The following is a 72089-nucleotide window of genomic DNA, read 5'->3' as shown; positions in this document are numbered from 1 at the left end:
ATAGAATATAAAAGTAAGGTCATTGTACGGAAGGAAACGACCTAGTAGTTTTTTGTTTTTTGGTTTTTGAAATAAACCTCAATACTTCATTAATCAAACTTTAAGTGTTACAAAGTTTGTATTTTTCCAAACAGTTTACAATAAAACCTCAAATTTCTTCAATCCATATCTTAGCTTCTACTAATTTCAAAGCTGCATTAGCTAGTGTATGAGCCACTGTATTTTTTTCCCTATATGCAAAATGTAAAGACCAATTTGGTCAATTTTTGAACACTAAACGTATATCTTCAACTAAAGGACCAACATTGGACAAATCCTCCTCCTCACTGTTGACAGCTATAACAATAGCCTTGGCATCTCCTTCAAACATAACTTTTTGAATGTTTAACTCATTTCACAACTCCAATGCCTTTCAGAGTGCATGGCATTCTGCCACTGTTGGGTTATGAACATACTCCCTTTGATCACAAATAACCATCATTGCCTTTCCCTTCTTGTCTCTAATCTTAATTCCCACTCCCCTTATCTTTCTCTTCAAGTCAAAATGATGCATCCCAGTTAACCTTTATGAAATTAGCCTCTGGTTTCTGCCATTTATGTCTGTTACATTCTGCACTTGATAGATAGTCATCCTTCCTCTATATCCTTTGTGAATTCTTGTACCCTTCAAGCCCTTCTTTTACTGAAATAAGTATTTTTCTAGGATAAGAGAATCTCTCCTCAAAAACACTTTCATTCCTCCTGAACCACACTCTCCTGAAAAGAACTGTCATCTCTTCAAGCTGTGACATATTCAATCTTGCTATCAATTTCTTCCACAATTGCGTAAGGTCCACCTCCACGGCTCCATTTCTGAACTATACTTCTCTCATCAGCCCAGATATCATTTGCTGTCGTGCATTCCCAAAGAGCATGCATGACTGACACTTCTACTGTAAAACAGATAGGGCATTTGGGGTCTTGCACAACTTTCCTTTTCAGTAAGTTCTTCTTGGTGGGAAGCAGATTATTTCCTACTTTCCATAAGAATAACTTGATCACTCCTGGTACTTCAAGATCCCAAATATTCCTCCATCTCTTATCTTCCATATCTTCATCTGAACAAATACCCCTTCGGTTTCTCAGTCTTTCGAGTTGCAAATAATAGGTACTACTGATAGTAAAAGCACCTTTCTTTGATAGACCCCATATTATCTTGTCTTGTACATTGCCTCTACACAAGAGAATGTTGAGAATTTGGTCAGCCTCTTCACTTGAAAAAATAGCTCTAATTCTTCCATCATCCCATACCCGATTCTGTTTGTCAATCAACTCTTCCACCTTTGAATCTTCCCTCAGCACATATATGGTGACTGGACTGAAAAAAATGATGGAGTTGGCAGCCATTTTGAGCCCCAAATCTGAATCTTGCTCCCATTCCCCACTCTCCACCTTAAGCCCTCTTGAAGCAGATCTCTTGTAGACCAAATATTCCTCCATATTAATGAAGGTTTATAGCCAAGTTTGCCTCCAATAAATTTGAATGCCTAAAATACTTCTCCTTAAAAACCACACCTACTAAAGTATCAGGATACTTTGGAAGCCTCCATCCTTGCTTGGCGAAGAGAGCTAGATTAAAGCTCTCCAAGTCCCTAAATCCCAAGCCTCCCTTCTCTTTTTGCAATCCCATATATTCCCATTTTCTCCATTAAATGCCTTCATCCTTATGATGCTTCCCCCACCAGAATTTCGAAAATAAACCATTCATTTCCTTGCACAACTTCATAGGATGCTTGAACACACTTATAGTATATGTAGGGATGGATTGGAGCACAATCTTTATCAAAACCTCTTTTCCAGCTTGTGAAAGGAAGCTGTTTTTCCAATCGGAAATCCTCTGCAGACCCTTTCTTTTAAGGCTCTAAAAGAATTGTACTTGGATCTTCCTACCAAAGTTGGAAGACCTAAGTATTTCTCATAACTACCTCAAGCAATAGAGGCCCCACCCACCATAATCCTTCTCTTGTCTTCCTCTTTGGTGTTGCTACTGAAAAAATTAGATGTCTTCCCTTTGTTAAGAAACTGTCCAGAGGCTTTTTCATATCTGTTCAACAGCACTAGAATTTTGTTCCATTCTTCCAATTTAGCTCTTCCAAACAGTATACAATCATCTGCAAATAGAAGATGATTGATACTTGTTCCCCCTTGAGTCACTTGCACACCTCTAATTAATTTCTGTATCTCATAAAAGTTAAGCATCGAGCTAAGACCCTTAGCATATATGATGAAAAGGTAGGGTGACAAAGGGTCACCCTGCCTTAACCCCCTTGAGGGCCTAAAAATGTGGCCTACCTTTCCATTAATCAGCACTGAAAAGGTCTCTGAACAGACACATTTCATGATGAGCTTCACCCATTTCTCACAGAAACCAAGCCTTAACATCACTGCCTCTAAGAACTTTCATTCCACTCGATTATAGGCCTTGGACATGTCCAAGTTAATAGCCATACTTCCCACCCTCCCAATCTTCCTTGTTTTCATAGAATGTAACATTTCATATGCTATCATAATGTTGTCACTTATCATTCTCCCAGGTAGAAAGGCACTTTGAATAGGAGAAATGATACTTGATAACACTTTCTTGAATCTGTTGGAGATGTGTTTTGACACAATTTTATAAATAACATTACAAAGATTGATGGGTCTAAAGTCACTAACCATCTTAGGGTCTTTTACTTTTGGTATCAAAGCTATGAAAGTATAATTAAGAGCAGGATCCAAAGAGTTACCATTTAGAACAGATAAAGTAGTCTGACACACTTCTTATGTTACCACACTCCAATGGTTTTGGAAGAAACAAGCTCCAAATCCATCTAGGCCAAGGGACTTCAAGGGTCCCATTTGCTTGAATGCCTCTTCCACCTCCTTCCTCGAAAAGCTCCTTGAGGTTCAATCATTCACTTATGGGGTAACCTTTACTTCAATGCCTTTGATACAATCCTCTATCTCCTCTCTATTAGGGCTGCTTGTCTAAAAGAGGTTCATAAAGTAGCTTCTGAAAGTTTCCTCAATTTCTTCATGCCTAATGACTCTCCTACTGCTTTCATTCACCACTTCTTTAATAAGATTCCTTTCTTTTTTTTTTCCTTTGATGAGCACAAGCATGGAAATACTTTGTATTTTTATCTCCAAGCTTATACCAATTTGTTTTAGCCCTCTGACACTATCTTAGATCTTCTTTATCCAACAGCAAGTTCAATTCTTCTTTCACTCCCTCTGCAGTAATTTTGATTTCTCCTCAATTTCCTTTTTCCCCCATTTTTTCACTTCTTGCTCCATTTCTGAAAAAACTGCTTTGTTGCTATCAAGTAACTTAACCACCTTGTTCAATGGGTTCCTCCCTTCAACTTCCTTCTTCCATGTTGTCTTTAGAACCAGTTCACAATCATCTTCTAAAGCCCAACTTGCTGCATACTTAAATGATCTCCTCTTAACCCTTTCAGCTTCTTTTTGTTTATGTAAATGAACTAACAAAGGTTTATGGTCAGAAGTACTCACCACCAAAACCTCTACCCATGACTCCTTATACTCCTCTCTCCATTCAGGGTTCGTAACAACCCTATCTAATCTTTCCTTGGTAAATGATTCATCACCATGTAGATTACTCCATGTAAATCTGTCCCCTTTCCAACCCAAGTCATAAAGGTTTCCATAATTAAGAGCCTCCCTAAATAAAGCCTTCTGACCCTCTAGTCTAACTCTTCCCCCTTCTTTTTCACTGTTAACAAGGATTTCATTGAAATCCCCCACAACACACCACCCAACCTGAGTTTGTGATTTAAAAGATTTCAACAAGTTCCTTGACTCCTTCCTTTTGGCAGTTTCAGACTGACCATAATAACAAGTCAGCAACCATCGCTTATCACCCTCTTCATCCATAACCCAAGCATTAATATGCCTTTGGGAATAATTCACAATTTCTACATTCTAAAATAATACTAAACCACCCCCTTTCCCCACTGGGTCCACAATAAAATAGCCCTCACAATATAATCTTTTTTTTAGACATTCAATCCCTCGACAGTTCCAAGTTAAGATTTTCATAATGATTGGCGGGGCTGAAACTCAGCCTCTGCCACTTCAACCACACTGTCTTCTCCCTCTGCACCACTGCTCCATTTTCCCTTCTTTCTATTTTTCCGCTTTCTTTTCCTTCTAAAACAGATTCTCCATTCCTCTTTTTATTATCAATCATAACTGTTGAACCCTCCCTTTTTCCTTTTTTCCTTGCTTTCCTCTTTCATGTTCCTTTTTTGATGGCCTGCACAACTCCCTTCCTAAACTCATCTTGAACTGCAACCTTGATAGGACTTAACTCTCTCCCCATCTTCAATGCTCATACCACTAGCTTGAAAGCCTACCTCCTCTCTCAGCTCCACCTCAAATAGTTCTACGATACCCTTCTCTACATGATTTTGCCCTATCCTCACACTCATATTCACTTCCTCTTGATTATTATTCTCCCCTTCCCTCCCATTGTTAGAACTTTCTGAAATGTCATCTATCCTCACTTCCTCACCTCTCATTTTTTCCACTTCAGCTTCATCTCCCCCTCTAGCCCCCTCTTTTTCTTTAGTTTCTCTACTTCCCTCACCTTGAGACAACCTAGTTTCTTCCTTCCTCCATTTATTTAACCCCTCTTCCCTTCTAGAAAAATTACTAGAATTCTTGCACCTTTGTAACTGACTAGCCCTCAACCAAGCACCATATTGCTTATCCTTGTTCTCTGATTCTTCCAATAAACTATAACATCCATTTGTCCCGTGAACAATGCATCCACAAGAAAAGCAAATAAGCAGCATTTTCTCATAACTGAAAGGGATCCAAACACTCTCTCCCTTCACCTTAAGAGTATGTCCTCTTGCCAAAGGCTGTGTCAAGTTCACATAAACCCAAACCCTCAAATAACTCCCCCAGCCACAACCATCATCCTGAACATCCACTAACTCAACCTTCCCAACCGTACTACCAATCTATCCTCCTCTTTCTTTAGTCATGCATGATAAAGACAAGTTGTGCATTCTGATCCAGAAGCTTTAATGGTCAAAATTTATACGATGCAAAGGAATATGACCCTCAAACTCCCTTAAGGCTAATAGATTGTTAGAAAAAGCCAGGGCCACCGAACCCAAACTCTTTGCTTATCTGCTTGGTTCTAAAAAACTAGGACAAAGATGTTTGTGCTAACCTCCATGAACTTACCTACCTTACTAATCCTCCATATCTTCGCCATTGTTGCCTCCAATGCCTCCCTGTTTATGGTTCTCGATGAAAACATTTTTCCCACTAAACTTCTCTGCTCCTTGTACCTCAGTTCCTCAAATACGTTGTCTTCTATTATGATATCTGAGACCTCCTCTTCCAGTAGCCTTAGCTTCTTCCATTTCTCTTCCAAATCCTCCATTGCTTGTTCTTATCACTTCTCAGAAACCACCTTTAGAACACCTTAGGTCCCTTACGTCGAGCCCCTTCGCTGAAGATTCACTCATAGATGCCTACAACCATCGTACTCAAACACCTTCAGCCACAATATGAATATTTTGTACCACTCTGCACCACCCTGACCTCCACTACTTTCTGTTATAACCGTTTCCACGTACCACTCATTTCGCTACACCCCTTTTCTAGAGAGAAAAAGGAGGAGAATCCAAAACTGTTAGTTTTTGACCTAGTAGTTAGTCAAAAGGTGGATTTTGTACTTGAGATGATCTTTGATATTTACATGGGGATACTGCACAGATACACTACACTTGTAGGGGAAAAAGATATTGTTTATGAATAGTAATTATACCCTAATTAATCTTTTGATCGTATATTTTGGATTTAATTATGTATTATGAGCTTTCTCATATTACCTGATGCACAGTTTTGGGTATATTGGAGGTTTTTTTTTGTTTTAGGGATGTATTAGAAGGATTTTGCCAGATGGATCGATAAGGTTCAACATTATTTATCAATACAAGTAATGCTAGGTACAAGCTCCAAATAACTAAGCATCGTGTAGACCTGTTGTAAAAGAGAGGGTCACACTAAAAATAAATATGTTTTTTTTTATACTTTTTGAAGTGAAGTCCACTTTTTTGTAAAGGGACTATGCGAGATTTGTCTAGACTTAGTACTAGTCATTTCTTTAAACAACACAATGTAAAAAAAAAAAAAACCATTAAACAACACTTTAAATGAATTTTAATTTTTAACTGTTTGGATTCAGAGATGAATTGAGATTAATTGAGATGATTTTAGATGAGTTGAATAAAATATTGATACAATATTATTTTTTAATATTATTATTGTTTTAGAATTTAAAAAAATTGAATTGTTTATTATATTTTATGTGAAAATTTGGGAAAGTTGAAATGAGTTGAGGTAAGTTTCTAATCCAAACAGGGGCTAAATTGCTTATTTTTCTTAAATAGATAGAAGAGACCTAATTAAAAAGCACGTGCAAGGAAATCGATCCTAATTAAATTGGATAAGGTTAACAAATCTATCAGATCCGCATATTCCATGCATAGGATATATTTTGTCCAATATGTATAACACCCATGTGTATTGTGAAATTGAACAAAAATACTTGAAGATTTACATACGTTAGAACTATAATTTAAATTACACAACATATATGGTTGGTGTAACCTAAATCTAAGGGGGACGGGTCTTTGTTTCTTAATTTATGAACAGGAGGATGTAACAGCCCGCTAGAAATTCATTGGTGGAATTTCTATTGACTTTAGGAATCTCGTAAAAACTCCATAAGTTTTGACGAATCGACCAATTGCATAGGTTTTAGTCTGTCAACATAGTCAGTGTTATCAGTCACTATGGTGCTAGAAATATGAGTTTAATCTATTTGAGGTGTTTAGAAGTGTCAGAATGCATTATGGTCTACGCCATTAGACTCAGTGGATTATTTAGGATTTTATGGCGCAATAGCCTATTTTCATAATTCCAGACGAAACGTCTGTTGGAAATTGTGAAATTATTTTTAGGGGCAGTTCAAGGTTGAATTTCGGTAAAAGATTTTCACTATAGGTTAATATGAATATTTAGGAATTTTTAGTGTTAAGTTTATGATTCACTTTTTCGGAGTAAATAGTAACCTCGGTAAGCGCACCAATTGTTTCAAAATCACAGTGTGGAATATCCAAATTCGGTTGGAAGAGTTTATTTGGACATTTGGCAAGATCTTAGCCACATATAGTGAATAGTATTAGACACTTGGCACCATGAGGAACCATTAGATGGATTTGTGAAAGAAGTCAAGGTGTGAGATCATGCCACTTAAGCAAAATTTTGTTTCATCCGATCAACCAAATTGTGCCAGACCAAAGAGGTTTTCAATTCTAGTGAAACCCTAAATGGTGGGAATCCAATTGAAAGCCCAAAAGATTTGTTGAAATTGAAACCCTAAACGGTTTCCCCAAAACCCTAAAGTTGGCCTCTAAACCCTTTATAATCCGATTTCTAGTATTGTGTTTAATCACTTGATTAAATCACTTCCACATACTATTAATCCTTCAAATTTGTGTTAGAACATCATTATCTAACGTTGTTAACCTTGAAAAATTGATTGGACCAAGTGATATTGGATTTGGGCTTGATAGCAACCCAAACCCTCTTTAAACCCCAAAATTTAGGCCCATTCAGTTTAGGCCCATTAAGGCACACGAATTTGGTCACCATAGGATTGCTTCATGGCTAACTTTTGTACCCCCACTTGGCTGGCCAGATCTTTACAAGAAGGGCCTAGAAGGTTCTTGAAAGACAAAGCTAAAGGGCCACCTCACTCTTTCACTCTCACACTCCACCTTGAGAAATGATCTTGGTCTAATTTTTATGATAAGAAAAGGCCAACACTCAACCATTTCTTCAGTCCTATCACTTTACATAGCTTGTGTAAGAAGCTCTCCAGTCCACTTCCCACGAAAAGCAGCTCTCCTTTACACTTTTCCTTCATAGAACACAAAAGACACTCTCGGACAGTTTTTCATACCTGTTTTGAACGCCTGTTTCGAAGCTTTTGTAAGTGTTTTCTCGCAAATTTTCCTTCATTAAAGTTCTTTCTTTTGGAATCTAGTTTATGTGGATACCTTATTCGTTCCATTTTGAGATCATTTGATCGGTCAAAAGTTGTTTAGACTCCAGAAAGGTCATTCTGGGCGATAAACTGGAGAGTGTGTTATATTTTGGAGTTTTTGACCAAGCTAATGAATAGATCTTGGTCTGAAAATTTTATGGAGTACTGTTAACATGTGTATATGATTATTGGTTGAGGATTTGTTGCATGATTAAAAGTTTTGGTGAAATATTTTCTTAGGTCTAGAAACTTAGAAACTGGAAGAGGCAAAACAGTTTCTGTTTTGAGAAAGTTTAAATCTTTTATGGTTTAATCTTATTCCAATGGCTTTGATATTTTTATTGGAAGATCCTAAGCCTCTTATATACATGTTAGAATGTTATTTTGAAGATATTTGATGTTAGTTTCGAAGATATGAAATTTTATGCAATGAGATATTCGGTTAGGCCAAAGTGATGATGTTCTTGGCTAAATTTTTGTTTTGGTTGATGTTTACCCATGTGATCTTGAGTTTGAAGCTTGGATCGGTTTTAGGACACCTTTTTGAACCATGTGATGTTTTGGTTTAAAGATCACTTCTTTATAAGTCATGGATCAAGAGGTTGATCAAAACGAGTTAGAAACAAAAATCTGTTTTGAACTTAGAAGAGAAACCAAAAAGTTCAAGTATGGTTTTAGTGATTTTGATGACTTTTGTTCATGATTCAAAACATGATTATTCTTATAAATATGTTATGAGTATAGTAGAAGAAAAATTTTGGTTTAATCATGAGTTTTGAGATTTGAAAGAATTACAACAAAAAGCAAAAGAATTAGCCTTGTAAGTTTCGGCCATATAGAGTTTTGATGGTTGTATTTAGTTTTAAATTTTTCTGAATTGATATTTGAGCTTAGGAAAAAATTTACATAAGGTATGTAAATTTTGGTGATTTTTGGAGTTAGGATGCAAAATCCTTAAGTTAGGGATAAAATGATCATTTTCTCACAAGTAGAGGGTAAAATGGTAACTTTACTTTAAGTTGATATTTTTCCATATTCCTAATTTTTAGTGATTAAGTTCTAATTTTTAGAAATCACTATTTTCAGTTTCCCGTGATCGCACTTGAGTTTTGTCTCGAAGCGCGAAGATTGAGGTAAGTTAGCTTTTAACTTACTATCAGTTTAATGTGTATGAGTGATCAGTAAGGGTACTAAATTGTATACATGCTTGTTATCATATGTGCCATGCCAAGTCATTACATATTTATCTGTTACAAAGAATTTATTCTGTCATGAATTATTCATCTGTTACACAAGATATTCTGTCACGTATTGCTATACATTGCAAGTATGTCATGTTAAGTTTGCCATCTGTTACATGTATTTCATGTCACGTAATATTCACTGTCACATGTTACGCCATGTTAAGAAATGTTGTCTGTTACATGGTACGCTATGTTATGAAATGTTGCCTGTTACATGTATGCCATGTCATGAAATGTAGTCTGTTACATTTATGTTTCAAAGTATGTCATGTATGTCGTCTTACGTTCATGTCACGTTACGCTACGTCAAGATTTATGTCTTTTATGTCACGTTTATGTCATGTTCATGTTACGTCACGTTACGAAATGTCATGTCTGTCAGTTAAGTTATTCATGTCAATCACGACCCTAAGCGCTAGGATGGGGTAATATCCTAGTGGAACTCCTTTGTTCACGCTGGAGTGTCTAAATATGTGTGAAATTCCCTGGGTTGACGAAGTACAGTCAACAGGTTGCGAATAGGGCCTAATTAGCTGGTCACCGGAGCGCACCAGGCACTAACGCCGATGGTGTCACACATTATGTTACGTGTATCCACAGCAAGTGTGGCATAAACAAATAAGTCATGGGGCCTCAACAATTGTGGAGCATAAACTACGTGAGACACAGCAATTGTGACACGTTGAATACGTGGGGCCACAACAACTATGGAGTACGTATTAACGCACTCACACCTGATATAGAAACATGTGATGTGATGCGGTAATCGGTAGGGACACACGGCTCAAGGGGACCTGTGTAGCACCCATATAGTCACTTTAATGATTAAGTCTATTGAATAAGATTCCAAGTTCAAGTCATATTTCATGTTATGTTATGTTCAAGTTTACGTTCACGCAATCATGGTAATCCCATGAAACAAGAATATGTTCTAAGTTTATGTTATGTTATGTTCACGTTTACGTTATGTTCCAAGTTCACATTTATGTTATGTCATGCTCAAGTTCATGTTCAAATTATGCATGTTCACATTGATGTTATGTTTCAAGTCCATGTTATATTTCAAGTTCACATTCATGCTATGTTTCAAGTCCATGTTATGTTTCAAGTCACGTTCATGCTAAGTTTCAGTATCAGTTTAAGTTATGTCGGTTATGTTATATTGTATGTAAAGTTATGCTATGATTACTTATGATTTGATTATGCATTCATGCTTTTACTGCCATGCATGCATCATTAACCTGTGTGGAAGTTTCCTGTTAACTTGCTGAGATTTGTAATCAAATCTCACTGTGGTAGTCCCAACTACCATTCCTCCCGAATGGTAGATTTTGTTACAGGATCTGAAGGAGAATCGAGAATCGACCAACTAGAAATGATCGACTAAACAATGGTGTGACGTAGATGGTGGTACAGTAGTTACCTCAGATTACTACTTGTATTTGTGGAGTTCAATCTCCAACACTCTTTCGATTACAACCATTTTAGACTAGTGTTGTGATCTCAGTTGTTTAGTACGTCATTATGTTTGAAGTATGTTTTAAGTATTTGGGATATTTCAGTTTGGTGCATAGTATGGCTGAAGAAAAAAATTATCCGCTGCGAATATTGGATAATGTTAGATGCATGTTAGGAATATTGCATCTTATATGTCATGAACGGGGGCAGGTAACCTTGTGTTGCATGTCTCGATGCTTCAAATGTCTATTCAATCTCAAGCGGAATTTGGGGGCGTCACAGGATACCTCAAAACTCATGATTTCCTATAGCCTCTAGAGCGGACATGAAATAGCAGTGCAAAGCAGGAAGAAACTGGAGTTGAGATGTCGACTGTGGAAAAGTAGGCACCGCCTCCTTCCGTTGAGCACATTCTTCTTGGAGGGATTATAACTTACAGTATAAGCCGCATTTCATATTTTAATCAAAAGGTTTCAAAGCCAGAGGATTCAATGTTTACGGTAGCACAAACAAGTAGTACGAATAGAAATGATGAGAATTCCAACTGCAGTTCTTATATAGGAATTGGTTTCACCTTGTGGGAAGAATCTGTGTTGAAAAAGGGAAAGACGGGGAAGGAGAATATGTGAGAAAACCCTATTGTAAGAGGTAAAGTCGTGCTATATTTCTGTCTTTCCATTGTTTGGCTTTCATATCCAACATATTCATCCATGCAATTCCAGACACACGTAGTTAATAATTTTGTGCTAAATGTGCTTAAAAAACTGTCCAAAGTTCTGTCACTAGTTCTAATTTTCTTTATTCTTTTTTGGAATGGGCTGTTACTAAAACAAGAGAAAAAAAAGTCATCCAAAGATTTTAGGCCTGGTTCAGATAGCAAGATACATCTGATCTCGTTTTAATATCTAAATACCATAAATACAAACATTTTTCAATTTTAATTTTTTTTCATATAATCATCACCTAATTATTATAACTTTTCCAAACTTCCAAACAAAAAAAAAAAAAATCAAAATTTTTAAATTACAAAATAAAAATAATATTCTAACAATATTTTAACTTTATTAAAAAAAATTGTTCATCATATTTTGAACCATCATTGAAAAAATATTTTTATCATTCCTTTGATTGAAAAATGAGTAAACATAAGACATAATTTTTTAATTATTTAATATTAAATCAGAGGGCAGTAAAATAATAGTATTAAAAAATATAATTATTCTTTTTGAAATAGCTCCATAGATTTAAATGAATAAGTACTATTCGTCTGACTTATTACTATTCATCTTGTATTTGCCATTCGCTATCATATAAACTAATCTAGTACATTTGAAGTGATTTTTGTGTTAAGGAAGCCGCATCAACAAGTGTCATTGAGATGATAAATCTACGATAAAATATAATATTTTTCTAAATTAAATACAATTATTAAAGGATAACTTGTCTATCCTTTGGCAACTATAAATAATCTTAGTTAAAATTAATGGGATGACTACTTATTCAAATAAGTACCCTTGCACTGGCACTATGATTTTTTTGAAGGTATTAACGGTATTAATATATTAAATATAGAGTAAAGAAGATGAAGAGCAATACATGAAAGAAATGGAGGTGTCTCCAATCTTTAAAATCCCAATTGCATAATATTTATTAATGACCTTTCAAATTAATTCAAACTTAAAAATGGATGATGTGTCATTTGTTTTCGCAGAAGAGATGAGTTGATATTAAAATTAAAAGTCGAAAAAAATATTGTTAGAATATATATTTTTAATATTACTTTTGTTTTGAAATTTGAAAAAGTTGAGTTGTTTATTTTATTTTGTATGAGAATTTGAAAAAATTATAATGATGAGTTGAAATGAGATGAGAAGAGTTGAGAAGAATTGTGAAAACATTTTCCATTTAAAAAGCATTTTGTTGATGTGTAATATGTTACATACATGAACTCCAATAAATACTTATAAAAAAACATACATGAACTCTAATAAATTAGTATCAAATATTAACAATAATTAATATCTACATAACAATCTTCCATTTAAAAAGCATTTTATTAAGGAAAAGCTATCGAGGGAGTTGGGTCCGACAATTTATTTTATTTTATTTTTACTTAATGAGTGCTTTTATTATTGTGTTTTTTAAATATATTTTTTAAAAATGCTAACTGAAACCTTCGGCTGGTTCTTTGGCATTGTGCCATTGACATGGGCAGGGGCGAAATTGGGGCAATGGCCAATGGCCGTCACATTCTTCTACAAACAACAACCATCGTAACAGCTTCGACTCTCTCTCTCCCTCTCAGTCAGTCACTTTCTTCTCGTTTAGGTCCCCTATTTTTGACGTTGTTTTTTAGTTTAATGGACTTTTAAGGGGTAACGGGATTTTGGCGGGGATGTAAACAGGGCAACTGGGCGGAAGAACAAGTGCTTCGTAGAAATGATAAAATCCGCCAAGGTTGGTATTTGATAGCGCAACTAACCTCTCAGTATTCTTATCTCAACCGAATGCTCAATGTGCAACTAATTCCTCTGCACTCTTGCTGAACGATTCACAGCCTTCACCCACTACCAGCATATCACAACCGAATGCTCAATAAATCACCTCACAACAGAAAATGCAAGAGTCATGTGAGGTCACGTCATAAAGCTACCGAAGAAGACTATAGAACTTTCTAGAAATATTCTGAGAATTGGTTCTTACTCTGTCTATAAATACCATTCAAGCACCGAGTGCTATTGTAAGGTGAATATGATACTCTGCAATCAACTCTGAAATAGTATTTGTTCATTGAGGCATTTCAACAAATGATTTGCATTCATATAGCTTTTCTATTTCTCAGTATGGTATCCAGAGACATATAGGACCTCTATCCATTTACGATCCTTCAATGGCTCCCCCCCCTCCAACTCCATCCCTCACCAACACCGCTGCCCATCTTCTCACCATTAAACTCTCTCACGATAACTTCCCTCTTTGGAAAGCTCAACTACTTGCTTTCCTCAAAAGCCATCAACTCTATGGCTACGTCGATGGGCCCTCTTCCCCCTTCCACCATTGATGACAAACCCAACCCAGCTCACAACTCGTGGCTTCTCCAAGATCAGATGATTATTTTTGCTCTTTATTCTTCCCTCACTGACAACATTCTCTTCCAAATTGTTGATTGTCCTACTTCTCACGAAATTTGGACTACACTAAACAGTCTGTATTCAGCTCAGTCCACTGCCCATCTTATGCAAACAAGGTACCAGTTGGCTACCCTCAAAAAAGGCTCAGACTCTGTTTCTACCTATTTTCACAAAGCCAAATCGTTAGCCTCTTCCCTCTCATCTACTGGTCATCCCCTCTCTTCGCATGAGTTCATCATTTATCTCTTAACTGGTTGGAGCTCTGACTATGAATCTGTTGTTTCCTCCATCACCACTAGACCCGAACCATTATCCTAATCTCAAGTCTATAGTTATCTGCTAAACCATGAATCACGTCTCACACATCAGACTCAAACTACTCTATCTGCTGCGTCTTTTTCAGTTAATTCTACCAATTTTCATCCCTCTTCAAATTTTCTTCATCACTCTCGTGGCCGTGGTTGTGGTCGTAGTCGAGGTGGTGCCCGTAACTCTTCTTTGGGTACTCCTAATTTCTTTTCCTCTCAATCGTCCGCCATACCCACATGTCAAATTTGTAATCGGGTTGGTCACTCAGCGTTTCAATGTTATCATCGTTTTATCCACAATTATCAACCATCCCCACCTCCATCCCTTACAGCTCACTACACCTCCGTCCCTAACTCCTCAACTCCATCCAATTTATGGTTCCCTGCCTCCGCTGCTACGAATCACTTTACGTCTGATTTCTCTAATTTAAATTTAGAATCAACACCATATACTGGACCTAATCAAGTCTCTATTGGCGATGGATCTTCTCTTCCCATACAGAATACTGGCATTGGCCTTCTTCCAACTCCCACTGGCAAATTTCTTCTTCGTCATTTAATTCATGTTCCCTCTATTTCTAAGAATTTATTATCTGTTAAACAATTTTGTCTTGATAACTCTGTTTTCTTTGAATTTAATTCTTCTGGTTTTCTTGTGAAGGATTTGCATTCCTGGAATGTACTTCTTCAGGGCTCCGTTAGGAACGGCTTGTACGTACTGCCATCACATGATGAGTCCATTTCCAAGTCTACTAGAACAATTCCACACCATGCTCTCATTGGTGAAAGAACAACTCCTCAAATTTGGCATTCCCGCTTAGGCCATCCTTCTCCTCGTGTCACATCTTTTACTATTCGCCAGCATGATCTACCAATTACCTCTATGTCTACAATTTCTCTTTGTAATGCTTGTCTTCAAGCAAAATATCACACTCTTCCTCATCCTCTCTCTCCTTCTAGATCATCTCATGCTTTTCAACTTTTATTTTTAGATGTTTGGGGACCTGCAATCCTCTAGTGGCTTTAAATTTTACTTTTCCATTGTTGATGATTTTACTAAATACATTTGGTGTTTTCCTTTACATGCTAAATCTGAAGTGTCTACTCTTTTTTTAGCTTTTATTAAATTTGTACAGAATACTTTCTCTCAAAATATTGTTGCTGTACAAACAGATTGGGGTGGAGAATTCTGACCCTTTTCCTCCCTCCTTAATTTTGGCATCTCTCATCGTATTACTTGTCCTTATTTTCACGCTCAAAATGGAATTGTAGAGAGACGTCATCGTCACATTGTAGAAACTGGGCTATCTCTTCTAGCCCAGTCCTCAGCTCCTTCCAAATTTTGGGCTAAGGCATTTCAAACGGCGACTTTTTTAATTAATAGGATGCCTATTCCAATTTTAAAAAATATTTCTCCCTTTCAAACTTTATTCAATCAACAACCTGATTATAAATTTTTACGGATTTTTGGGTGTGCTTGTTGGCCAAATCTTCACCCTTTCAATCGTCATAAAATAGACATGCGTTCTCAACTTTGTGTTTTTATTGGATATAGTTTAAATCATAAAGGCTACAATTGTTTACACATTTCTACGAGAAGAATTTATGTCTCACGAGATGTTCGATTTAATGAAAATTCATTTCCTTTCTCGGATGCTATTACTCCTCTAAAAACTTCTAATTCTCCATCTCAGCCCATTTGCACGCCCAACTCTTTAATTGGATTCTCTCCTCAACCCGTTTCTCCCAATTCTATCACTTGTTCCTCTCCCATCACTCCTTCCTCACCTATTCATCCACATATATCTCCAGCCCATTCTTCTATCTCTCGTTTGGTCCAAACTTCTCCCATGTCTTCGGCCCATAACAGCCCATCCTCTCCAATCCAATCCAATAACTTCCTATCCCGTGCGTCGTTCTCCTTGAACCCTACTTTATCTCCTGCGTCCTCATCCATTCCTAACTTATCTTCTGCGCCGACCTCATCAAACACTCCACTATCTCATGCGCCGGCCTCATCAACTCCTCACTTCTCTGTTTCACAAAATCCCACTATCTCTCATCCAATACTGACCCGCTCAAAGACCCATCATTCTCGACCCCTTCAATGCACAGATGGTACTCTCCCTTGGCCTTTTCCAAAACATTATGCTTCCCTAACCGAATCAACCTCCATCCCTGAAGAACCAACCTCCTATTCCGTTTCTTCACAATATCCAGATTGGCATGATGCCATGGCCACTGAATTCGAAGCTCTCTTACGAAATCACACTTGGGATTTAGTTCCTCCCTCCTCCAATCTCAAAATTCTTGGTTCTAAATGGGTTCTTAAAACCAAAAGACATGCTGATGGAACCCTAGAAAGAAGAAAAGCAAGGCTTGTTGTGAAAGGGTTCCACCAGCAAGTCGGTTTTGACTATTCTGAAACATTTAGTCCAGTTGTTAAGCCTGTCACCATTCGTTTAATTCTTTCTCTTGCAGTAACTTAGAAATGGCCTCTTCATCAACTGGATGTGCAGAACGCGTTCCTTCATGGGGATTTGGAGGAGGATGTTTTCATGCATCAGCCGACTGGATTTGTAAATCCTGACTATCCTCATTTTATTTGTAAGCTCCGAAAATCAATATATGGTTTGAAACAAGCCCCGAGGGCTTGGTTTGCTAAGTTGAGTTCGCGTCTGTTAGATTTAGGTTTTCATGCCTCTGCTTCGGATTCCTCTCTATTTATTCTTTCTAACTCATCTGTCTCCATTTATGTTTTAGTCTATGTTGATGATATTGTTGTGACAGCCTCGATTCATCTCTAATCACTAATTTTATTCTTGCTTTACGTCAATCATTTCCCGTTAAAGATCTTGGTGTACTGCATTATTTTTTGGGTATTCAAGTTTGTAGAAATTCCTCTGGTTTGTTTCTCCCTCAGCATCGCTATATCTCTAATCTTCTTCATCGCACAAATATGCATCAGTCCAAAACAATGACCAATCCTATGGCTTCTTCCACTCGTCTCGCTGCTCTTGATGGACCCTCTTTTGAGGATCCATATCTTTATCGAAGTGTTGTTGGAAGCCTTCAATACCTTTCTTTTACTAGACCTGACATCTCATTTGTTGTTAACAGAGTCTGTCAATACATGCATAATCCACGTCTCACTCATTGGCAAGCTGTTAAACACATTCTTCGTTATCTTCGTCTCACCTCTTCCTTTGGCCTATACTTATCCCCTACCTATTCTTTTAAAATAACTACCTTTTCGGATGCGGATTGGGTTGGTTGCCCTGATGATCGTAAATCTACTAGAGGTTTCTACATCTTTTTTGGTTCACATTTAATCTCTTGGGGTTCAAAGAAACAACCTACTGTTGCAAGGTCATCAACTGAGGCTGAATACAAGTCGGTCTCAAATACGGCTTGTGAAATACTTTGGTTACAATCTTTATTAACTGAATTAGGAATTACTATTACTGAAATTCCCACTTTATTTTGTGATAATCTTGGTGCTACTTACCTATATGTTAATCCTGTTATGCACTCAAGAATCAAACATGTTGATTTGGACTATCATTTTGTTCGTGATCGTGTTGCTGCCAAATCCCTTGCTGTCAAATTTCTCCTAAGCAAAGATCAAATTGCGGATATTCTTACAAAGCAACTCTCCTCAGCATGCTTCTCTCTCTTACGATCAAGCCTCGCCATCATGGAGGTGCCTCTTGCATCGCGGGGGGATGATAGCGCAACTGACCTCTCAGTATTCTTATCACAATCGAATGCTCAATGTGCAACTAATTCCTTTGCACTCTTGCTGAATGATTCACAGCCTTCACCCACTACCAGCATATCACAACCGAATGCTCAACAAATCACCTCACAACATAAAATGCAAAAGTCATGTGAGGCCATGTCATAAAGCTACCGAAGAAGACTAGAACTTTCTAGAAATATTCTAAGAATTGGTTCTTACTCTGTCTATAAATACCATTCAAGCACCGAGTGCTATTGTAAGGTGAATATGATACTCTGTAATCAACTCTGAAATAGTATTTGTTCATTGAGGCATTTCAACAAATGATTTGCATTCATAAAGCTTTTCTATTTCTCAGTAGTATTACCCAAGAAGACGATATAGACGACGAGGAAGAGTTTGTCCTTAAGAAGGAGCCCTCCACTAGTACTGTCACCACTACCCCCAAAGGTATTGTGAACTAAGCCAGTCTGGCTTTCCGTCAAGTCTTAAGCTTCAGCTGGTATTGTTGCTCTATTTGTTTCTGAAGAACAGGCATTGTGGCTAATTTCTTATCTTATATGCAATAAAAAACTGCTTTTTCATCCTTCACTAGTAGTTCTTCCCGATTACCTGGTATGTGGTTCTGGTGAGTGGGGTCGTGTATTTGGAGTTTACTCCACAAGGATGGGCGAGGTTCCATGTCATAAAAAAGTATATTAATTATTAACCTCCTGTCTGCGTTCATGTGTTCTGTCCAAATAGACCTGGCTAGGTGGCGATTTCTGCCCCAAGAGTAAATTGGGCCTCCAAAATTTGAGCCTTCTGGTGCAGCTTATACTAGTGATCGTATAATTCTTGTACTGCTGTAACGTAATAATTGACATTATCTCCCTTGTTTGTAACAGAGAAACAATCACACAACTGTGGACTGTTATGCTGATCAATCTCGAGGCATAAATAGCGGGTCTGCTTCTGCATTAGTGTTTGCTGGGAAGTGTGAAGAGAAAAATATTTGTCTCTCCAACCGTTGCTGGGAGTGGACAGAACCCTGTAGAATCTGACACTAGTACTGCCACTACCTTCAAATAGAAGGATCATCATCCTGGAATCACCAATACAGCAATGCCCTTTCTATGTCACTGCAGCCAAACTTCTTCACACCTGTTAGGACTAGTGGTTCAGTACCTGAAATTCCTCCTAAATTGGCTTCTCGAAAACATTCCCTCTTAGCCTCAACCACAATTATGTCAGATGAGATCATGCCCTACTGATGGCATTGCTACAAGTGACAAGTTGAAAGAACAAGAGTTGACTGTTGAAGGTGGTACCATTAGCATCTCAAGTGTGTACTCTCAAGGGTAAGTATTGTTGTAATTTACATAATCATTAGGTTGTGCATTTTTTGAACTATTTTGTCTGCACATAGTCATGAGACAAACTCTTAATCTTGGTTTGGTTCTTGTTAATTTGTTATTGTAGATTCATGTCTGGTAAACACTAATGTACACACTATCAACACTCTTAGTGAAATTGCAGATTTGGCCTTGGCTAATACAAAAGTCAAGCACTTCATGTGGCATGAATTTTAAGGCACCATTATTCTTTCAGTGTTGTAATCATTTGAGGGCAGAATTCATTGATAATATTTGCACTGGATTATAGCATCTCCCTCTTGCCTTTAGCTTACCTTGGTTCGATGACCATTCACCCTGTGGTACGTACAATACCTTTGAGTCCACCACCCGTGGTCTTCATCATGCCTATTTCTCTTCGCTTTTTCGTGGTCTTGCATACTAGAATGGTGTACATGGTTGCTACTGTATCACCCTGTGCGTATTTCTCATTTTCCCTCATACTAATTCTTTCTTTGCCTTCGACTGTTTTCTCGGGCCTTCCTTCCAAATTTAATAAATATGAAACAAGAATTAATATATACTTTTTCAAAAGAAATTCTTTTTTTTTGACTAAATAATTTTAATTTTTTTTCATGCATCACGCGAATATGCAACTAGTATTTGTATAAAAGTTTTGCATTTTTCTTAGCCTAAAGAAAACATGATGCATTATTTATTTGGTGTTCACATGAAACACACATTACAAGAAAAATGAGCATTTATGACCGATTATTTACGATGATAATAATTATTTATAAAAAAAATAGATTTATTTTGACAGAAAATAATTGAATACAAATAAATATTTTCTTGTAACGACGTTTAACGTGTATTACCAACCTTTAACTACCTTAACTGATGACTTTGTGATAGGCGAGTTGTAGTCAATGTTCTTTTTCAACCAAAAGGATAGATACACCTTTTAAAAAAAAGTGGAACCAATATGGGTCTCACTTTTTACACTGAGCCTAATTTGATTGAATTGGGACCAAGTCTTTGGCCTATTAATTGCGAAGTCATCGGTCATGGTCTTCTCAAGGTTGAGGTGTTTTACACGAAGACAGAGACATGCAATACATACTTTCTTATTTAATAAAAACAAAAATCACGTCAAGCTCTTTTTAAAAAAATTGTGAAACATTTATCATAATTTTTTTAACCATGCAAACATATTGTGATCTATATTACCTTTTTAGTTGCAGGCTCTTGCATGGTGTGATGTGCCATGCATTCTATTTTGTGTCAAGAAGTACGAAGTCGATATCGCTAATGTGAATGAGTAGAAAAGTTTTTCATTTCGCACAAAACACGTTGAACGCGTATTACCAAACTTTAGACGAACTTGAGTGTTGTCTCTATGATAGGCGACTTGGAGTCAATGTTATTCTTTCTCAACCAAAATCTAAGGAGTAGTGATAGATATACATATTTAAGGTGCACAAGTACTTATAGTGTCTTTAAATTAAAAATAATGATCAATAGAGTTGTAACTTTTAGACAAATTCAATACAACTATGATCTAAGTAAATAAAATGGTTAACTGAGGCATTTTCAAAAAAGTAGTTATCTTAATCTAGTGGAAAATCTGTATCGAGATGGATGAAGCTAATGTGAATAGGTAGAAAATATGTTTTGAGATTTGAAAAAATTGAATTATTTATTATATTTTATATAGAGATTTAAAAAAATTGTAATAATTAGATGAGATGAATTGAGAATAATTCTAAATACAAATAGGGCCAGTGAATGTTATTCATCCTCAACTAAAATTTAAATAGTAATGTTAAATACAAATTTAAAATACGCACTAATATTTTAAACTTTTTCATGCATCACACGAATATGACTAATTTTTTATATAAAAGTTTCGCATTTCTCTTAGCCTAGAAGACAAGATGCATTATTAATTCCATAGTGTTTGCACAAAACAAGTTTAACGCGTATTATCAAACTTTATTTAAAATAGGGACTTGAGTGATGACTTGGAGTCACTGTTATTCCTTCTCAACCAAAACTTGAGTAGTTGAGTAGATAGATATACATATTTAAGGTGCGCAAGTACTTTATAGCGTCTTTAAAAAAAGTGGCCGGGCCACGATCATGACATACATTTTGTCATATAGGTCTCACTTTTTACAACGAGCATGGCTTGCACACCTTAGACCTATACAAATTATTTACTAAAATCCAAAAGTTGAACAAAAATATCTATTTAGTGAAGTGCCAAAAAATAAAAACGGAAAAAAAATTACCCCTTTTCTTTTTATTTCTTTTGCTTAAGAGACTAACCCAAGACTTTTGGCATCAATAACATTATTAAATACCCTATAAAAATAATAACATTATTAAAATAAGATCATTCCATGAAGTGCGTGTAATGATGCTAACTAACCATAGATTAAGTACACCACCTGCGATGTGCATTTCAAATAAAATTTGATAACTCGGTTCCATGTCTAATTAAAATAGGGAGAAGACAATACTTTTTTTTTTTTTGTAAACTGAAAATATAATTCCATTACTTCAAATCAAAACAGTACAAGGTTTCTCAAGCAAAGTGATTGACAAAACTCCGGAGGGCCCTCCTCTATCCATACTGATTCACTATCTAGATACATGCCTAGCTTTGCTGCAATATGAGCACCTTTATTTCCAGGTCTCTTAGTAAACATCAAGCTCCAATCTGCATGTCCCTTCATAAAGAATTGTATATCTTCAATCAACAGCCCTTGCCAGGAAGGTTGTTGTTATATCCATTGACACTATCCACTACTGCCTTTGCATCACCCTCGAGCACTACCTGGTATAAGCATAACTCTTGGCACAGCTTGATGCTTCTTAAAAGTGCATAGCATTCTGCAGAAAATGCAGAACAAACATGACTTTTTGGAGCAGAAACCACGGCTAGCACCTCTCCTCTGCTGCTCCTCACGACTATGCCAATACCCATCAACCTCTTCTCAGAATCAAAGGCAGCATCAAAGTTTAACTTATAAAAAGGATCTACTGGTGGCCTCCATTCTACTGCATTGATCTGTGGAAGTAGTCTGTCTGCAACATAAGTTAATCTCAACCGAGATTCATGAAAAACTTCAACATCAGTCAAAGCTGATTTAACTAAAGCAAGTGGACTATTAAAAATATTTTTAAAGACAAAACAATTCCTTCTAGCCTAGATCTTGTAAAGAATAATAGCCACTCGATCTAGCTGCACAACATCCAACCTGTTAACCATGTCCAACCATAACAGTCTGAAATCCTTATAAACAGAGCTCCATTTGTTTAGAGGACTCTCTCTCTCTCCCCAAACATCCATAGCAGCAGAACAATTCCAGAGAACATGAATAACATTCAATAATTCAAATAGGTCCTAGAACCTCATATTGAGTACTCATCAGTCAAGGTCTTCTCAAGTTTATCATTTTTGCTTGAAATAATTCAATATATAATGCATATAAATTTTAAAGTCTTTGGCCTTAATTTCTAAGTCATCGGTCAATGTTGAGGTGTCTATATAAACTCTTTAAGAACAACATCGCTTAGACACCTAAACGTGAAATGGAGTTTGGAATATTTGGGTGGTGGCTCATTTTGGCGGCCTTGTTTCAATTATCTTCTATTCATGGTTGTTTGAGGGAGGAAAGAGAAGCTCTCTTGCGACTCAAAGCTTCTAGGAACAACTCATATACAAGTATCTTGACAAACGATTCGGAAGGGAGAAATTGCTGCAATTGGGAAGGTGTTGTGTGCGACAACACTACAGGGCGTGTAATCGAGCTTCATCTTGGCAATGTCTTCAATTTCATTACCTTAAATGCCTCTCTATTTATTTCCTTTCAAGAGCTTAAGCACCTCGATCTGCGGTGGAATGACATATTTGAATGGGCTCCAAATGTAGGTATGTTTATATCATAACAAAGTAATATTATTTTTTGATTTATGCAATAGAAATCGGTTTATAATTGTATAAATTGTAGGTTTTGAAAGATTATCCAGATTGAGCAAGCTAGAGGTGCTTGACCTCACTGGGAATGACTTCAATGAAAGCTTCCTTTTATCCCTTGGTCAGATCTTATTGCTCAAGAAACTATATTTGAAATTGAACCAGCTCTCCAGGGTTCGACCATTCAATATCCCAATCTTAGGTAATTAGTCTCCAAGGTTAGATCCACTAATATACATCATTTTAATAATACGGAACACATTTTAATAATTTTCATGTACATGAAAATTGTTTCTCATATCTGAAACACTCCTTGCCGTTTTAGAGTTGGGAAGACTAAAGAACCTACAGGAGTTGTATTTGGATTATAGCTCTATTGACAAAAGCTTCCTCAGTAAAGTTGGAGTTATGACTTCCCTTAATGTATTGACAATACAAGGTTGTCGACTCAATGGAAGTTTGCCCACTGACCAAGGTAAAAGACCTTATTTTCACAAAATATTCCTTAGCAAAAACCTCTTAATGGTAGAAATTAATTATTATTCATTTCATTTTGCAGGCTTGTGTGAGCATATGAATCTATGAGAGTTAGATCTCAGCTATAATGATTTTGAAGGGATACTGCCTTCATGTTTGGCAAACATGACACAACTTCAAATATTTGATATCTCTTCAAATCGCTTTAATGGAGGCATTAATCTCTCCCCTCTACCTAGTTTGAAGTCACTTGAGTACCTTGATTTATCACATAACTACTTCAACCCAATCACATTCTCCTCATTTTTTAATCTCTCAAAGGTTGAGGTCATATTTAGTGATGGCAACAACCTGGTTGATGAAACTCTGTCTCAAAGATGGATTCCGAGCTTCCAATTAAAGGCTTTCAGTTGTTCAAGCTACTTTTCTACCAAGTCTAGTAGAATAATTACTAGATTCCTTCATTACCAGTTTGACATGCAACTAATACATCTCCCTCACAACAATTTGACAGGATAGTTTCCCACATGGTTGCTAGAAAAGAATACAAGTTTGGGGGTTCTTAGTTTGGGAAATAACTTGTTAACAGGAACTTTACAACTACCCAATCATTATATTCCCAACCTTTTGGCTTTAGATATTTCATCTAATCATATACAAGGTCCAATTCCAACTAACTTTGGTTTAGTTTTTCCAAATCTACAAGTTTTAAATATTTCTAAAAATGACTTTGAATGTGTTATTCCTTCTTCATTTGGTAATGTGGCCTCCGTAGTTGTTTTAGACATGTCAAGCAATAATTTTTCAGGAACAATATTAGAAAATTTGACAAAGGTTGCCCCTCCTTATACTTCCTTCGATTGTCCAAAAATCATTTGAGTGGCCAATTATTTTCTGCCAATTTGAATCTAACAGCCCTACGAATTTTGTATTTGGACAACAACCATTTTTTCGGAGAGATCTCACATAGCATATCTAATCTAACGAACTTGGATGTAATTGATTTCAATAATAACAATTTGTTAGGGATGCTTCTAAGATGGATGGGGAACATGACGTCATTGATAGCAATTGATCTCGCAAAAAACCATCTTGAAGGTCCCATTCCAGTTGAGTTATGTAACTTGAAATTCCTTTCATTTTTTGATCTATCCCATAACAATTTGTCTGGCTCTATACCCTCTTGCTCCAACTGGTCTGAGATCAAACATGCTCATTTGAATAAAAATAGGCTAACCAGTCCCATTACCAGTGCATTCAAGGGTTACTCTTCTTTAGTCACTCTAAATCTTAGATATAACTACCTTACTGGCAACATTCCAAATTGGATCGGCAACCTTTCAAGTTTGAGCATTCTCCTCTTGAAAGCAAATTATTTGCAAGGGAAAATTCCAATTCAAATATGTCTTTTAGAACAACTAAGTTTGTTGGATCTTTCCAACAATAGTTTTTCTGGTCAAATACCTCATTGCTTGAGTAACATTACATTTGCGCCATCCGACAGAAAATCTAAAACAAGTCTTCCCGGTTCCAAGGTCATGGGTTTTGACATGTGGGCATTCTTGCGATCTGCATTGATAATGAGCGCAAAGAAATTGCCTACTTTCGAGGATGAATATTATATGTTTACATTGGTGGAAGTACTACAAGAAGTGGAGTTCTCAACAAAAAATAGAATTCTCACCTACCGAGGTGGCATTCTCGATTACATGTCTGGGATTGACCTCTCATGCAACAAATTAGAAGGAGAAATCCCACCCGAGCTTGGAGACTTGAGTAACATCCATGCATTGAACCTATCGTTCAACAATCTAACCGGATCAATTCCCACCCAATTCTCAAATCTTCAGCAAATTGAGAGTTTGGATCTATCCCATAATAACTTTGATGGTACTATTCCCCCTCAATTGATAGAGTTGAACTCTTTGGCCGTCTTCAAAGTTGCACACAAAAACGTTTGGGGAACAACACCAGAAAGAAAAGCTCAGTTCGGTACCTTTGATGAAAACAGTTACGAGGGAAATCCTCTCCTGTGTGGACCTCCCCTACATAAGGCTTGCACTAAAGCTCAATCACCATCTAACATTCCAACTGATGACAAAGGAGATGAAGCTTGTGGTTTTATGGACTTCGAAGTTTTCTACGTTAGCTTTGTAGTGTCTTACATGACAATGTTGTTGGGAATTGTTGCTTTTCTCTATATAAATCTGCACCGGCGACAGGCGTGGTTTAACTTCATTGAATTGTGCATCTCCACTTGCTACTATTTTGTTGTGATAACACTCGTAAGCTATCTAGCTTTACCATTGTGTAGCTTTGTGTTTTGATGTTTGCATTTTCATATGTCATCTATTTTTCTTTTCTTCAATCTCAAGCTTGAAGTTTAAGTAACATTTATGAGACTTGAAAGTTTGTCGTTGAATCATAAGTTTAGTAGTCAATTAGTGACCAATCAGGCAAGATGCTTGACCGATGGATATTCCTTTCCGAGTCAATCTTATGATTTCTTTCCTACCAGTGTCAGTTCAAAAAAGCTCAAGAAAATAAACTATTTCTTGTCCTTCTTGTCCAAGTATCAAAGCTCAACTTGGAGAAAACAATAAGCCCAACCTATGCAAAGAAGTAATAAAGTCAAACTTAAAAAAAATGTAAACATACTTATGTTGAGCGATAAATATTCCTTTTTGAGTCAATCTTATGATTTCCTTCTTGCCAATGTCAGTTCATAAAAGCTCAAGAAAACAATAAACCATTTCTTGTCCTTCATGTCCAAATATCAAAGCTCAACTTGGAGAAAACAATAAGCCCAACATATGCAAAGAATTAATAAAGTAAAACTTAAACAAAAATGTAAACATACAAATGCTGAGCTATAAGTCATAAAGAGGAATTAGTCAATACCAAAAGTGTACAACTGATGGTGACTATATTCCAACAATAATAAGATGTTGTTGATCTACTAAGATATTGTTAGAAATACAAGATCAAAGTGTACAGTAAAAGCGATATTATCTTGTTGGCAAATCGTAGATCTAGTGTGGTTGTTTCACGGATTCTTCGTCATAGTTGTTGTTCATCCGAAATTCTCTTGTATAGATATTGGAGTGTGCTACCTGGTAATACTAGAGCAACACTAACAAATTCCACAACCTGGATTCCTGGACTAGAGAGAATTCCTTTGTGAGAGAGATCATTTTCTATTTTGTTCCACACATATACTTCTCATCCAAAGAGAGGACGGGCTATATAAACAGCTCCTCTAAGTGTAACCCCCGACTGGCCATTGAGGGCTAACCATCAAGGCTCATGAAGTGGCTTAAGAGCCACTTCATAACCCCCAAGAGAAGGGAAATGTGTGCCCACTATGGGTGCCCCTTTATTACATCTCCTACTCCCACATAGTGGGCAAGACCCCAAGTTTGCATCTTTCAATATGTTCTCAATCTTGTTCATACTAGCAAATAGGTTGTGCGACCATCAAGTACAGCTGTAATAGAAAAATGGGAGCACTATATCAAGTCTCTCTAAAAGAAGACCAGTATAGCAACATCCCTAAAAGTGTCTAGTTATAGCCCGACTCATTTGGTCACATCAGACTAAGCATCCCTAATCCCCCTCAAGTCTGAATGACTTAGAGCAATGCTCAATCTCTATAAAACATGATGTACTCATAATTATGTTACAACTTTCAAGAAGCAACATAACTTGCCGGTAGTGAGTACGCACCATTATCGATGTGTTACCAAATAGTCTTCCCTTCGCCCTAATGTTATTTAGTTTCAATTCTGTCACTTTTCCAGCAATGTCTCTTTAGACCATATTATTCATGGCCATAGATAACATGCCAAGTAGCAGACACTAAAAAATCAACCTCGTGACATGGTCAAAAGTCTCCTAAGGGCATAAATAAACTAAGGTAATCAATTATGACCTATAGGACTCACAAGGTGAGAAAGTAGGGATTTATTCACTCACCTCTATTGTTTGTCGCAAAAACACATGTAGTATAAAATACATACCACAGTAGAGTTCTCTTTCCAAAGAAAGAATGTATATCTAATCTCAATTCACCGTACAAATCTTAATCTAGTCGTTATCTCAACGCCTAACTCAAATCCCTCCATTTGCTCGCTATCCAAAGTGCCAAAGAGGATATCGCATCTAGCTAAACCACAGGTTACATGGATTGTGAGTAACCATGCATGTTCCTTTTTAGTGTGATGGACCTCATCTTAGCTTCCACTACGGTGACATAACTTTTGTATCTTACAACTTATCCCTCTTTAATTAAGTACCAAGTGACACATTGTCTTTTCTTTGCTCGCTATCCTTTTGTAGCACCAACGGCGATCTTTCATGTGAGTGAATCGATCTCTGCTTTTCAACATACCTTTTTCACCATAACTCCCAAATCTATGGTGAATGTGTGTGCTTACACAAAAAAAAAAAATTACAATCACGCCACATGATCATAGAACACATTAGTGTCATGTGCACGACGAGCATAACCATGACAGAGAGAAATCACATGGTCAACTAAAAAATAATCAAACCACAACTCACAAGTGTTGTTTAATGACCATTTCTCTCAATGCGTAATCTCATTTGTAGTAATTTGTCAAAGCATGCTCCAACTAAGAGACTTGCTCCAACTAAGAGACTATGCTTTTATGTATAAAAGTTCTTTGCGCAAACATGAAGTCAGCGACTTATCGCGAATCTCATTTAAGGTCAAACTTACAATATAAACCTTAGATTATAGTCAGTAAGTCAAACTGCGATTATTAAGAATCTACAAGGTGACCATAAATGTCATTCAACAAACTTAATTTGAGACTTCAAGGTTTCATATATATATATATATATCTTATACTCAACAAAATCATGTGAGATAACCATCATTTATTTTTTATTAAGGGTAAAGCACTTGGGGCCTTTGCCCCCAAAGATAATCACAATAGTCTAGTCATTACTTTTAACGACAATCGCATCACAAACTCACTTTATCGAGTAAGCCATATTTACCCTGTAACAAAATATCAACCTCTATCTCCCATGAGCAAACCATAATGGAAACACCAAATAGTATAAGCAAAACTAGATTCTTTAGTATTTTTCATCGCATTAATTATCTATGGATATTGAACAAGAACTCATAGAAACTGTTTATCTTATACACAATCTCACAAGATGTGAAATCTTAGCTACTTTTCACAAATCCATGTTCATCACCTCATAGTATGGAAAACCTCTCACTAGGCTACAATTAATAATCTAAGACAATTAGATCGTCATATCTCTTAAGAGGACACTTTTCTAAGATTATCAACAGCATTCAAAGAACTCCATTTTATTCAATAGGTTGTTAATAAAATAAGACTAGGTACATTGGGTATCTTTGAATAGATGATTGGTTTAGGCTGCATGAAAACAGTACCAACAACATTCAACCAAAATAGTACAAGCAATAATCATGCGCTCAAAGTACTTTGTGCCTAAACATCACAAACTAACTGGCCATCTAATTCTTTTGACTCTTTCAAGAAAAGTCCCAATAAATGTGCGATCAATGGCTATCTAAAGGCAACTCAATTAGTGCCAAGAGATGGATATATACCCCTATCAAATCCACTTTTCCTTTGTCAATCAGATCAACAACCTCAAGTTGGATCGTATAAGTGAAGTGAATATAAGATTCTATGTTGGAGTTCCAACTATGTAAATTTAGTACCTTTAGCGAAGACATATTACAAATATTCTCTTCTAGTCTCTAAACGACGAGTGAATACTAATATATAGCTATCACACTATCTATGAGAATCTTTATATTCTATAACTTTTGAGAGTCATTATCACTAAAGGTACACCATTACTAGTTGGTGAATTACTCCCACTACTTTCAATGATCTTTATAAAAAAATTTGAAAATATTAATATTAAGGTAATGTGGAAGGAAACGTTATTTCCAAAAAATAAATGTTATAAAAATCTACAATATCCCACCCTCACCGAAAATAAGAGTGATTTCTTGATTCAACCAAAATTGATCAAGCTTAGATTCTTTAGGCTTTTAATAGAATTCATGTTTACATAAAACAATCACTCAACCTTTCTTAATAGCGAATGGACTCGATCTAAGGACGACAAGTCAGAATTAAGGTCACAACCCCATGTAACGACTACTTTGTGCCATAATTTATTTACAATTTGGTGTCATCTTCCAGCCTTTTCTGCTCAATACGATGTTTCCAATACGTTGGCTGTACATTTGCATCATTCAAATGTACACAATCAAACTAACATAAAAGCCTAGGAAAAAAATAATTAAATATTAAGCAAAGATGTTGCTAGGCTATTAGTCAAGCGTCAAAAGGTCCGAAGACCAATGAAGACCAAAACGTCCCTTTATAAGGAGGAGGTACATTATACATCCTAGGATTCCTGGTTATCATGTTTCACCCAATACGATTAATCGAAAATAGTTTTGTGCTTTCGGCGTAAGAAACTTTGCATCACTTTTTGTTCTCCCATTTTAATCAGTCAATAAAACAGCTTAATGGGAGACATTTGTAGTAAAAGAAGTATTATAACTTAATGGGAGACATTTATCGTAAAGCTAGTAAATTTATAAAATCACATAAAAGTCATAATCTTTCCAGATACAGAAGAAAACCTATTTGTATTTCCCATCATAATCTTTTCTGTTGCTGAAGCATCAAATGGATCATTGAACTTGATTTGATTCTTGGGCCTTGTCCTTGAAAAAGTATCTTTACCATACATCACAGAAACAAGGTCTCAAAACCTTTTTTATTATCAATTAAATCCTCCCGAGTGCTTCTATTTAGTGCAAAATATGAGGCCTTTTTGGTCTCTGAAATTAAAAAGGAGTCCATTGATAGATGAACTGACTAAAACACACCATATCTTACATTTAAATAAACACTATCTATTTATTTTAGCTGAAATAGAGAGATCGCTGTCTGCTTGAAAAGAAAAAACAGATGCTATTAAGAATGATGCAGGAGGAAGAGGAAGGTGTAGAAGCAAGGAAGAAGATGATGCAACTGACTCGTACACATGCAGACGGAATGCAAATAACAGAATGCATAGGCGCACAACAGAGACACACTGAGTGGTTGAAGGAAATGATTCCGTATTTCGATCTGTCATATACAGTGTCTATTTATAGTTACATAAAATTAGTAAATGAAATATTAACTAAAAAATGTGTATTTACAGCTCATCAAATAAATTAATTTCTTCATGACTCATCAATCTGGTGGTCTTGTATGTGTTTGACAATATTCTTCTTGTAACTTCAATAGCCCCCCGCAAGATGGAGAATAAATATTGAGGACTTCCATCTTGAGCAACAATCGATTGAATGTAGGAGAGTGTAATGGCTTGGTAAGCAAATCTGCTAACTGGAAGAAGGAGAAAACATGAGCAGTTTTTACTTGACCTTTGGAGATTTTATCACGAACTACATGGCAGTCAAGTTCGATGTGCTTCGTGCGTTCATGAAAGACAGGGTTTGCGGCAATATGCAGAGCAGTTTTATTGTCATAGTAGAGTGTAGATGGAGTGTCAATGGTGAGGTGCAAATAACTGAGTAAGTAGCGAATCCAAGTGAGTTCACCTACGACTACAGCCATTTCTCTATATTCCAATTCGGCGGAGGACCTGGAAATGGTGTTCTATTTTTTTTATTTCCATGAAACCAGAGAGGTCCCAATGAATACACAAAATTCGGTGGTTGACTGTCGCGTGTCTGGCCCAATTGGCATCAGCATATGCTACAAGTTCTATATTCGAACTAGCGAGAAGAAAAATACCTTGGCCTGGGGTTCCTTTAACGTATTTAAGAACTTTGATCACAGCATCATAATGCGGAACACTTGGATTTTCCATGAATTGACTTAGCAAGTTGACACTATAACTCAAATCCGGGTCATGTGTTGGTTAAATAAAGTAGTTTGCCAACTAATTTTCGATAGAGTGTAAGATCATGTAAAAGATTACCTTCATCTTTCCTGCGTTTGCTATTCGGCTCCATTGGCAATGGGGAGGGTTTTTCTGCAAGGATGCCTGTCTTCGAGAGTACATCCAGTGCATATTTGTGCTGGAAGATTTGAATCCCTGCTTTGGAACGTCCAATCTCCATTCCGAGAAACTAACGTAATGTACCCAATTGTTTGATGCGAAATTTAGTTTCCAAGAAGTGTATGACAACAAGGCTTGAGCTTGAATTTGAACTCATGAGAATGATATCATCAACGTACATGAGGAGGGTGGGAAATGAATTATCTGTGCATTTGGTAAATAAGTTGTAATCCGCCTTTGATTGGGTGAAGCCGAACTCAGCTAATGTGGAGGTCAACTTTGTATTCAATTGGTGAGAAGCTTGGCAAAGGCCATACAAGCTTTTCTGTAAACGGCAGACTTGTTTGGATTTGGATGCATAGTGACCAGGAGGTGGTCACATATAAATTTCCTCATCAAGATCACCATAGAGGAAGGCGTTGTTGACATCGAGTTGTCGAAGATCCCAACCTTTGATGGCAGCAATTGCTAGTAGACAACGAATTGAAACTAATTTAGCAACAGGGGAGAATGTATCGTGAAATTCAATACCTTCACGTTGGGTGAATCCCTTTGCAACTAGGTGAGCCTTAGCCCGCTCGATTATGCCGTTAGCTTGGAATTTGTACTTGTAAATCCACTTGCAGTCAATCGGTGTCTTGCTTGGAGGGAGATCAACGATGGTCCAGGTCTCATTGAGCTCAAGTGTAGTGAGCTCTTGGTTCATTGCCTCACGCCAAATGGGTTGTTGGATGGCTTGGCTATATGAGGTGGGCTCGAAATGAATGGAAACAGAGGTGGTAAAGGCACAAAATGAAGGTGAGAGGGAGGCATAAGATAAAACAGACGAGATGGGAAAAAGCACATTACCTGAGAGAGCATGTGATTCAGGATTCGTCATCATGGATGTCGAATGGTGTACAGTAGGTGTGGAGGCTTGTTGGCAATGATAGTCACGGAGGTAAGCAGGGGCTTTGCAAGTGCATTTTGTTCGGCATGATGGAGGGAATGTTGAGGTTGGATTATCTATTCTTTGGCTAGACATGACTGGAGTGGGAGGTAACGAGAGTGAATTGTTGGTGGGGTTGGATTCGTCAATGTGCGTACTGGGAAAGGAGGCCACGTTTTTGTTATTCCGAGTGGTGGGAAATGAGGCCACATTTTCGTTATGCTAGGTAGTGGGAGAGGAAGCCATGTTTTTATTATTCTGGGTAGTGGGAAAAGAGGCCACGTGTTCATTGTTATGAGTAGGTGAATTGACAAAATTGATAGGAATAAAAGGAGTGTCGGTGGAGGAAGCATTGGTGGGTGTTGATGAAATGGTTTCGGTGGGAAAAAGTGTTTGATTTTTTAGTGGAAAAGTTTCTTCATGGAAGACGACATCTCGAGAGATAAAAATTTGTTTGGTGGTGAGGTCAAGCAATTTATATCCTTTGACACCGTATGGGTATCAAAGGAAGAGACATTTTTTTGCGAGAGGGTCAAATTTAGTTCGAGAATGTGATAGGGTAGAGGCAAAGCACAAGCACCCAAAACCTTTAAGGTGTGAGTAAGAAGGCTTGGTTTGATAGATGACTTCAAATGGGGTTTTATTATGAAGGATTGGTGTTGGTGTTCTATTGATTAGGTAGACCGCGGTTGTGATAAAATCAGACCAATATTGTAAGGGTAAACCGGATTGAAATTTGAGTGCACATGCCACATTGAGGATGTGTTGGTGCTTGCGTTCGGCAAGAGCGTTTTGTAACGCCCCGACCCCGAGGGTCCGGAGAGTTAACTCATAAACCTGACAATCAGCTCTAACAAGGCTAGAGTACTCCCAAAATCAATAATATATCCATTTTCTCAAAACTCAAATCGAACGTAAATACTTCAATTAAACACATCAAATAGTTCATTTATCCAATATTCAATCCAAATAACCCAAATATAATCAACTCTTCTTCTTGTCTCAAATAACAACTAAAAATAATAAAAACATTAACATAAATCTCCATAAACCGTCTAAATCCATTGAAGCAACTTAAGAAAATAATTAGTCTCTAACACCAACACTAGTAACATGAGATATCCAACCACAAATCAGTGCTAATCTTCTCCATAGACTCTAATACTGATCCTCAGCTGAACCATCGATGTCATCTGAAATATTATGAAGATTAACGGGGTGAGTTATCAACAACTCAGCAAGCAAGGAGCATATACCAGCATGTAAACATGAGCATTTATAACATTTGATAAGCCGAACAAAACATTTACTTTCAGAATGCAGAAACAAAACTTTTACAAAACATTAGAGCGAAGTTTTCAGAAAATAAACTTATTCCAAAAAGAACTTCCGTTGGCATTTCTAAACTGAAACATTATAATCTTATCTCATCTCTTAGCATCACATCAGGACATTACCATGTTTAACCCCCGTGGTAGGGTTATAAACCACCATTATACCCGTGGCTGGGCCATATTCCATGTTTCACCCCCGTGGTAGGGTTATAAACCACCATTATACCCGTGGCTGGGCCATTTTCCATGTTTCACCCCCGTGGTAGGGTTATAAACCACCATTATACCCGTGGCTGGGCCATTTTCCATGTTTCACCCCCGTGGTAGGGTTATAAACCACCATTATACCCGTGGCTGGGCCTTAACAGAAACAGAACGGATTTCATCGAAAATCCGGTTACAATCATATACAGAATCAGAACATCATGCCAAGATTCTCAGATGATACATCATATCAAAACAAAACACTGAAAAGCTTCAGATCATTTCACATGTTCGAGATAAACATAAACAAAATATTCTCATTTGTTCATAACAAAACTTCCAGATTTTCATATTCGCTCTTTTACATAGTTCAGAAATAAAGTACACAAAACTAGCTCATGTCTACACCAGTCATGACAGAAAAACACTTTCCCTTATATAGAATTTATGCATATGCAGAATAAACATTTGAGGTTGTTTTCAGATCATCTCTTTCAAAAATAAACACATTTATTCTCAAAGTCAACCTCCTTTCATTTATTTTATGCAAAACTAGTATATAAACCCCGCTTACCTGACTTCTTCGAATTATCAACACCTTGAGCCGGAACTCTAAAAGTAACACCACCTAAACAAAAGAACATATATCCAACATTTAATAACCAATCTAGTAGCCTGCTATTTAATGAATAAAAATCAAACAGTCCCTTCACAGCTCCATAACTATCTAACAATTAAATCCGAACAACTCTCTTCAACCCATTCGCAATTGAAACCCAAAACATCCACACCTTCTAATAATACCAACCGACTATAATCATTTCCAAAATCAACCACAGCAACTCTAATAATTAAAACATAATCCAATCCAAACTTCGCTTCCAAACTTCGAATAAAACCATTTCAGTGCACGCATCAATACTCTACTCATTCAACAATTCAAAACTTGTAGAAAAATTCAATACCACTAGTTCCAAAAGACCCGTCATTTCACACCAAAAAGTCTCAAGTAATACTTCAAAAACCGACTCACAAAACACCCAAAATTATACTCCACCTCCATAATTCCAATACACTTCACTGTTTCAGCAATTAAAACAACAACTAAAAAAAATAAACGCTCAAAAATTCATCTACTGAAATTACTAATGGTCTGCGCATAGAGGAAGAAAAATAAGTCTAAGTGTGATGCACGGTCAACCAACCAGTGCATGCGTGAAACAGACAAACGAAGGAAAGGGAAAAAAAATTAGTTACCGAAAGGAAAATAAATTCAAGCGCCCAGACTTGATGCCCACGGACTACTTTGAAGAACTAAAGAAAACCGAGACCCACGGAGATGGAAATATCCAGTAACTGCAGACCGAAAATGCAGAACGAAGGAAATCAGCGGAAGGAGAAGAAAACAGTGAGAACCCGATTGAGAAGTCTGCAAAGAAATGAGTAAAAACCGAACCTTGAGTGTGAAAGGAGATGATAAGCAACCGCTGGAGTCGTGGGTTGGTGCGCACGGGTGAGAGAGATCCGGAAATGCAGAGCAGAGGGGAAGGCAACGCGAAGAAGAAAAACAGTGCAAGGGAATTAATCCCTTCACCCAAGCGACGCCGTTCGGTCTCATTAAAACTACTCAAGAGCTGGGCTTCTCCAACGGGCTGGGCCTCACCAACGGCCTGGGCCTCCTAAGCCCGGTTATTACAGTTTTGTTGAGGTGTGGCAACACATGTTAATTGGTGGATGACGCCTTTGGAATTGTAGAAATGTGGCATGTAAAATTCGGCGCCATTACTGGATCGAAGAATTTTAATATGGCTGTTGAATTGTGTCTTAGTGATGGCAAAATAATTGATTAGAGAGGTTCGAGCTTCAGCTTTGTTTTTAAGAATGTAAATCCAAGTGCATCTTGTGAATTTATCGACAATAGTGAGAAAATATTTTACACCATTGTAAGCTTGTGTTGAGTTAGGCCCCCTAATGTCAACCGAAACAATATCAAATGGTCTGGTGGCTTTGGATTCTGATTCGGGAAAAGAAATTTTGTGTTGTTTTGCTAGTGGACAAACAACATAGGGAAGTTGAGAATGATCTGAGCATTTAAAATTAAGATTAACATCATGTAGGATATGCTTAGTCATGGAACTATGTCCAAGCCTATAATGCCATAACATAAACTGAGTAAATTTTGAAGTAGAGGTATGATTGACAGATACTGAAGGAAATAAAATGTGAAAAAAAGATTGCAAGCGCGAAGGCTCTGGTCTGGACAATATCAGGTGATACGAGCCGTTACACACCGTCCCCACTCCAATCGTCTTCCAAGATGAAAAGCCCTGAATATAGCAAGAATTGGAGAAACAATTAGACACCAATTAGAATGTTCTGTTAAGGATTTGACAGAGATCGAATTGAAGGTAAAAGCAAGAACACATAAAACATGACGAAGGATTAAATGAGGTGTTAAATGGACATCACCAACATGAGAAGCAGTTGTAGTGGATCTGTTTGGCAGCTTGATGATGCGAGATGTTGGAGTGATATTGTGTGTGAAGAATTTGGGGCTACAGATCATGTGATCTGTAGTGCCGGTGTCTATGATCCAAGGTGTTTGAGTGGCTGTGGTGCAAGCTAGTGTGTGTGTATAAAGGGAGGGAGAAATACCAGACACAGGAAGGGAGTTGGCATTGACGTTGTTCGTAGCAGGAGTGTTTGCGTTGCTGCGAGTAGGATTTAGCAAGGCAATGACTTGCGAGTACTGCTCTAGAGTGAGAGATAGACCATGGTTAATTTCTTTCTGCACAAGAGATGATTGATTAGCATTGGATTTGTATTTTGAACTGTTCTTGTGTCCTGGAGGAAACCCATTAAACTTGTAGCATTTTTCCCGCTTGTGTCTAGGTATCTGACAATGGGAGCAGACTGGTAAGTTTGGATTTGCCTTGAAACAACGCTCCAACGAATGTCCATGAATATTGCAGTGAAAGCAGAAAAATCGTTCACGGCGTGGATTCCGAATTTCGGAGGTCTTGGTGGCCATGGCAAGTGGAGTTGGGACAGAGTGCAGTTGTCGTCGCCTCTCCTCTTGTTGGACAAGTGATAGAACCCGATTGAGTGGTGTAAGAGGATCCTGAAGTAAAATTTGTGCACGAACAGAGTCATAAGAATCATCTAAACCAATAAGAAATTGCATCACCTTATGAGTGTGGGTATAATCCAGCAATGTTTTGACCGCACCACAAGTGCAAGTGGGCATGGGCTCATAAATTTCAAGCTCATCCCAAAAGGTCTTGAGTTTGTTGTGGTATTGGCTGATGGAATCAGAGTCTTGCATGGAGGAGGAAATAGATTTAGCGAGTTGAAAGATCCGAGGGGCATTTTGTATGGAGAAATGCTCTTTAAGATCATTCCAAACACTTTCTGCTGTATCAGCATGCGCAATGCTCGATCTAAGGTTTGAGCTAACTGAATGTTGTATCCATGCGATAATCATGTCATTGCAGCGCTCCCATGGCACATAGAGAGGATCATAAGTGTTTGGTGGCTTGGTGATGGTTCCATCGATGAATCCAAGCTTGTTTTTGATGTTGAGAGCTCGACGCATTGTTCTCTCCCATGTGACATAGCTTTCGGTGGTCAGCAGATCAAGGACCAAGGAAGAAGAGGCACCTTCGCCTGGTTGAATAAAGAATGGGCTAGCAGGATTTTGGGGGTTATTTTGAGCTCGGGAGGTCATGTTGGCGTCAGAATCTTTAGTCATTGCAACTGACTCGTACACATATTAAGAATGATGCAGGAGCAAGAGGAAGGTGCAGAAGCAAGGAAGAAGATGATGCAACTGACTCGTACACATGCAGACAGAATGCAAATATTAGAATGCATAGGCGCACAACAGAGACACACTGAGTGGTTGAAGGAAATGGTTCCGTATTTCGATCTGTCATATACAGTGTCTATTTATAGTTACATAAAATTAGTAAATGAAATATTAACTAAACAATGTGTATTTACAGCTCATCAAATAAATTTAATTTCTTCATGACTCATCAATTTGGTGGTCTTGTATGTGTTTGACAATATTCTTCTTGTAACTTCAATAGATGCTCCAAGTCTCTACTGTTCCCTTCTCTCCAGATAAAAGTAAACACAAGCCAGCTCATCAAGAAGAGAACCACACTTAATCATTCAGCATTCATTGATGATATGTCCCTCCTTGACCATTCTCATGTTACAATAATACACTTCTTTTTCGTGTCCCACTCAATAAAGAAGAAAAGTTCCATGTTTTTTTTCCCAATAAACTAGTATGAAAATGGTGCATATTATAAGAACAAACATGCACCACATCAATTAAACTCCAAAAGGGTAATTGCAGGGTAGCTTCTATACATGTGAATTGGAAAGTAGAAAAACATGATGATGCCATCCTGCTGCTTCCATAGATCTCTCGGGCTTTCTTGAAAGTTTAACACATCCCTATAATCTTCTCTACATAACAAGTTCCTTCTCTTATCATTTTAACCCTGTGAAGAGACCTATCGATGCCCAAACAGCTAGCACTGTAGGAGAACACTGATGAATGTGTCAATCTCCCAACATAATGGTCACGTACTACTCAATGATTCGTCGATGGTAGCAAACACTCTTCTGGGTTGGCATAGAAATAATCCTCTTCTTTGGGTCTGTCTGGGATCACCACCCTTTTACTTGGCCTACCCATGCGATTCGCATGAGTTTTCTTCACTGCTGATGAGAACTCATCCCAAGTAAGTGATCCAATATTGTAATGGTCTATCAAGTTTACCAGCTGTTTTCTGTCCAACAAAATTGTCTTGTTGAACCCAAGAAATCTGAAAAAGACAACAGACGTCTCAGTTAAGATAAAATGTTTTGGTACAATTAAAATGGATTAAGAAAAAGACCATAAGCATGGAGAGGCCACGTCAAAAGCCTCCCCTTGATCTGCTTAACAATTATCTTGATACTAGCCATGAAAAATCAATAACTTCTGGTAAAATAAAAGACCCAGCATTGGCAGTCTTTTAAGTAAAAAGAGCACCTTGCTTTAATGGTCATGCACAAAATACAGTTGGAAAAAATAGAAAATTGTGATCTCACTTATGGTGTTTCAATTCCAACTCATTTATCCTTAAGAAAATCAAACCACTAAAATGGTTAAAGCAATTACATCATACTTTTCAGAACAGAACCTGCGGTGGCCTTCAACAACTTTGGCCATGTTTCCATCATATGTAGGAACAAAAATATCACTCTCCAGTGAAACTAGATAATCCAATACAGCCATCTGGGATGAGTGATTTTGGAAAAACCTAAGGTCAGTCGATTCCAACAGTGTCTCTTTTCTGACCTGTATTAAAAAACCAGAGGGGCTCAGTAAAGAGGAGAAAAACAATAACCAAGTATCGAAAGTTAAGGATTTTGCTTCAGCATTATCTACTCACCAGTTGCAATAACCATATATTTCAGCGCCCTCAGAGTAAGAGCAGTTTCCTCAAGTGTAAAGGGGCATAAACCATCTTTCCATTTCAATTCAAAGTTAATTATTTTCTCTTTCCACCAGGGATAAGCATACCTCATGTGAAAATATGCACCATAAAATTAATTTTGGGAGTTCAGAATGCCTGGTGCAGTAGCTTGTTAAGCAAATACACATGGCTCACCTCATTCTTGTCAACTCCTTCACCTCCTCGCTATTCCAACCTTGAGTACAACCAGAAAATGCCAACATGTCCATTTCATATAATAGAATCAGGTCAGTTTATAGATTTAATTTTATAAAAAAAAATTGTGACTATAAAACTTCTCTTATTATTATTATTATTATTAGGAATTAGGAAGAAAGGTTTCTTGACAGGGTCAGTTGCATTGCGCCATCAACGTACGACACGCCACAACTAAAAAGCCCTCTTATAACAGGCCGCACTACAAGGAATTCAGTCTCTTCCAGCGCTATAAATTTACTGCTAAAAGCTCAAAAAATGCTGCAAAAAGTTATTTGCAGCGAATTTATAGTCATTGCGCGTTGGTTGCCAGGTATCCATATCTTTTTCCCAGCGATTATTGTAAATTGCTGGAAATAAATTTTTGTTTGGCGAAATCAAATCGCTGCAAATAGTGAATACAATCCCCAAAAAAAATCCCTCCGGTTGCTTATATAATCGATGGAAAACATTATTTCTGCGATAATATTTCACTGAAAAATTCATAAATTCGCCGCAAAAGTTTGTTAAACCAGCTTAAGGGACACACACGAGGCTTTTTGCGGTGATATATTTAGTCGAAAAAAAATTATTTCCATCAAATTTATGCTTGGGAAATAATTATTGCCAACGATTTTGTAACGCTGGAAATAGTGTCACAGTATTAAAAATATATTTCCGGCGATTTATAATCGCCGTAAATGGCCCTTACAAAATTAAAAAAAAAATGCATTAGACAGGATACATGAACCATTCATATTGTAGCCTTCAAATGCCCAACATTAAGAAATCTGCCTCCAAAAGCAGGCCACATAGGTATTTAATGGGTCCTTATGCATGCATTTGCACTATAAGATATGCTATTCTTTTTTTAGAGTGTCAAAAGAATTTTACCTTACAGATCTATAAGGTAAAATGAATTGTATGGTAAAATTCTGTTGTGCATTTTTTTTATGTTCTGAAAACCCTTTTCCAGCGAGTAAAATTCGCTAAAAATATTTTTTTGTAAATAAGCATCAAATAATTTTTTCATAAATATTGCTTAATTATGGCGACACAATATCTTTGCAAATACTCAATTCCAACGACAATAACTCGCTGGGAATATATTCTTCCGATGATAAATTAAAATTGTCGCAGATACACGATGTTAATAGTTTTTGCGACGATGAGAAAGCACCGGAAGAAACTTCTGTCAGTGATTTACTTAGCCCGTTGAAATAGATTGTTTCATTTGCGGCATTTTTTTTATTTTTGCGACGCCCGAAATTCGCCACAAATATGTTTTCACAACAATCGATTTGATGGGCAAATAGAATGGACGTTTGCGGTGTTTGAGTTGATATTTGCAGCGGATAAAATCACCGTGAAAGAATATTTGCAATGAATTTAAGGGTTATTTGCGGTGATTTTTTGCGCTGGAAAAGGCCCTATTATTATTATTATTATAAGGAATTAGGAAGAAAGGTTTCTTGAGAGGGTTGGTCGCACTGCTCCATCGACGTATGACACTCCACAACTAAAAAGCCCTCTTATAACATGCCACAAGGAATTCAGTCATTTCCAGCGCTATAAATTCGCTGCTAAAAGCTCAAAAAATGCTGCAAAAAGTTATTTGTAGCGAATTTATATCACCGCACGTTGGTTGCTAAAAACCGGTTGCCATATCTTTTTACCAGCGATTTACAATAATCGTTGGAAATAGACCTATGTTCGACGAAATCAAATTGCCGCAAATAGTGAATAAAATCGCCACAAAAAGCCCTCCGGTTGCTTATATAATCGATGGAAAACTTTATTTCCAACGATTATTTTTTACTAAAAAATTCATAAATTTGCCGCAAAAGTCTGCTAAACCATGCTTAAGGGACACACACGAGGCTTTTTGTGGTGATATATTTAGTCAAAAAAAATTATTTCTATCAAATTTATGCTTGGGAAATAATTATTGCCAGCGATTTTGTTTCGCCGGAAATAGTGTCACGGTATTAAAAATATATTTCCGGTGATTTTTGGCCCTTACAAAATTAAAAAAAAAAATTGCATTAGAACCATTCATATTGTAGCCTTCAAATGCCCAACATTAACAAATCTGCCTCCAAAAGTAGGCCACATAGGTATTTAATGGATCCATATGCATGCATTTGTACTATAAGATACTCTTCTACAAATTTTTTTTTTTTAAAAAAACTTTGTACTTGAACAAAATAGATGCTGTAAAATGGTGTTGTACACGAGTAATAAATGCCCCTCTTGTTAATGTGCAACATACTGATTATCAATGGAAAACAACCAAAATTGAAATACACCATTTGGGAGCAAGTAAATATGACTGTACATACCATATTTTCCAACCAGATACTTGATTATGTCATCTGATTCATACATCGCAACTCCTGTGTTTGGATCCACCTGCAACAGAGAAAGATATTTGCAACTTAGCTTCCACTTTAGTCACCTTGGTTTTCTTTATTAATCATACAAATCTCTAACCAGTCCACTTTGTATTCCTTAATTTTTCCTTGTTAAAAACATTAGCATGAGCTCCTGGCTAAAGAAATTCTCAAACCAGTTTCCAATGCACTTGTGACTGCATCAGCGTTCAGAAATCATATTCTCAAGATCTGATGACTAAGCATGTCAAAAAGAAGCTATGGAAAACCAGAGACTGATTATGTTGAAATGAAAAGTTACTTTTAACTTATTTTGTGGTTCACATTTCTCAATCATGTTCCAATGGACTTTTCAAGACATCAACAACTTAGGATTTCTCTTGCTTATAATTTAACTTGTGTACTCTTTTTCCTTTTCCTTTCTTGCTTTTTGATAAGTAACATACGTGTACTCTTTTCCTTCTTAGAAGTGAGGATGAGAGGAATAAAATAAGAACCCAATACCAAATAATAACGATAACAATAATTCTAACCATGTAAGGGAACTGTCTTTTCGGCCAAGGATAAAATAGGACATCAAGATCCAACACTGCAACGATTTCCCTAACCTGTACAAACCTGAATTGTAGTCCAAAGCATAAAAGAGTCATAGTGAAGTAATTTCAGACAAAATAAACCAATCGAGATATTTCTATTGGATCACGTACGTGAAAAAAAACTTATATGATGCTCCTAAGGCCCAATGTTTCTAGGGATGTTAAACAACAGGTTGGGGTCATGTCTAACCACATTCTCGAGAAGCTGAGGATTTGGTTTTATTCATCCCCAGCAACCTCAAAAGTCTTCCGTCTTTAAGGCTAAGTCTCCTAGGGGATTGATGTTACCTTCCGACAAAATGGACAGCTTTAGGTGATCCAATATATAGAAAGAGGAAAGAAATATGCCGTTAGTCTTTATCCATCACAAAGGCAATAGAAAGTCATAGTTGGTGAATGAAAGGAAAGAAGATAAAAGGCCTATAAAGGAAAGTCAGCTTCAAGGTAGTTCATTGCCTACTAAATCCAGCAGACAAGAAAATGATACCTTTCAAATTCATATATCTCAATAGGCTTCTCTGGTAGAGGACCCAAGGTAGTTCAATCTCATTCATTTCCCAATAGACTTTCTCAAGACTATATGTTCCAATATCAGATTTTTGTTATTAACAACCAGAAAAGACATTGTGAAATTGTATCATGTGGCTATAGTGCATATTCTCTAGTGCAGAAAGCTGTATAGAAGGAAGGTTTGCTTCAATGGAAATCTTGCAATACAGGATCTTAATTTGCTCTGATACCATGACTAATATAAGATTTGGGAGAAAATTAACTAAGAAAAACAGCTATCATTAGAATACTTAATTAACTAAAATTGCAGCACTGATTGAATTCAATTTTCGATATTTAACAAGCTAAATTAATTTGCACAACTTAATACGTAAGATGGGGGTTGAAGAAAACCAGATATGGAATTTCACAAAGGATGAGAAGTTTACAGTTCAAAGTGCAACATTTTTTTTATCACAAATGAGAGAAACAGAAATGGTAGGGTGAGACTTCTAGCCCCACAGTAAATGATGAGTTGTTCTGGAAGAAAACAAATGAGATATGGGTACCACCAATAATCAAAAGTCGAATTATTGATAAATAGTACTGATCCAAGAACTCCTACTCCAGTTTCATATTACAAGTGCTCCCTATGAATTTATCATCATGAAAATTACAAATCTCACTCAGATATACCAGATTTGGATCTTTATAGCAGAGGACTGGGTATTAGATCAATAGGTAAGATAGCTAAGTGATAATCCATTCAAACCATATGCATCACAGAACTACCACAAACAGGAATGAGGCAACTAAAACCATGCATTGTTGTCGATAATGCACCTGAAAACATCTAAGCATAACCTTCTTTCTGTGATATAAGATGCACTTGAATGCCAGGGGAGAATATATGAGGGAAGTTTAGTGCCACTTCTGGGTCTCCTCTGATTGATGTCAAGAACAGCAAGATTGTAAAACCCGGCTCTTTGCTTCACTCACGTACGTGCTTAACGCCTCTAAGTTTCCGTCACACTTTTAACACCATCTTTCTTTTTTTTCTTCATGCACGTTTCCTGCACTTTGTTTTAAGAAGTCTGTTTTCCATTTATAGCCTATATATATAGTAAGTATTCTCAACCCTAGTTCTTGTGCCGCAGTCCTCATTTCACGCCTCAGCACACTAGAACCGTGGCCATTGCATCAGTTCCCTACCCTCAAGGCATCAAACCGCAAGCCTCGTTCAGCTGTCCAACCACCCGCACAGCCAGGCCAGTGCATTATTCTCCGCCGAACGCAGTCCTCGCACACGGAACGGCAACCACACAAGTCCACCACTCAAGCCAGGCGCCACCACCCTCTCCGTGTAAACACCATCTCGGTTGCACCTCCGAAAACAGTATACCACCCCAGCCCGAAAATCCCCTGTTTTTAGCCACCCGAAACAGAGGTTCTAACACCAACCCGTTGTACTGCACCATTCAAGCCAAGCCGTCGCCTCTCGCTCGGGAAGAAGGCACTGGACGCCCACAGACCACCTCGGTCGTAACCACCTTCCACGGTGAGCATCCCTTTCGGTCTGCACACTTCTTTCTCTCCGCCTCTTGCTCGCTCACCTTACTCTCTCTTTTTCTCTCGTGCTCAGCCCAGCTCGACGGCCTCCCCACTGTGTTCCTGCTTTTTAGTCGCACCGCCACTGTCCCGCCAGCCAGCCATCGCGCCGTACTCCTCCACACTCGCCTCGGTCTCCTGGGAGTAAGTCCCTGCCATCGCATGTCCGGGTGTTGTGATCCTCTAGCTTTGGTTCTTATGATATATATATATATATATATTATTAATCTAATAGTTGAATATTATTACTGGTTTACCCTTAGTGCATGTTTCCGATTCATATTTTTTCGAATGAGGGATCTATTTGAGTTGTGTCATCTGGGTTTTGTTTTAAGTCTCATAGAATATTGTATTTTGTTATAGATGATATTTTAATAATATTGTTTCGTTTTATTTTATTTTATTTTCTGTTCTCTTATAGTGCGCCTCCAAAGTTAGTGTTGGGGTGTTAGCTTAATTAAGTTATGTTAAGTATTTCGGATTTGAAATCATGAGTATAATACGTGGATTGTAAAGGGTGTTTTATTTAGGCGCAGATGCATGAATTTATTTCGTTAAATGGATATATATTTTGGGGCTTATATTTTATTGGAATGGTTAATAAGTAGACTGATAAGTAACACTTAAAAAGAATATTTTAACGTATCCTTTTTAAAAGAATATCTTTGAATTATTATTATTATTTAAATAAATTATGAATTACTAGGGATAATGAATTTATTATAGTTATGTTACTTTGTATTGTAGACTATAGTAAGATCTCTTTCTTAAATAAGTTAGAATTAAATGTTTAGTCGAAGTCGGATGTTGATGAGTTTAGAAAGTGATGCTGGTATGTTGAGAATAAAGAGAATTTTGAGTTTGAGGAATTAAAAATGGACTATTTTAGAAGTGGTAGGCTTGAATATCAAAATACGAGATTTATTGGAGACTTATGGAAATTTACGTGATTATCTTGTAGGTGACGAATAAATTTTCTTAGTTCGGCATTTCTGAGGAAATTTTCGAAAAGCTAAGAAGTCCAGGTAAGCGGGGTTCCTATGCTGGATTTGCATAAAAAGAAATGAACTGAGGTTGGTTTGTAAAAATTTGCATGTTGTTTTAAAAAGAAAACAAAGTGAAAAACAACCTCAGTATATGTTTTGCATTCCCTCATGAGATGCGTATGAAAGAGAAAAGAAATGTTTGACATGAAATGTGTAGACATGAGCAATATTTGACATGTTTCTGAAATATACAAAAGAGCGAATATGATATCAATGAAGTTTTTATGCATGTGATATGAAATGATATGGATCTGTTTTTGATCAAATAGAAATGATATGAATATGCTTTGCACGTGTTTTGATATGATATGGATATGATAAAACTTTGGCATACTTATCTGTTCTGAATATGGTTCTGATATGATGATACTGTTCACGTGATATGGTTGGTACCACCATGATATGATATGAGTGCACCCACTTTGGAAACAAAGTGGTCTTTTTACGTGTTCTTTCCTGTGTGCACACTCGGGGCTCCGAGATTGAAAAAGGGGAAGTTCACTACATGATACTGCCTGGTTTGGCCACCGGGGATAGCACAACCCTACCACGGGGGTTAAACATGGTATATGATATGATATGATAAGATGAATATGTTCAGTTATGTTATGCCAAAGTGTTTTTGAATATGAAATGGATTCTCAAATATGAATTGTTGACTTGGGTATGAAATGTTTGAAAAGTCGCTCTGATCTTCTGATAACATGTTTTCTGAGATCTGCATACAAAAATAAAATGTTTTGTTTTTGCATATTGAATTTTCTGAAAATACTCATGTTTACATGCTAGTATATGTCCTCTGCTTACTGAGTTGTTGATAACTCACCCCCCTTATCTTCATACATTTTCAGATGATATTGACTTTCCAGCTGGGGGTCAGGAATAGAATTGAAGCGGGCTAGATATGGAGGGAAGGATTGGGTACTTAGAGTACCATTGTTAGTAGATGGATTTAACTTGAGTATTTGAAGTACTTTACGTTGTTTGGACCTATTGAGACCTAAAGATGTATTGTTATATTTTTGAGGTTATTGGGAGATTGTGGACCCCTTTTGGTTTATGTTTTGTAATGATAACTTATGGAACGTTATTATGGTCATTTGAAAAAAAAAAATATATATATATATATATATATATGAATTGTGTGCTAATCATGTAGTCTTTGGAGTTTTTAGTGCTTGGAGAGACAGGTTTGTTAGTGACATGAGTTAACTCTCCGGACCCTCGGGTTCGGGGCGTTACAGTTGGTATCAGAGCCAGGTTTGAGGTTCTGCAGACTATAGAGTGTAAGATCATGGAGTATAGATAGGCTTTAAGAAATCATTTTCAGATTGGAGGTGATATTGGAGTGGGCTATGAGGAAGAATATCATAGATATTCGAGGTCTTAAATTTTACAAACTTTAGGAATGACTTTGATGTGTAGGATTTTGTAGGTCTATGAGTGGAATTCATGTTGGTTGTGGTTTGGTTTGATTTTGGAGACTTTTATTAAATAGATTTGATGGCATTAAAGTTTTAGACTTTGGAGTTTAATCATTACTACTGTTGCGCGTACTTCTTTTCTCTTTATTACAGGATGCCACCTCGTCGTCGCGAACGAAGTATGTCGGACTTGAACGTGAACGAGAACGAAAGGGGAGCAAACCCGAGTGCTTCTGAAGTACTACGAGCAGCAGCTCATCAGTTAATAGATGATCTCGCGCAAAATCCCGTAGGTCGCCAACGCAACTCTAATGAAGGAGGTGGTAGCATAGAACAGTTCAATCGGATGCACCCCCTTCATTTGATGGCAAAGGCGAACCCACCTTAGCTGAAGATTGGGTGCAAGATATTGAAGAGATATTGCGGGTGTTAACCTGCACAGATGAACAAAAGGTGGCGTATGCAACTTTCAAACTGACCGGTGAGGCAAAAAGATGGTGGATCTCAGAAAGAACTATCCGAGAAGCAGGGAGAACATAAATAGTCAATTGGCCACATTTTAAGCAGATTTTTCTTGAGCGATTTTTCCCAAGCTCGGCTCGAGAGGACAAGGCAATGGAATTTGCCACTCTGGTGCAGGGATCCATGACGGTGCACCAATATGCAGCTAGATTCATTGAATTATCCCGTTTTGCTGCATATCTGATTCCTGACGAAGAAAAGAAAGTGCGAAAATTCGAACAAGGGCTAAATGAAAAACTTTATGAACGAGTAGTGGGCTTCTAGATTCGAAATTTCTCAGAATTGGTAGATAAGGCCACAGTTTTTGAGCGAAGCCTTCAAAGGAGCGCTGCATTGCACGATCAGAAGAAGAGGACTATTTCTTCGGGGCCTCATTCTGGTATGGACCAAGGAGCGTGGAAAAAGAGAAATGAAGGTAGTAGCTCGGGAAAAAGGATGGTTCAGGGCACCCAACAAGCATATCAATGTAGAACTTGCAACCGAGTACATACTGGAGTATGCAGGAAGGAAGCGGGACTATGCTACCGTTGTGGCAGATCGGGCCATTATCTCAGGGACTGTCCTCTACAATTGGATAACAGCAGGCCCCCACCACCACCTAGGATAGAAGGGACAGCGCGAGGCAACATGCAGCGTACTACCGCACCTGCAAGGGTTTTTGCTCTGACACCTGGAGAGGCTGAGGATAGGAATGATGTGATCACGGGTATGACTTCTTTGTTATGTTTTTAAGATATTGATTTGTGGATTAAGGTTAAGACTTAAAAAAATTTTAGTTTATGAATGACGTTGATTATGACCACAGGTACTCTTTCTTTGTTTTCTAATAATGCCACTGTACTATTTGATTCGGGAGCGACACATTCGTTTGTTTCTACGACCTATGCTCGATTTTGCACCTTAGAAACTGAAGAGTTAAAGTCCAAGTTAGTGGTTGCGACCCCAACGGGAAATTCGGTAGTTTGTGACAACTTTCTACCAGGGTGTCCTTTATTGATTGAGGGAAGATTGATGCCAGCAGATTTGATAGTGTTTAACATGTTTGGGTTTGATGTAATTTTGGGTATGGATTGGCTAGCTTGCTACCACGCCAGTATAGACTGTTTTAAAAAGGAAGTGATATTTAGGCCCCCAACAGACAGTGAATTTCGATTCTCGGGTTCAAAAGTGAGGACGCATCCACCCATCATATCTGCCGTTCAAGTTGGGAAATTGTTACGAGATGGTTGTCAAGGATTCTTAACCTGCGTGGTAGAAGTACCAAAAGAGGAGTTGAAGTTAGAGCAGATACCTGTGGTGAGAGAATATCCAGAGGTTTTCCCAGAAGATTTACCTGGACTCCCGCCCGAGCGGGAGGTGGAGTTTACTATCGAACTAGCTCCAGGCACGGCACCCATTTCAAGAGCACCCTATCGAATGGCACCGTCGGAGTTAGTGGAACTCAAGGAACAATTGCAAGACCTGTTGGATAAGGGTTTTATCAGGCCCAGTGTATCACCTTGGGGAGCTCCAGTCCTCTTTGTGAAGAAGAAGGATGGATCGATGAGGATGTGTATTGACTACAGGGAACTTAATCGTGTGACCATAAAGAATAAGTACCCGCTACCCCGTATAGATGATTTGTTTGATCAGCTCCAGGGCGCTCAGGTATTTTCAAAGATTGATCTTCGATCGGGTTACCATCAATTGAAGATCAGAGCAGAGGACGTAGCTAAGACGGCGTTTAGGACTCGTTATGGCCATTATGAGTTTTTGGTCATGCCTTTTGGCCTGACTAATGCCCCAGCAGTATTTATGGATTTGATGAACAGGGTGTTCCATGAATTTTTGGATAAGTTTGTAGTTGTTTTTATTGATGATATATTGGTTTACTCCAAAGGCAAATCTGAGCATGAGGAACATTTGAGGCTGGTACTTGGGACACTCAGAGATAAAAAGTTGTTTGCTAAATTGAAGAAGTGTGAATTTTGGCTTGATTCAATCGCATTTCTGGGGCATGTAGTTTCGAAAGATGGCATTTCAGTGGACCCGGGAAAAGTGGAAGCAGTGGTTAATTGGCCGACGCCGAAGAACGTGCATGAGGTTAGAAGTTTCTTGGGATTGGCGGGTTATTACCGTCGATTCATTGACAGTTTCGCCAAGATAGCAGTTCCTCTCACAGCACTCACCAGGAAAAATAATAAGTTTGAATGGACAACAAAGTGTGAAGAAAGCTTTCAGGAGTTGAAACGAAGATTAGTGACGGCTCCGGTATTAGCAGTTCCCACGGCTAGAGGGGGATTTGTAGTTTATAGCGACGCGTCAAGGCTGGGTTTGGGGTGCGTACTGATGCAACACGGGAAGGTTATTGCATACGCCTCACGCCAACTGAAAGCGTACGAGCAGAATTATCCCACGCATGACCTGGAGCTTGCAGCCATCATTTTTGCACTTAAGATTTGGAGACACTACCTGTATGGGGAAAAGTGTGAGATTTACACGGATCACAAGAGTTTGAAATATTTCTTCACCCAAAAAGAATTAAATATGAGGCAGAGGAGATGGCTCGAGTTGATCAAAGATTATGACTGCACCATCAACTATCACCCAGGCAAAGCTAATGTTGTAGCCGACGCCTTGAGTAGGAAGTCGGTGGGACCAGCAGTTGCAGCCCTTACCACTCAACATAGGTTGTTCATGGACCTAGAAAGAGCCGGTATTGAGGTTATCACTAGTGATACAAGTACCTTCTTGGCCAGTTTGATAGTTCAACCAACCTTATTGGATAGAATCAAAGCTGCTCAGAAGGTGGATTTAGAGTTAGCGAAGCTAGTGGAAGAAGTCGGGAACGGGGACAGATCTGACTTTAGCGTTTCCGAGGATGGAGTTTTAAGATTTAGAGGTAGATTATGCGTGCCAGCTAATGAAGAACTGAAAAGAGTAATTCTTGAAGAAGCACACCGTTCCTTATACACAGTTCACCCAGGGAGTACCAAGATGTATCGGGACTTGAGAGAGTCTTTTTGGTGGAATGGTATGAAAAGAGAAATTGCTAAATTTGTAGAACAATGCCTAACTTGCCAATAGGTGAAGGCGGAGCATCAGAGACCAGCCGGATTACTACAACCACTCCTAATCCCACAGTGGAAGTGGGAGCATATCTCCATGGACTTTGTGACGGGCCTATCGAGGGCATTGAGCGGACAAGATGCTATATGGGTGATCGTGGATCGCTTAACAAAAGCTGCTCACTTTGTGCCAATTAAAGTTTCTTATAAACTGGACAAACTAGCTGAGTTGTATGTGCGGGAGATAGTGAGGTTGCATGGGGTACCGGTATCCATTGTGTCGGATAGAGATCCTCGTTTCACTTCCAAGTTCTGGCGAAGTTTACAGGAAGCAATGGGCACTAAGTTAAATTTCAGTACTGCATTTCACCCTCAGACAGATGGACAGTCAGAAAGAACTATTCAAATCTTGGAGGATATGTTGAGGGCATGTGTGATGGATTTTAAGGGAACTTGGATGCACCATTTGCCGTTGGTCGAGTTTGCTTATAATAATAGTTTCCAGGCTAGCATTGGAATGGCACCCTATGAAGTTTTGTATGGTAGGAGGTGTAGATCTCCATTGTATTGGGATGAAGTAGGTGAAAGGAAACTTCTGGGACCAGAGATTATTCAGCAGACTATAGAGAAGATAGATATCGTTCGGGCAAGAATGAAAGCAGCTCAAAGCCGACAAAAGAGTTATGCAGACAAGCGTCGCCGCCAATTGGAGTTTGAGGTTGGAGACAAAGTATTTTTGAGAATAGCACCGACGAAAGGAATTATGAGATTTGGAAAGAAGGGCAAGTTGAGCCCAAGATATATTGGGCCATTTGAGATTCTTGACCGGAATGGACCAGTGGCTTATAGAGTAGCACTTCCACCGGCACTTGCGGGAGTGCATAATGTATTTCATATTTCCATGTTGAGGAAATATATTCCCGACCCGACGCACGTTATTGACTATGAACCACTTCAGATTCAGGAGGATATGACTTATGCGGAAGAACCGGTTCGGATTTTGGAAAGGAAGGAGCAAGTGCTACGGACTTGAACTATACCTTTTGTTAAAGTGTTGTGGAAAAATCATGCTATTAGTGAAGCTTCTTGGGAGTTGGAGGAAGAAATGCGAGATAAGTACCCACGACTTTTTGATGGGAGTTTTGACAATACATATTAAATTCCGAGGACGGAATTTCTTTAAGGGGGGGACGATGTAAAACCCGGCTCTTTGCTTCACTCATGTACGTGCTTAACGCCTCTAAGTTTCCGTCACACTTTTAACACCATCTTTCTTTTTTTTCTTCATGCACGTTTCCTGCACTTTGTTTTAAGAAGTCTGTTTTCCATTTATAGCCTATATATATAGTAAGTATTCTCAACCCTAGTTCTTGTGCCGCAGCCCTCATTTCACGCCTCAGCACACTAGAACCGTGGCCATTGCATCAGTTCCCTACCCTCAAGGCATCAAACCGCAAGCCTCGTTCAGCTGTCCAACCACCCGCACAGCCAGGCCAGTGCATTATTCTCTGCCGAACGCAGTCCTCGCACACGGAACGGCAACCACACAAGTCCACCACTCAAGCCAGGCGCCACCACCCTCTCCGTGTAAACACCATCTCGGTTGCACCTCTGAAAACAGTATACCACCCCAGCCCGAAAATCCCCTGTTTTTAGCCACCCGAAACAGAGGTTCTAACACCAACCCGTTGTACTGCACCATTCAAGCCAAGCCGTCGCCTCTCGCTCGGGAAGAAGGCACTGGACGCCCACAGACCACCTCGGTCGTAACCACCTTCCACGGTGAGCATCCCTTTCGGTCTGCACACTTCTTTCTCTCCGCCTCTTGCTCGCTCACCTTACTCTCTCTTTTTCTCTCGTGCTCAGCCCAGCTCGACGGCCTCCCCACTGTGTTCCTGCTTTTTAGTCGCACCGCCACTGTCCCGCCAGCCAGCCATCGCGCGGTACTCCTCCACACTCGCCTCGGTCTCCTGGGAGTAAGTCCCTGCCATCGCATGTCCGGGTGTTGTGATCCTCTAGCTTTGGTTCTTATGATATATATATATATATATATTATTAATCTAATAGTTGAATATTATTACTGGTTTACCCTTAGTGCATGTTTCCGATTCATATTTTTTCGAATGAGGGATCTATTTGAGTTGTGTCATCTGGGTTTTGTTTTAAGTCTCATAGAATATTGTATTTTGTTATAGATGATATTTTAATAATATTGTTTCGTTTTATTTTATTTTATTTTCTGTTCTCTTATAGTGCGCCTCCAAAGTTAGTGTTGGGGTGTTAGCTTAATTAAGCTATGCTAAGTATTTCGGATTTGAAATCATGAGTATAATACGTGGATTGTAAAGGGTGTTTTATTTAGGCGCAGATGCATGAATTTATTTCGTTAAATGGATATATATTTTGGGGCTTATATTTTATTGGAATGGTTAATAAGTAGACTGATAAGTAACACTTAAAAAGAATATTTTAACGTATCCTTTTTAAAAGAATATCTTTGAATTATTATTATTATTTAAATAAATTATGAATTACTAGGGATAATGAATTTATTATAGTTATGTTACTTTGTATTGTAGACTATAGTAAGATCTCTTTCTTAAATAAGTTAGAATTAAATGTTTAGTCGAAGTCGGATGTTGATGAGTTTAGAAAGTGATGCTGGTATGTTGAGAATAAAGAGAATTTTGAGTTTGAGGAATTAAAAATGGACTATTTTAGAAGTGGTAGGCTTGAATATCAAAATACGAGATTTATTGGAGACTTATGGAAATTTACGTGATTATCTTGTAGGTGACGAATAAATTTTCTTAGTTCGGCATTTCTGAGGAAATTTTCGAAAAGCTAAGAAGTCCAGGTAAGCGGGGTTCCTATGCTGGATTTGCATAAAAAGAAATGAACTGAGGTTGGTTTGTAAAAATTTGCATGTTGTTTTAAAAAGAAAACAAAGTGAAAAACAACCTCAGTATATGTTTTGCATTCCCTCATGAGATGCGTATGAAAGAGAAAAGAAATGTTTGACATGAAATGTGTAGACATGAGCAATATTTGACATGTTTCTGAAATATACAAAAGAGCGAATATGATATCAATGAAGTTTTTATGCATGTGATATGAAATGATATGGATCTGTTTTTGATCAAATAGAAATGATATGAATATGCTTCGCACGTGTTTTGATATGATATGGATATGATAAAACTTTAGCATACTTATCTGTTCTGAATATGGTTCTGATATGATGATACTGTTCACGTGATATGGTTGGTACCACCATGATATGATATGAGTGCACCCACTTTGGAAACAAAGTGGTCTTTTTACGTGTTCTTTCCTGTGTGCACACTCGGGGCTCCGAGATTGAAAAAGGGGAAGTTCACTACATGATACTGCCTGGTTTGGCCACCGGGGATAGCACAACCCTACCACGGGGGTTAAACATGGTATATGATATGATATGATAAGATGAATATGTTCAGTTATGTTATGCCAAAGTGTTTTTGAATATGAAATGGATTCTCAAATATGAATTGTTGACTTGGGTATGAAATGTTTGAAAAGTCGCTCTGATCTTCTGATAACATGTTTTTTGAGATCTGCATACAAAAATAAAATGTTTTGTTTTTGCATATTGAATTTTCTGAAAAGGCTCATGTTTACATGCTAGTATATGTCCTCTGCTTACTGAGTTGTTGATAACTCACCCCCCTTATCTTCATATATTTTCAGATGATATTGACTTTCCAGCTGGGGGTCAGGAATAGAATTGAAGCGGGCTAGATATGGAGGGAAGGATTGGGTACTTAGAGTACCATTGTTAGTAGATGGATTTAACTTGAGTATTTGAAGTACTTTACGTTGTTTGGACCTATTGAGACCTAAAGATGTATTGTTATATTTTTGAGGTTATTGGGAGATTGTGGACCCCTTTTGGTTTATGTTTTGTAATGATAACTTATGGAATGTTATTATGGTCATTTGAAAAAAATATATATATATATATATATATATATATATGAATTGTGTGCTAATCATGTAGTCCTTGGAGTTTTTAGTGCTTTGAGAGACAGGTTTGTTAGTGACATGAGTTAACTCTCCGGACCCTCGGGTTCGGGGCGTTACAAAAATTGGTCCACATATGATTCCTACAGAAATAGCTAGATTTTCATATTGAGCACGGGCGAGTCCGAATAATTTCTTTCACAACAGATGAATAAAAGGTCATGAAAGTTTGTTAGAAACCTTATCTTAACATTGCACCACATAAGAGCAAAGGTATTCAGGCCACTGAACTTACCTAAAAGATCAAGGATACTGTAACACCCGGATCCAAGATTGGTATAGTTGGAATGTGATTTTTTTTATTTATTTATTTGGAGATCTATGCCGTTTATTTATTTATTTATTTATTTTTATTTTTATTTTTATTCTCCCCTCTTGTTTTATATATATATTTTTTTTCGTTTCCTTCTCTTTCCGTTTATTGTATTTTTTTTTCGCACGGCTTTTATATTTTTCCGCCGCACAACATGCATAAACACATGCATTCGTTCACGGCATGCATGCACACACACGTCTCTCTCGACTCTCTAGGGTTTCACCTCACATATATATAGATGATTATGTTTTTCCCAAGCACTGAGATTTTACCCAACACTGCCACCGCTAGAAACTCCTCCCCACGCAAACGGCAACCCGATCTCTGTACCTTTCAGCCATCCCCGTGGCCGTCCAACACCCTCACGGAAGCACCTCTGTTTTTGCACGTCCGAAACAGAGCATGCAGTTACCTCTTCCATAGCAGCCTCCGGAAATAGAGAAACCGCAACCACCACGCCCAGAACACGCACACCTCCAACCCGTCGCACCACTCCATCCCAGAAACCAGTAACGTCGCCACCCTTCTCTCTCCCTCTCTCAGCGTTGCACCTCCTTGCCAGAGAACACAGCCATGTCACCGACCACTATAGGACGTCGGAGCACCACCCCCACGGTGCTAGAAACCGGCGACCAGCTCTCACTCGTGGCAGCTACTCCTTTCCGATAGCCCACGACCGTCGCCCCTGTTCTCGCTCTCGGTTGTTTTTTTTCGACGTAACAGAACTCCCCAGCCCAAGCAACACCACGGTTGCACCGCCCCATAGTTCATCCTACGGCGTCGCACCACCACAGACGAGCCTCCTGTTGCGCCGCCGTGACCCCGCTAGCCACCCAGCCCATCTCCGTCGCATACCCCCGCTCGGTGAGCCCTCTGTTTCTCTCGAATGGCCATGGATTTTTTACCCGTGTGTTTTAGTTTTGAAGGATTCTTTTTTCACAACGGGCCAGTGGGCCTTACTTATGCAGTGTTTTAATGTTTCCAATGGGCTTATGTTTTTATGGGCTAGGTTGTAACTTTGTATTTTTAAATGATCTTTAACTGGACTAATATTTTGTTAATATTCTTTTGTCTATTTAGTAGAATTTAATAAAATTACTATGTTAAAAAATAAAACTTAGTTTAAGAATTTAAGTTTTATGAATTATTTTAAAAACAGCTAGAGTATTATACTAAATTATATTTTTTTAAAAGTAAGAATATGTTATTAGTATTAAGTTAGCATTGGCGATTTTAGAAAGTGATGATTTGTAATTTTAGGTTTTGATGAATTAAATAGGTTATTTTATAAGCTGAGGATTAAATATAAAAATACGTGATTAATTGGAAATTTATGAGAATTACGTGATTATTTTATAGGTGACGATTAATTATTGTTCGACGTTTTTGAGGAATTCTGAAAAAGCTAAGAAGTTCAGGTAAGCGGAGTTCCTATGCTAGATTTTGCATTAAATAAAATGAACTGAGGTCCGTTTTGGAAAATATGCATGTTTTGTTATGAAAAGAAATTTGAACTACCTCAGTTATTTGTTTTACATTACTCAGGAGATTCTGTTTAAGAAGAAAGTATTTTCTGTCATGACTGGTGTAGACATGAGCTTATTTTTTGACATTTTGTTTCTAAACTTTGAAAATGAGAGCGAATATGAATTTGTGCATAAATTATGTTGTGATATGATTTTGTTCTGTTCCGAAGATTTTTGTTCAGTACTCTGTTTGGATAAGACGTGATTTCTGAAAACCTTTGGCATGACTCTCTGATTCTGAATTTGATTCTGTTTCCGTTCTGTTCAGTTACGGCCCTGCCACGGGTGATAATAGTGGCATACGGCCCAACCACGGGTTATAATAGTGGATACGGCCCAACCACGGGTAATAATAGTGGATACGGCCCAACCACGGGTATAATAGTGGATACGGCCCAACCACGGGTAATAATAGTGGATACGGCCCTGCCACGGGTTATAGTAGTGGTCTCTGTTTTGAGTGCACACCTTGGTGACAGAGTGTTTTATGTTCTGCTTGGCTATCCGCAGATGCACAACCCTACCACGGGGATTATACATGGCCTCTGTTCTGATATGATGTTCTGATGATGATGATGATCTTTTATGTTATGCCAAAGAATATTTTGAATGAAATTATTTCTAAATCTTCACTCTGATATTTTAATAACATGTTCTGCTTCCGCACTCTGAAAATGAAAATGTTTTGTTCTGCATTCTGATTTCTGTAAATGCTCATGTTTATACACTGGTATATGTTCTCTGCTTACTGAGTTGTTGATAACTCACCCCCCTTATCTCCATAATATTTCAGATGACATTGATGGTTCAGCTGAGGTTCAGTATTAGAGTTTATGGAGAAGATTAACAGTGAATGGTTGTTGGGTATTTCGTGGTATTAATGTTGATGTTGGAAGTTATTTATATTTCTTAAGTTTGCTTCAGTGGATTTAGACGGTTTATGGAGACTTATGTTAATGTTTCATTATTTCTAGTTTGTTATTTGAGACATGAAGAAGAGTTGATTTTATTTGAGTTGTTGGATTGAAAATTGGATAGATGAGTTTATATAGTTTATTTAATTGAAGTATTTACGTTTGATTTGAGGTTTGGGAAAATATATATATCCTTGAATTTGGAAGTACTCTAGCCTTGTTAGAGTTGATTATCAGGTTATATGAGTTAACTCTCCGGACCCTCGGGAACGGAGCGTTACAGATACACTGAACTGATAAAAATGAATTCTTAACCGCACAATACCGGAGACATAAGAAGATATAAGAAAGAGTACATTACCAATACGAGCTATCAAAGCTAGATATATTGTTGTACAGATGTTTACCATGAATTACATAGTTTTCTTATCATACATATTAAAATGATTAGAATTTGTATTTTGCAATTTTGTTTCATATGGCTGTCACTTATAAGCAAGTGTGACTTATGCCTATTTTCGTAGAATTAATTCCTTTTTTTTTTTTTTTATAGGTAATAAGAGATAGAATTAATTCCTTTTACTTACCATAAAACTTTTCCAAGATTGACACAATATAAAAAGCACATTTAACAAAACAAAAAAAAAAAAAAGTTAAAAAGCAGGTTAGAAAAAAAACGAATAAAATACCAAAAGAATAAGCCCTGGAATGATGATCATAATCACAATAATTAGTCAAATATGCTCCACATAAAATAAATTTAACATCCAACATAAATCAAATATAATTACAAGGTAACTGAAGAAATCCAGAAATCTAATATTAATGATATTATGCGTCTATGGCATGTAAAAGAACTACTAGTAAAAAAATTTCAGTGGATTCCTACATTCTTATCCAGCACCATATCCACCTTTGGTCAATGGTGTCATAGCCAAATCAAGAACTCTAATTGATGGCTAATGCAAATATGGAAAAAGATAACGGACTGATTTCAACTCCACACTCACTGTCACGAGGCAAGACTACTGAGGTTAGGCTTGACCTTCAAAATGAGTTTCTGCCTCTTGCAGCTCAGGCCAATCGCCAGCCAAAGATTGATGCCTAAACTCAAAATCTTAGCTCAATGCTCACATTATTCAACCAAAGTCTTTGGCCTTTCTACGTCTTTGAAAACACCCTCTGGTGCAATTGTATTATTGCGACTTATCTGTTTCACTCTCCTTATTTTAACTCGATCTGTCTAAAGACATTCTTCCGATTAAGAATATTATGTAGCTTCTTTTTACCTTTAATAACATCTAAATATTCATTCTTAATCACTGTAAACCCCCAAGTGTAATGATGTTTCCACGGTATTTCTTTGCCATAAGTGAGGGTTTGCTATTAAACTTGGGATGGGACTGTTATGTGTGTGGCCACCAGCTCTTCATAAAAATAAAAAAAATAAAAAATAAAAAAATCACTGTCTCCTCTTTATAGTTTTTTTATGAGGATCAAGAGTCTAGAACTGAATATGACATCATTTAACATTATCACATAATAGATATCAGTGCTATAATCTATGTATAACTTAGAAAAAGGATGACTCACAATATTTGGAATGAGAATTTACAGAGATTAAAATCTTGTTAGATTGAATTAGTTAGATTAAGCCTGCAAAAAAGTTCTTTTTTTTTCCAAATAAGTAGAATAAATTTGAGACAATTCATTTATTTGATAGGTGGTCTCGTTATAATAAAAGTCAAAATATTAAAATAATACTTGAACCCTTTTCTCGTTGATACTTAGCACACTCATGCATACAGTCATGCGTTAATCTTGAAACAACACTTAATTAACCACTTTCTAGCTTCCAATAACATTGATGACATGATCATTGTGAAAAACTAAGAATACCAAAGGTTGCATACCAGGCAACGACGGAAGGGGAATCTTCTCTCATTGTGAGATTGAAGTTTTTTAGTTTAAAAAATATGAAAAGGATCATCAAATTTGAATTGAATTGATATCATAATTTAAATTAAGTGATAAGTAGTGAATATTGTTAGCACAAGCAACTTAATAGTTACAACTCCAGGATATAAAGCATGGTCAATAAGACGATTTTAGCAGATGAACTACCTGAAAAAGTGTGATGACATTTGCACACGGGAAATTGTAAGAAGAAAGGGCTGCTTTATTGAACATTATCAAGAGAACTGCAGGATGGAGGACAACATTATCACTTTCATTTTCACAGAATATGGCTACCAACAGAAAACCTATTAACCGGTACATGGTAAAGTCGGTAGCCATAACCTGGCACAATTATCCAGACCAAAGTCTTCCTTCTCTCACTATGAGATTGAGGTTACTTAAAAAGCCATAGTGGAAATGCCATAGGTGATAGCCAAGTTTAAACAGATAAAATGAGCTTCGCTGTAATTAGATTAAAAAATCTTTTAAAAGTAATCAAGAATTTTTTTGAAGAAAGCAATTGGTATAGCCTATGTACACAGGACATATACAAGAGAGACATCTATGCATGATTAACAACCGAATATAAAAATCCCATCTTTTCTATCCTTATAGCATCCCCACTACTCACATATAGAATAATCTACAGTTCATATGCTTACTTATACACATTTAGATCAAGACACACTCACATATGGTCAAGTAGAAATCAAATGTGAACCCATAAAGAAAAGCATTTGGTATAGGCCTAAACACGTACAATTATTGTGAACACCTTCTATAAATTAAAAAATGAAAATCTCATTCTCACAAAATTAAAAAGTCACTATAGACACTATCTAACATTGTGTAACATGAAATTATAAAGAAAACTATAGAAATTAGGTTGAAATTAGGGACACATAGGGGCTCGATTCCTTAGGGCTCTGTGAATGGAAAACATTTCTCATGACCTAATGCAACCAAATCGTAGTAATGAAAAACACAAACAATTGTTCTATGTAGGGAGAAGGGGGTCACCGAGCAGCGGTTAGAGAGAGAGAGATAGATCGATTGAGCCTAAAATAGCGAAATAGAAACTCACTGGTGCTGGCGAGGCGACGAGAAGCCGGCGGCACTAGCAATCAGAAACCACTTTGCGAAGACGAGAGAGAGAGATAGATAGAGAGAGAGAGAGATGGATGGATGTTACAATATGCTAGTAACTTGAATAAAAAAGGAAGAAAGAAAGACTTCTGATCATTCGAGGGATCAGAACCTCCAAAAAAATGATTTCTATATAACACTTCAGATGACTTGTCATTGAGTTTCATAGGATTTTATACAACTACTCATGTGAAATGACTTAGTTATTTATGTTAGAACTGAGGGCAATATTGTAACAACCTATTTGTAAGTAAGGCTAGTACAGACTTATTACTCTTATTAATGAACACATGCTTATCACATGATCCTATCTATACAATGCCTTATTCAATTCTTCTGCATCACACGATGAATCACAACACTGCAATTGTCATTATTCTTCACTGCACCAACCTTGAACACACTGCAACTCCCAAATTCCTACATTACACCATTCTAACAATTCCTTCCCCTTCAAAAGACCTTGCCCACAAGGTTAGGATACTGAAATCTGAGCTGCTCCACTGGAACCTATGAAGAATCTTCCTTAGGTGGTCCTCTCCATCTCATAAGCAGCTCAATGAAAGGCTGATTATTGACAGTTGTCATTCTCCTCTCATGAATATATTCTGGTTCCACTCTAGCATGTCCATGAACATCAGCAAAAGGAATTGAAGGAGATAGATTCACATCAGAACCCACATGCTTCTTAAGCTTGGAAACATGAAAAACTAGGTGTACTTCTGCATATGGGGGCAATTCCAGCTTATAAGCAACTTCACCAATTCTCTCTAAAACCTTAAATTGCCCACAAAAACGAGGAGCCAACTTAGGATAAGGAGTAGCTGCAACACTTTTTTGCCTGTATTTCTGCAACTTCAAGTAGACCATATCCCCTACATCAAAATGTCTATCAGTATGCTTGTTATCATGATACTACTTCATTTTAGACTGAGCAGCCAACAAGTTCCTTTTAAGAATTCCCAAAATTTCTTCCCTCGATCTAAGCTCAGAATCTATAGCATGATTTTGTGTTGTACCAGCTACATACTGTAACAAGGAAGGAGGTGGCCTGCCATACAAAGCTTCAAAAGGAGTGATTCTTGTGGAAGAATGTGTAGAAGTATTGAACCAATATTCTGCCCAAGCTAGCCAATGAAGCCACTGTTTTGGTCTCTCAAACACAAAACACCTCAAATACTGTTGTATTGCCTTATTCACTATCTCAGTTTGACCATCAGATTGAGAATGGTAAGCTGAGGTAAAATTCAACTTCGTGCCATGTAGTCTGAAAATTTCCTTCCAAAAATTGCTAGTAAACACCACATCCCTATCTGTTACAATAGTGCTAGGCATCCCAGGCAACTTAAAAATCTGATTAATGAATAATTGAGCAACTATAGCAGCTATATAGGTATGAGATAATGGCAAGAAATGAGCATATTTAGTGAATATATCCACCACCACAAAGATTACAAAAAAACCCTTTGATGATGGTAAGGCCTTAATATAATTAATCCATGGAGATATCACTCCATGAAGAAGTTGGTATTGGTAATGGCTGTAATAAGCCTGCTGGTAGTAGGTTTTCTGATTTGCACTTTCGACATATTGAACACTCCTTAATAAATCGCTTCACATCTTTCCTCATACTAGCCCGTGTAAAGTTTGTTTTAGCCCTCTACAAGGACTTTTGATACCCTGAATGACCCCCAACAGCATAGTTGTGAACAAGATGGAGAATTTGATGTTTAAGTGGAGATGTAGCAAACAAAAAAAATCTGCCCTTCTTGAATAGCAAGCCATTCTTAACCTCGAACCTAGAAGTAGGTAAGGAACCCTGTTGCAACTTCCCACAAATCTCAGATATTTCTTTATCCAACCAAATAGGATTGATCCATCACTATTACAGCAGCCAAAATAGCATCTGATTCAGGCCCTTCCTCACTTCTAGACAAAGCATCAACAATCACATTATCCTTCCCTTTTTTGTATTCAATCTTGAAATCATAACCAAGAAGCTTGCTAATCCACTTTTGTTGTGAGGGAGTACCAATTTTCTGCTCTAGCAGAAACTTCACTCTCTTCTAGTCTGTTTTAATCACAAATGTGCCTCCAAGCAAATAAGGCCTCCATTTTTAACAGCCAACACCATTGCCAATAGCTCTTTTTTATAGGTAGACAAATCTAATGCCTTACCCTTCAAAGCTTGACTCAAATATGCCAAGGGCTTCCCATCTTGTATTAACATAGGAGGATTAGTCACAGCTAACTTTAAGGCCTCAAATGCCTTTGAAGCCTCGAGTCCCCATACAAAGGAATCCTTTCTTAGCAAATCAGTGAGTGGGGCAACTATAATACCATAACCTTTCACAAATTTTCTGTAATAACCAGTTAGTCCAAGGAAACCCCTTAAGGACTTAATGGTTTTGGGCAATGGCCATTCAATCATGCCTTTAATTTTAGAGGGATCTGCTTTAAACCCCTCTGCAGAAACCAAATGGCCTAAGCAATCAATCTTCTCACAACCAAAATCTTACTCCTCTTAACAAATAATGTGTTTTTTGCTAAGGTATCCAACACCAAAGATAAGTGTTGTAAATTATCTTCCTTAGTTTTGCTATAGACAAGAATGTCATCAAAGAAAACTATAACAAACTTCCTCAGGAAAGGTTGAAATACCTCATTCATAACGCCTTGAAAGGTTGCTGGAGCATTGGTTAAGCCAAAAGGCATAACCATAAACTCATAATGCCCATGGTGTGTTCTGAAAGCTGTCTTCTCTATATCTTCTTCCCTTACTCTGATTTGATGGTACCCTGATCTAAGGTCCAACTTGAGAAAATTGAGGCCCCAAATAGTTCATCCAAAAGCTCATCTATCACAAGTATTAGAAACCTGTCTTTAACAGTTTCTTTGTTGAGAGCCCTATAGTCCATGCACATACGCCATGTTCCATCTGACTTCCTCACCAAAAGTACATGAGAATGGAAAGGAGATTTGCTATTTCGAATCACCCTAGCAGTTAGCAGTTGATGCACTATTTTTTCAATTTCAGACTTTTGATAAAAATGATATATGTATGGTGTTACAGATATAGGCTAAGTTCCCTCTCTCAAAATAATATGACGATCTTTATTTCTTTTAGGAGGCAACCCTTTAGGCTCCTCAAATACCCATCCAAACTTCAGCAAAACCTCTTCAATACTAGGATCCAAAATCTTAACTTGTTAGTTGAATCTTGAGGAACAATTTGTAAAATGATAACCTTCCTTTCAATTGCAGTAACTTGACAAAATTGAACATCTTCCACCAACTCAGGTCTATTGGGGCTTAAAACCTTCAACACCACTGGTCTTTTGTCAACCTCAAAAGTCATAGTGAGATTATTAAAATTCCACAACATAGATCCCAAAATACTTACCCACTGCATCCCAACAACTACATTGCAACCACCCAGTGAAAGCAGAAAAAATCACTCATAAAGTCACTTCCTTGCATTTGAAACTGAACCCCTTTCAACAACCCTTCACTTCTTACCCTCTCCCCATTTGCAACTCGAACCTCAATCTGTTCTTTCATGTTTGCAAACATCTCAACTTTCTTGGCCACCATTGGGTCAAGGAAAGTATGAGTACTGCCAGTATCTACCAAAATACAGAACATCCTTGAACTTTTCCTTTGATCCTCATGGTTCTTGGGCTTAAAGAACTAGCTATGGCACTTAAAGAAATCTCAGGCATCTCACACTCTAACTTGAACTCCTTAGAATTGAAAATATCCACCAGTTCCTCATGCAAATCCCCTCATTAACATCTGAACACAGGTCCATGCCTTCCATCAAGTAAATTCTAGTCGTTTTACACTTATGAGATGGATTCCATTTTTTCTTCACAAAAATAACACAGGCCTTTTTAACAGGCATATTTCCTCCCTTGTTTCCAGCATAAGGTTGCTTCTTAAAACCAGATTTTGTTGTCACATTTGTCCCTAGAGGATTAGAGGCATTACCTCCTACAGAATGTGAGACATGAGAGGAATGATGTCCAATCACATTTCTAAAGCTTCCTCGAGTACTATTAATGTACTCTTCTTGGATTTTAGCCAACCCAAAAGCAAAATTTAAATCCTGTGGATGCAGCATTCTAACTGGTAACCTTATTTCATCTCTTAGCCCGCTCAAGAAACAACTCAATTTATAGCTTTTGGACAATCCTTTTAGTCGATTAGAAATTACCTTGAATTGTGACTTGTATGCTACAACAGAAGCAGTTTGTCAGAGTCTAGTAATGACTTCCATAGGATCATCATAGGAAGAATTACCAAATCTTAGTTGCAAGGCTCCGACAAATGCTTCCCAAGTGCTGAAATTGCTAGTTTCCTTCGCATCTTGGAACCAAACTAAGGCACTGCCCTCCATATAGAAAGAAGGCATTAAAACCTTTTGACCATCAAGCTTGGGATGCAAGGCAAAGTAATGATTAGCCTTGTAAATCCATCATGTTGGATTCTCACCATCAAACCTTGGAAACTCAATCTTGATACTTCTAAAAGGAACTACAGAGTTTTCTTCCTCATGTCTGTTACTTCCATTACCATTTCCATTCCTTGAACCCATTCTTCCTCCATTAATAGCCTCCAACAACAAATCCATCTTGGTACTTAATTCTTCCAAAGCACCTTGATGGTTTTCAACTCTTCTCTGCTAGTCCTCGACCCTCTTCTGCTGCTGCTCTTGCGATCGCCTTAACCCAAAATCAGCTTTTCCAAATCTTTGTATCACGTACCATCCGCTATTTTTAGTAATTGCACAGTTTCAATATCACCAAGAATCTACTGCTCTGATGCCACTTTGTTACAATATGCTAGTAACCTGAACAAGAAAGGAAGAAAGAAAGACTTCTGATCATTTGAGGGGTCAGAACCTCCAAGAAATTGATTTATGTATAATACTTCAGATGACTTTCCATTGAGTTCCATAGGATTTTATACAACTACTCTTGTGAAATGAGTTAGTTATTTTTGTTAGAACTGAGGGCAATATTGTAACTACCTATTTGTAAGTAAAGCTAGTACATACTTATTACTCTTATTAATGAACACGTGCTTATCCCATGATCCTATCTATACAATGCCTTGTACAATTCTTTTGCATCACACGATGAATCACAACACTGCAACTCTCATTCTTCTTCACTGCACCAACCTTGAACACATTGCAACTCCCAAATTCCAGCGTCGCACCATCCTAACAATGGAGACCAAAAATATGAAAACAAACTCACTAGCAATGGCGAGGCGGCGGGATGGCGGTGACAATTGCACCGGAGTCGACAATCACAATCAAGAACAAAAGAGAGAGAGAGAAAGAAATCAGAGAGAGAGAGAGGGGGCAGTATTGGGAAGGGTGGCAAAAATAAGGCGCTCACGGGGGATATTGAAAACACATTATTTTCGGCGCTTCTCTCTCGCTGCAAAATAACCAATAATTGGCCGCAACCAAGTCGTCAACTCTTTTGTAGTGACAATATGACTTTTTACGACGATAATGTTAGCCGTAAAAAATATCTATAGCGTCGATTATCCTTTTCGACGGAAAGCAAATGCTGCTATAGTTAAAATTACCTATTGCAATGACAAAAATCGCCGCTAAAAGTCACCGCGAAAAAGCGAACAGTGAATTATCCCTCTTCAAATTTCAACTTCTTACTGGAATTCAGTGGCGACATGGAAATCGCCGCAAATAAGGAGTATTTGCGGCGATCTTAAAAACATGATTTTCTTGTAGTGAGGTGAAAGGGGGCTCTCTTTTCCTAACAGTACCCACAACATGTAACATGTAAAATGTGCTAAGAGTTGTATAGGTTTTTAAACTGAGCCAGATTGACATGCACAGTTTTTAGAAACATGATTAATGTTTTCGTTGGGCTAAGAAAGGTTAATTAATTTAATTAAGAATAATGTGGCTAAAGTCCAGAATCTTGTGTACGTCCATCCTTATATGTCCGAATTAAAATTTGTATAAGACTAGTCCATATATAATATATAGATGTTAGTCTACTTAACAGTTTGGCCGTGCAGGCCGATGATCGACTTGATCTGATTCTTAAGTCATGACTTTAACATGAGTTTCTCGTTGCTTCCATTTATCTTATGAATGGCCAAATTTGAGCCACGATACCACTCACTCATTCGCAAAAGTAGATAAACACACGTGAAACTGGTCAAAATTATATTAATAATGCATTAACAAGATCTGATTAATAAACCCATCAACCTTTTCTATAATTCTATCAGGACACAACTTGATCTAATATTTATAAAAGAAGTATTATAGTTACAAAAAAAAAATAATCTACTTCAATACGTTAAATTTATATTATAATAAAATTAACTTTACAATTTATCATATCGCACTGAAATTTACTCTACAGTACAACTTCTGAATTTCCAAAGGTTGGCCATTATTGGCGAGTCGAGCATCAATTCTATTTAGATGAACAACTTTGTACTTCTGTATCAGAGGAAGAATATGTCATTAATGTGGCATGTTGCCTGGGTGGTGGAGTCATTAATGTGGCGTGGTTCCCCAACCTCCTTCTTTCAATCTGTCTCCCTTCTAGTCTGTTCATGCTTTCTCTGTCAATAGATCAACGGCTCCCCGCATATCACACCTGTTGTGCGGGCGGGTACTTAAGGACTAGGCACTACTCGAGAAGTCCTCAAATCAATGAGTCTCATCCCCTGTAGATCCATTCCTTCTATAGGTTATGTTCAGATGAGCTTCCTTGTGGGCCAGGCTAGGGACCATTTACCTTGGGCCTGGCTTTCGGCCTTGTTTCCTTTCCATCCACAGGCTACTTGCGCTTAATGGGGGAAAATCCCCTTACAACTACCTCACTAATTCTCACCGGACGTATACGGTGAGAATTTTTTCATTATCCGAACTCGCCTTATTACTAAGGCCGGGATCCTTATTATGCTACTCTGAATCCATGGGAGACTCTCGTTGATAGGCATCTCTAGCAGCGTTCCTATCTTCTTTGATGGACTCACATTTTCATTGCTTCTTTTATAGTTCATTAATGAGGGGGTGTCAGACAGCTTTTTGTGTTTGCGTCACTTCGTAGCCTACATTCCCAGGATTCGAAGCGGCGTGTACTCCTGTTGCCATAATGTGCGAGACTCAAACTATCACTTTCTCTTTATATAGCACGGGAGGGGGGCGTGGTTCCCGCCTACTGCCCTGTGATTATCCCGCTATTTTAGTTCTCTTGATTTTTCTCTCCCCTGACCAATCTTCTTTGGTACTTTGTACGCTGTGACGATGGCCTCTGAAAAATCAGTTCAACCCAACGTTTTTAATGGGGGCTCTACTAACATAGGGTAATTGTTTGGGGGCAGTGCATGGTGCTCAATGACCACCCAATCAACACTGGCCTTCTTGGCTCTTACTTACCAAGTACTAGAGTCTGCCTCCTTCGAAGTTCCTGGCCCTAATGAGGGTGCCGTTGTTGCAAAAGGTCATTCCACTAGGGTGGCCCTATATCCATCCATGTTTGCATGCGGCCTGAGGTTGCCATTCCCTTGCCCCGTTCGTGACCTTCTAGACCACCTAGGTTTGGTCCTTTCCCAATTGCGCCCAAACACTTGGAGGTTGCTGATGTGCTGCAGCATTATATGGTGCCGTGTTTTATTGGAATCCTTCTAGATTATGCAGACCTTATTGGTCGCAAATTTCTTCTTTTCCATAAGGTGCTATGGCAAAAGGTAGTTTCAGAGTGATACACGCTCTGGTCACCCTAGCGGTAGATGGGAGTTTCCGGTAGGCTAGGTGAACAGTCGGGAGTTCCTAATATAGATGAACTGGGGAATAATCCTGGAAGATAAAGATGTGCAACCATCATCCACCTCTTATGAGGCGCGGCGTATTGTGATTGTTCGAGAATGGGTGCAGAACAATCCTGATAGTGTTTTCGCTAAAGCCTTCCTTTCCAATGAGACTTTAAAAAGCTCCCTACCTCCTCTGGGACACCTTCCTTCCGGTGGTAGGTCGGTTTCCACTCGACCACAAATTGTTATGGCTCAGAAGCATTCTTCGAATCTCCCTCTGTCGGAAAAGAGGAAGAAAACCTTGCGGGAGAGTCCTTGGACCGAGGATAGGCCTTCTCTCGAGGTTTAGGACCCCTTATCGCGGGGATCGACTATCTTAGAGGCCAGCCGTCCCACTGTTGTGGTGGTTTTAACGCAAATGCCGACAGGTGAACTGGTGAGCAATCTTCCCATGGTGCCTTTAATGGTGGTCGCTGTTGAGGAGTCCATGGGCAAGGTTGAAATGGACACACTCCTCTAGAGCATCTTTGCGACCACTACTCCTGACGAGGGATGACATTCTTTTTCATGGATATCACCTCCTTCTTCGTCTCATTCAGTCGTCAGTAGTCATTCTCTCTAAGCTGCTTATGAGGGGGAAGAGGCGGCTACTTCCAGTAATTGCATGGAGATAGAGGACGGTACAGGGGGCAGGTCCACTCTGGATGAGGTAGTCTACAGGGGCTTGAAAAGTCCAGCTGCAGACCTTTTCGTTCAGGCCGAGCACCCAAAGAGGAGGATTCCTTTCCGAATATCTTAGCCCACAGAGGGCCGAGGAGTCCGATCATCGAGCCACTTGTCCAGGTTGAGTTTCCCGAGGGGAATAGTTTTGCGGATGTTATAGCCGGCGAGGATCAGTGTGATGAATCGTGTGCACCCAGGTCGAGTGCCCAACTGGGGGTGATTCCTTTTCGTACGTTGCGATTGGCCCTAGTTTGGGGGGTTTGAGTGGAGGCCAACCTATTCCCCCTGAAGTCTCTGCGACGTTGTCTGACCTCGAAGGCCCTGCGGGCGTTCTCCCTTTTTTATCCCGGGTGGCCACGGAGGGCAGTTGAGAGGAAGCCATCGGTTGGGTCGTCAAATGTTTGTCTGGCTTTTTCCACGAGGTTTGATCATGCTTGTGTAGGAGAACTTGGACCTTCGTTCACCGATTAAAATCTCCCTTAATTGTGATCATGGCGAAAGGAAGGAGAGGGAGCTGTTGATATGCGAGCTAGAGAGGACGTGACTCAACCTTGCGGACAAGCGTAAGAGGGTGAAGAAACTGGACCATTGCTAAAGGAAATATAAGCAAAGGTCACGAGAAGAGAAAGCACAATTGGAGTGGCTTAAACAAAGTCCTTGGGATGACTTTTCTCGAGTGCGGGAGGAAAAGGTTCATTTGGAGCAGCTGAACCAAAGCCTTCAGGATGTCACCCTCTCCTTACAAAGGCAGTTGAAGTGGTTCTTGAGACTACGTAACGAAGCGTGGGGGTGTGGTGTTGTCGAGGACCATAGGTTGACATGGGCATTTCTTTTGGGAAGTCCGGAGCTGCGTTCCAAATCTTTTACTAAGTACCTTCAAAGACTAGTGCTTGCTGATGTTCCAACCAGCAAGGTGGCTTTCCAAAGCAATCAGGACTTGGGCAGGAAAGAGATGCCTGATGCTTTTCATGGTCCAGTCATTCCCATTCCACCCGTTGAGGAGTCAGACAATCTTGCTCCTACTGATGCTGATGTAACACCTCGATCCCGAAGGTCCGGAGAGTTAGCTCTTAATACTTAATATCAACTTCAATAACACAACTATAAGATCAAGAAAACTCCATAAAATATTAATTCATTTACTCAACTCAAATATCTATGTTCCTTCATAGGGACAACAAAGAAATTCTCAATAACATAAATTAAAAACTCTCCAAAGACTCGTAAATATCCATAACTCATCAAATTAAAATAACAAAAAATAAATCAATTTACTAACTACGACTCTCAAATAAGCACTTGTACCCTTAGACACTTATTCCACTACGATCATCATACATTGCTAAAACTTCCTACTCTTGTTCTCCAACTGAACCATCAAAATTATCTGAAAAATATTTGGAGATAAAGGGCGAGTTATCAACAACTTAGTAAGTAGAAGACATATACTAGTGTGTAAACATGAGATTTATAGAGTTCAGAATGCAGAATAAAACAATCTTTATTTTCAGAATGCAGAGTCAGAAGATGTTATCAAAGATATCAGAGCGAAAGTTCAAAAATATTCTTAATCAAAATCCCTTTGGCATAGCATAAACTAAAACATCACATCTTATCTTATCATATCAGAACAGAGACCATGTTTAACCCCCGTGGTAGCGTTGTGCAAACCCCGACGGCCAACCGAGCAAAAACAGAATGTGAATCTTCACCTTATTATTCTCGGAGCCCCGAGTGTGCACACAGGAAAGAGCACACTGAAAACCACTTTACTTCCAAAGTGGGTGTACTGGAAATATAAAAGTTGGTACGAACCCGAACAGAGGCCACAGTTTTACATCCATGGTAAGGTCAGAATGGAACAAAAATAGAAACAAAATGTTATGCCAGAGGTTCTAAAAAATCACATTATATCATATCAGAGTACAGAACATCTTCAGAATAGAACATAATTATATCACAAAAACATAATTTTTGCACAAAATTTCATATTCACTCTCTTTTGCAATGTTCAGAAACAAAATGCCACAATAGCTCATGTCTACACCAGTCATGCCAGAACATACTTTATTTCTTATACTGAAATCTCATGAGTTATGCAGAACAAATAATTGAGGTAGTTCAAATTTCTTTTCATAACAAAACATGCATATTTTTCAGAAATCAACCTCAACCCACTTTATTTTTATGCAAAATCTAGCATAGGAACCCCTGCTTATTTGAACTTCTTAGCCTTTTTCAGAATTTTCCTCAAAAATGCTGAACAATAATTAATCGTCACCTATAAAATAATCTTGTAATTCCTGTAAATTTTCAATCAAGCACGTATTTCGATATTTAAGCCTAAACTTCTAAATAACCTATTTTAATTCCTCAAAACCTAAAATTCTCATAATCTCAAAATAAATCATCACTTTCTAAAATCATC

At 37.9% G+C, this 72089-nt stretch overlaps 3 protein-coding genes and 2 long non-coding RNA genes across 5 annotated transcripts; 2 read left to right on the top strand and 3 right to left on the bottom strand.

The window, feature by feature from the left end:
* Positions 1–22094: 22094 nt before the first annotated feature.
* Positions 22095–22610, bottom strand: LOC108993904. Its single transcript, XM_018968959.1, has 2 exons — positions 22600–22610; positions 22095–22506 (listed from the first exon to the last, which is right to left on the bottom strand). Exons 1-2 carry the CDS (start codon positions 22608–22610, stop codon positions 22095–22097), a joined length of 423 nt encoding a protein of 140 aa, XP_018824504.1.
* A 2237-nt stretch (positions 22611–24847) lies between these two features.
* Positions 24848–26122, top strand: LOC108993905 (receptor-like protein 1). Its single transcript, XM_035690715.1, has one exon. It carries the CDS (start codon positions 24848–24850, stop codon positions 26120–26122), a length of 1275 nt encoding a protein of 424 aa, XP_035546608.1.
* A 12851-nt stretch (positions 26123–38973) lies between these two features.
* Positions 38974–40113, bottom strand: LOC108993907 (rhamnogalacturonan I rhamnosyltransferase 1-like). Its single transcript, XM_035690714.1, has 4 exons — positions 40040–40113; positions 39834–39951; positions 39569–39726; positions 38974–39208 (listed from the first exon to the last, which is right to left on the bottom strand). Exons 1-4 carry the CDS (start codon positions 40111–40113, stop codon positions 38974–38976), a joined length of 585 nt encoding a protein of 194 aa, XP_035546607.1.
* Positions 40114–43021: 2908 nt separating this feature from the next.
* LOC108993921 lies at positions 43022–43598 on the bottom strand. The gene is made up of 3 exons (XR_001996592.2): positions 43555–43598; positions 43356–43374; positions 43022–43079 (listed from the first exon to the last, which is right to left on the bottom strand). It is a non-coding gene; the product is annotated as an uncharacterized LOC108993921 (long non-coding RNA).
* A 1168-nt stretch (positions 43599–44766) lies between these two features.
* LOC118348715 lies at positions 44767–47147 on the top strand. Its single transcript, XR_004801692.1, has 3 exons — positions 44767–45308; positions 46126–46189; positions 47062–47147. It is a non-coding gene; the product is annotated as an uncharacterized LOC118348715 (long non-coding RNA).
* The last annotated feature ends 24942 nt before the right edge of the window (positions 47148–72089 follow it).

This window comes from Juglans regia, chromosome 6, assembly GCF_001411555.2.
Source record: "Juglans regia cultivar Chandler chromosome 6, Walnut 2.0, whole genome shotgun sequence".
Classification (NCBI taxonomy): Eukaryota; Viridiplantae; Streptophyta; class Magnoliopsida; order Fagales; family Juglandaceae; genus Juglans; species Juglans regia.
Note: the sequence above shows the minus strand (reverse complement) of the source record. Positions and strands in the feature narration are given on the sequence as shown.

Coding starts and splice junctions, on each gene's coding strand:
- LOC108993905 (XM_035690715.1), top strand. CDS start 24,848: ATGACGTCATTGATAGCAATTGATCTCGCAAAAAACCATCTTGAAGGT.
- LOC108993907 (XM_035690714.1), bottom strand. CDS start 40,113: ATGGACATGTTGGCATTTTCTGGTTGTACTCAAGGTTGGAATAGCGAG. Junction 39,952..40,039: donor AAGGAGTTGACAAGAATGAG/GTGAGCCATGTG, acceptor TTTTCACATGAG/GTATGCTTATCCCTGGTGGA. Junction 39,209..39,568: donor GTTGTTGAAGGCCACCGCAG/GTTCTGTTCTGA, acceptor TGTCTTTTTCAG/ATTTCTTGGGTTCAACAAGA.